The following is a 60,948-nucleotide window of genomic DNA, read 5'->3' on the forward strand; positions in this document are numbered from 1 at the left end:
TCTAAAACATATTTAAAGTTTGTCAAAATTGGTGATCGCACTACCTGATACTCCTCTTGTAAGTGTGTTCCGTATGTATACATGAGTGTATGCATGTATGTGCGTATGTTTTAAATCTAGCGCGGCGTCTCCCGACTGCTCTTGTAAAATGTGGAATTAATAATAATAAATTATATGTGGAAAGAGTAAATTCAAATATGAATAAATTGAAATAATAATAATTATTACTTCCCTCATGTATAATTTTTTAAATGTAATATTTAATATTAATTTGAAGTTAATTATTAATTATTAGTACTTACAAATAGATATAAATGTTATTTCAAACTTTTTTAATCTTACATTTTTTATTATTAAATATTTGTTAAATTCTTGTTTTTTATTATTTACTTTTTTGTTTTTGTTTTTATTTTATTCCTTTTTATTTACTTTTTCGTTCTCTCTTTATTTTTTTATATAATTTTTCTTTTAATTTATTTAATTTTTATAGTAAAATGCACTATTATATATGCTTGGCACCTTAAGATACTATAAATTATAGTGAAATTATGATAATTTCAACTATAATTTTTTATCAGTGTAGTTTATACTGTGCAAAGCCGAGCTGCGAATATTGACATTATATTACTTCGACGGTTCTTCGCGGTTCCTTTTATATTTCGCGATCGTATATGATTAATCAGTTTACTTAATTTTTCTTAAATATTTAATTATAATAAATATAATATAATATTATAACAAATATAAGAATAATAAAATTAAGAGCCAAAAAATGTCAATACGATCATAACTCTAATAAGAAAAATATGATCCCTCTCTCTCTTTCTTTCTCAGCGCATATATATAAATAACGATGAAAAAGGCAAAAAATTTCATTAAAATAACATTTGAATAAGACCATAAAACTACACATCTCAAGAAGGGAAAAAAGATTGTCCAGAAATTCTTTTCAAAGGATTTGTCATACGTACCTGCTGCTATGGTCTAACTTTTTTGACCAATCAGGACGGAGATGTCCTTTTGTTCTGATTGGTAAAGCAAATGCTGTGAATCATTTCTAAAGAAAGTGCATCTTTAGTCTAAACCACGTGCAACGTCGAACGAAGTGCATGTGAGACGCAGTGTTACAAGTAGGAGTAAAATTTGTGTGCTTGCATTGGTGATTAGTTATACAGGGCGATCCTGAAAAACGTTATGTCTTTAAAATGACGTATTCCTGACACCATTCTAAGACAATTTTTCCTTTACCAAAATTTGATTTGAAGCGTAGTTTTTGAATTATGAGCAAAAATAGTTAGTAAATCACGCGTCGGGTACAGAAGGCAGGCAGGAGCGGCGCGGCGTGCCGCGAGCGCGGGCGCAGCTGACCGCCCGACGGGTGATTATCACCGCATGAGTCGCTAACTATTTTATCTTATAACATAAAATTATGCTTTAAATAAAATTTTGGTAAAGAAGAAAATGTCTTAGAATTACGTCAGAAATACGTGTTCCTTAAAATAACGTTATTTTAATAATGAAAAGTTCCGGATCGCCGGCCGTCCGACGTTGCAATCAGCTGATTGCTACACGCGATGTGTGTATGGCGGAGTGTGTGCGTAAGAGAGAGAGAGAGAAAGAGAGAGAGAGGGAGGGTAGGAGGGACAGACATTCATACACACGCACGCACTTTTTTTCTCGCTCTCTTTCTCTCTTTTACGCAACACTCATACACTCTCTCATTCAGTCTCTCACTCACACTCTCTCGGTCACTCACTCACTCACTCACCTGCTTACTCACTTGCTCACTCACCTTGTAGCAGCGTAGCGAATCTTCATGCTATGTATTGTTGTTATCTGCTGCACGGTTATGATTGCTAGAGATGCGCGACACATCGAAATTTTTTCGATTATTAGTCTCACACTCGATTGACACAATACAGATTACACGATAACGAGTTTACTGTTTATTCACTCACTATTGATTTATCGATACTAAAAATTACTTTCACAGAAACGCGAATGCAAACAGCACATGACTCGATGCGAAGCGACGGACCGCGGAGACTGCGCGACCACAAGAGTTATGTTGCCAGAAACACGACACGCGACATCTAACAAACGACTTGCGCGTGGCGCGTGATTGACGCGAGATAAGACGAACGATCGGCTAAAACCTTCGCATTGCGAATGCGGTAGAAAACATGACACGTATAATGACATACTTAAAAAATTAATTATTTATTATAAATAATAACTATTTCTAATTATAATAAATAATTATTATTTTAAAAAGCATGTGTTGTACGTTGTTACGTTTTCGAAATTATTGCATTCACGATGCGAAGATTTAAGTCAATCGCAAGAATAATGTAATTTTAATTCTTAGCCGATCGTTCGTCTTATCTCGCGTCAATCACGCGCCACGCGCAAGTCGTTTGTTAGATGTCGCGTGTCGCGTTTCTGGCAACATAACTCTTGTGGTCGCGCAGTCTCCGCGGTCCGTCGCTTCGCGTCGAGTCATGTGCTGTTTGCATTCGCGTTTCTTTGAAAGTAATTTTTGGTATCGATAAATCAATAGTGAGTGAATAAACAGTAAACTCGTTATCGTGTAATCTGTATTGTGTCAATCGAGTGTGAGACTAATAATCGAAAAAATTTCGATGTGTCGCGCATCTCTAGCAATCATAACCGTGCAGCAGATAACAACAATACATAGCATGAAGATTCGCTACGCTGCTACAAGGTGAGTGAGCAAGTGAGTAAGCAGGTGAGTGAGTGAGTGAGTGCCCGAGAGAGTGTGAGTGAGAGACTGAATGAGAGGGTGTATGAGTGTTGCGTAAAAGAGAGAAAGAGAGCGAGAAAAAAAGTGCGTGCGTGTGTATGAATGTCTGTCCCTCCTACCCTCCCTCTCTCTCTCTTTCTCTCTCTCTCTCTTACGCACACACTCCGCCATACACACATCGCGTGTAGCAATCAGCTGATTGCAACGTCGGACGGCCGGCGATCCGGAACTTTTCATTATTAAAATAACGTTATTTTAAGGAACACGTATTTCTGACGTAATTCTAAGACATTTTCTTCTTTACCAAAATTTTATTTAAAGCATAATTTTATGTTATAAGATAAAATAGTTAGCGACTCATGCGGTGATAATCACCCGTCGGGCGGTCAGCTGCGCCCGCGCTCGCGGCACGCCGCGCCGCTCCTGCCTGCCTTCTGTACCCGACGCGTGATTTACTAACTATTTTTGCTCATAATTCAAAAACTACACTTCAAATCAAATTTTGGTAAAGGAAAAATTGTCTTAGAATGGTGTCAGGAATACGTCATTTTAAAGACATAACGTTTTTCAGGATCGCCCTGTATATATAAGTATATAAACGAAATTAATGGTGCGAAAATAAATAATATCGGTTGCGAGCTATTTTGTAAACCATTGAATTTTTTACAATGGCTACGGTAACACATTTGCCAGATGAAATAATTGCTACAATTTTGGAAAATAAGAACATTAGCGTGGAGGATATCGTGAATCTTAAATCCACGTGTAAGAGATTACAGCATATAACATTTAGCACAAAATTTTGGGAAAAGAAATTTTTTCAGAGGTATGATTTTAAGTATTTTTTTATTAAATTTTGTATGTGTTCATTTCATATTTAGTCGATTTTCATCGCTCAACAGACCTTCGTGAAAATAATAGTGAAAGAGTAAAGTTAAAGTTGTTACATTGTTATCTTATTAATTTATATTGCGTTTGTTGCTTCGTTGATATTGAACTTCTGATGTTACAATTTATTACGGTCATAGTAAAAGATCAAAATTTAGTAAAGCCAAAATTTTAATACATCTAGAGGCTCGACAAGTCATAATAAGTTTTATTAATCATTTCCAAGTTGCTCTATTGATAAAGATAGTTTACTGTTATTTGAAATATATGATTCATTGTTGTCGTAGATTATAATTTCATCATTTCCTTGCATAGACTTTATTATTAAATTATAAGCATATTCTCTTTTTTATTATTGTTTTCAGTTATTGTGCACGCTAAATATGTATTTTGACTTGGATTATTTCAAATTATTAAAAATATATGTTTAAAAAAATAGTGTATGTTTAGTAAATTATTTATATTTTAAAAAATTACTTTATTATGTAATTGAAAAAAACTCTATTTTATAGCATAAAACACATATGAAACGAAATTAAATGAAAGTGCTGTCAGGATTTTTCATATTTTAATATTAAAATTTGTAATAATGCGATTACTCAATGTTTATCTATATTAATATCCGTAAAGATATTTCTTTTACATTCATTTGTTTCAAGTGCTTTTTTATATTTCACTAGAACAATACAAAGCGCGCGCTTCACGTGTTCCTTTTCATTATACATTTTTAATGATATATGCACAAAATCATACATATATGTCACAAAATAATACCGATATAATTTTATTGCAATCACTACAAAAGAACATCATGGTAACAAGATATCATGTCAACAATTTTTGAATTAAAATAAATCATATAATACAGACGTTTTACAAATATAATGATATCAAAAATAAAAGCATTTTATCAAACGATAAAATTAAAAATAATGATACAGCAAGATAATGGCAGATCGTTATAATGTCGAATGTACTATAATCGAAACGTTTATATTATATTGTAATCGGGGGAAATGTGAATCCGTTAGATCGACCTCAGGCACGAGCTATTATCGCGCGAAATAAATGTTACTTATCTAGAGGCGAAATGCGAATTCCCGTCTTCTGTTCAGACTTAGCGGGCTGCTCCTGTCTCAAGACGAGACAAGGTGCCCTCGATCAAGACAAATGGTCGATACAATGATATTGTACTATATCTCATCAACTCTTTCGCATTTCCATTATCGCTTACAGGTCGGCAATCCTGACTTTTGGCCGTCCCTAGTCAAACATAAAACTAAAACCAACGCTCATCGTACACACAATTTTTAAATAATGAATAATTAAAATAAAGTCATTAAATATTACATTTATGTACGCATATAAGGACGCATCTGATCTGGTGCCAATATGCCCGTATACGGCCGCTGGGTCAATTGAAATCCGTCGATGTCGGCAACAACATAACGATCACGATCTAACGCTTTCTTTACAACATATGGGCCTTTAAACCTTGGCACCAACTTCTTATTAATTCCAGTCGTTGTTTCGATATTACGAATCTCAACATAGTTGCCAACCTTATTATTACTCGGGGAAAACTCTATACACTTAAGACAGTTAAAAATATACTCTCGCACTTTCTCACGCATACGAGGGGACCAGTAGACTCGTATAATATTTTCGATTACTTTATCGATTTCTACACGACCGATATCGTCATGGCATGTCCGAATCACATTTGATAGAGCGGGGGACGTAGAAAAGCAGCTTTTTATTTTTATCCTTCCTATACAGGGTGTCTCATTTTAAAAAACGCAATTGTTAATTGCAAATTACATATTTTTTCTTCGAAACAACTATGTGTTTTCTATAGACCAATTGATTCCTCTCATTATTTTATACATAAAAGTATTAAGGTAAGATAATCGAAAAATGAATATTTTACAAGATTTTTACGATTCATGTAAAATTAAGAAATGATTTCAAGCCTTATAACTCGGAAAGTACTTAATGACAACTAACTTAATTATAGTGTTTTGGAAAGCTCTCGAGATGAGCTGCAAGAATATGCAACAAAAAGTAGGCGGTTCCATTTAAAAAATTGAAGGTGATCTTCACATGACCTTCATGTAACTATTCAAGATCAAATTAATGACACCATCTTATGTCCCCCTTGAAACCATACAACTTTTGTCTGAAACATTTTTGCTGAAAATGCTTCGTTGAAGAATTATCGAGGTGCGTTTTTTTAAAATGGGACACCCTATATATACAAGCCCGTCTCGTAATTCATAATATTTGACTTCGCCATTCTCAAGCTCGTTGCGAATCTTTAAAATTTCTTCATCGCAATCCTGACAAGCGGACAGAGTTCTTTCCAATGTGCTGCCCTCGAGAACAAGTATGCCGTGGCATTGGTTAAGCCCGTCAACGTGACTTATCCACTTACCTGGACGATGGACAATTTCATAATCATAATTTTGCAAAAATAGAGCCCAACGCAAAATTCGAGGATTCACGTCTTTTTTATTCAAAGTCAGACGGAAGCTATCGCAATCTGTAATAATTTTAAATTTTCGCCCCGCAAGATTTATGTGGAATCTTTTCAGCGCATACACAACAGCAAGACACTCTAATTCAAAGATATGGTACCGCGACTCGGCAGGTGTTGTTCGTTGACTGCAAAGTGAGATCGGACGCCAAGTATTATCGGTTTGTTTTTGCAATAGAATACCGCCAAAACCACTAGCGCTTGCATTGCAGTATAATTCTGTTTCTGCTTGTGGTGAGTAAATCGCAAGTACTGGTCTAGTAGCTAAATATCGCTCGAGTGTCTCAAACGTGGAACTCTCGACGGACTCGAATTTGAAAGCAGCGTTTTTCCTTATCACCTCATATAATGGCTTTGCCAATACCGAGAAGTTTCGAATAAATGGACGAAAATAACTCGCCAATCCAATAAATCCTTGTACATTCTTTATATTACGCGGTATTGGCTAATTAAGAATAGATTCGATGTTCTCATCCTTCGGTCGAACACCATACGCAATATCTTAAATATTAGGTGTATAACTAAGTTCCCGTCGCTCATAATTAAATGGCTTTAGCTGCAAATGTAGTGAAGTTAGGCATTTGTCAATAAAATTGAGCGCAAAGATTCATTTTTTGTGAAAGAGATATTTTTTGAATCAATTTAAAATGAAACGTGATAAGTTGTTTTTTCGACATATACTTTTTCACTGCTTTGATTTGAATAAAACTGCAGCTGAAGCTCATCGATTGATTTCTGAAACAGTCACGGCTGACCGCTATCAACAACAATTATACCGATTGAATGATGAATTGATGCGAAAAAGGCCAGTAATCGATGTGATTCGAAAGTGATTCTTTTGCGTGACAACGCGCGACCTTATGTTGCAAGAATCGTAAAAGAAACACTATTGGACCTCGAATGCGAAGTTCTCCCGCACTCGCCTATTCTTCAGACTTGGCCGCATCGGATTATCACCTTTTCCTATCAATGCAACACGTGCTCGCCGATACACACTTCTCCAATTATGAAGAAGTTCAAAAATGCATCGATCAATGGATTGCTTCAAAAAACAAGTCGTTCTATCGTCGCGGAATCCAACTTTTGCAAAAAAGTCATAGAAAACAAAGGATTATATTTTGATTAATATATTAATTTATTTTCTTATTGAAATAAATTTTTCAAGTAAATTTTTCAAGTAAAAAAACAGCAGGAACTTAGTTATACACCTAATATTTTATTTCTGTTTGAGCGAAATAACATTTATCTAGCCAAAGTTGCAAGTGATATTTACCTGCTACCTCAAAGACTTTAGATAAGATTTATGTGCTCATCCATGTCCTTCGTTGCGATCAACAAGTCACCGAGATAAATCAATATTTTGTTTTCTCGGATTAATGCACTCACAGAAAAGATTTCTAAATTTAATGCTATTACACTTCAATCTATCATAAAATAGGATCGATATAGCGACAATCATGTTTTTTATTAAAAAAAGAATATTTTAATCTTGGAAAATGGAAAATTCTTAAATCTAGAATAAAATGATCCTGATTCTATCTAAAAAAGACGACAGACGCATATCGGTTTCACGCAATTACTGGCGCTAATATCAAATTATTCTAAGTGCAAGAATATACAGGATGGCCCACGTAAAGTGTTACAAATTTATATCTCGGAAACGAAGCAATTTAGAGAAAAATGTTTCAGACAAAAGTTGTATGGTTTCGAGGGGGACATAAGACGGTGTCATTAGTTTGACCTTGAAGGGTCACCTGAAGGTCACGTGGAAGCCACCTCCAACTTTTTAAATGGGACATCCTATATGCTTTTACATATTCTTGTAGTTCATCTCGAGAGCTTTCCAAAACACTATCATTAAGTTAGTTTTCATTAAGTACTTTTCGAGTTATGAAGCTTGAAATCATTTCTTAATTTTACATAAACTGTAAAATATCTTTTAAAATATTCATTTTTCGATTATCTTACCTTAATACTTTTATGTACAAAATAATGAGAGGAATCAATTGGTGTAACTAAAACATAATTATTTCGAAAAAAAAATGTAATTGTTAATTGCAAATTACATTTTTTCCTTGGAAACAATTATGTGTTTTCTTCACACCAATTGATTCCTCTTATTATTTTGTACATAAAAGTATTGAGGTAAAATAATTGAAAAATGAATATTTTACAAGATATTTTACAGTTTATGTAAAATTAAGAAATGATTTCAAGCCTCATAACTCGGAAAGTACTTAATGAAAACTAACTTAATTATAGTGTTTTGGAAAGCTCTCGAGATGAGCTGCAAGAATATGCAATAAAAAGTAGGCGGTTCTATTTAAAAAATTGAAGGTGACCTTCACGTGACCTTCAAGTAACTATTCAAGATCAAATTAATGACACCATCTTATGTCTCCCTTGAAACCATACAAGTTTTGTCTGAAACATTTTTCTCTAAATTGCGTCGTTTCCGAGATATAAATTTGTAACACTTTACGTGGGCCACCCTGTATAGCTTAGATTTCTTTATATTATTCTTGTTTCCAGATTATAAAGACAATCTTTAATTCGAGAGAGAAAAATAAGAATTATTGTTTTAGTTTTAAAATTGTTTCACTTTTATACTACATAAGATTGTGACCGGATTAAATGTGTCAAGAATATTTTTCGTCTTGTTATCAGAAATCCTTTCTGAGAGGGCATTAAGCCCGAAAAACTGACATTTTCTTTCTTTAATAGTAATAAAGTTCGAGATTCGAATTCTCTTCTCGCCAGTTTATCAGGACACAAATCGAACATCAGCTCCATTTCCTTGAGCAGCTCCTCCATGTTCAATGTCAAATATTCGGTTCTCGAATAGAACCACAATAGCGCGCGCCCTTTTAATCGCGAGCTAATTAATATCCGCATCGAACTCTCGTCCAAATAGTAGGAATGTTTTAATAGCTGCAGTTGCTGTTGCCACCTCCAAAAAGCGTTAGCCGTTCCGTCAAACTCAGGCAGCAATGCTTTAATATTCTTAACGCTATCAGACGTTGGAATGATACCGTTGCTTGACGTCCGCTCTTCTCGCGCCCCGACGTGTTTAAGGCAATTTGTAAAGGCGCTCGAATCCCATTTCTGATAAACTGTAATCGAGGAAATGTGAATCCGTTAAATCGAGTTCAGTCACGAGCTATTATCGCAGAATAAATGTTCGTTACTTGTCTAGAGGCGAAATGCGAATGCCCATCTTCTGTTCGGTCTTAGCGGGCTGCCCCTGTCTCAAGACGAGACAAGGTACCCTCGATCAAAACAAAAGGACGATATAATGATATTATATCTCGTCAACTCTCTCGCATTTCCATTATCGCTTACACATTTGTAAAAATATTAAAGATAGATTTTCCTCATGAAAATGCATTTTATTTTTACTAAGAAAACTTGTTTTTTTAAATAAATTAATTTTTTGTATGATAAATATTTTGTATGATGTGTAAAATAGCATTATTATATCATAGATATTATTGCAAATAAAAATTATTTAGCTGTTACTGCATTACAAAATCGATCACGTAGATTGCCAATTTTGAATTTAAAGGTGTCATGTGCCAAATTGATCGAAATATTTGAAATTGTTATTAAAATAATTATAAGCTTTGTCAAGTAAGCCTGGAACTAAAGGGGTTAAAACCAAAGTAACATACAAAAACTTGCCCCGATCGCATAACTCATATATTTTTATTAACATATTGATAATCATTTCTAATAATAATTTACAAATTTTAATTTCAGATATATAATTCGTGAATCTTGATTTTAAATATTTATAATATTCATTAATAAAAATTTATGAGTTATAATTCAGGTACGCCAAGTTTTTATATGTCACTTTAGTCTTAACTCGTTTAGTCCAGGGCCTAATTTCAAAACAATTTCAAATATTTCGATGAATTTAGCACAGAACACTTTTAAATTCAAAATTAGCAATCGATGGCGCATTAAAGGTTAGATGAAGTTATAATTTACTATTTGCAAGAAAATCTATAACATAATAGTGATATTTTATATATTATACAAAATATTTTTATTATACAAAAATTAAATTTATTTTAAAAATAAATCTCTCCTAATAAAAGTAAAATGCATTTTAATTTTATGGAAAAAAATCTGTGTATAATATTTCTGTAAATATAAAATTAATTATATTCTGTAAATATAAATTTATTATATTATTATAAATATATTATTTCAAATTACAATTAAGGAAGGTCTGATTTTTTAGCTGGTTGAAGTTTGGAACGTTCCTGGAGCGATTTTTAGAAAGTACATATAAATAACAAAATACATCATATATATGTAGAATAATACAATATAGTACAGCATAAAACATAATATTTCAATACGCCCTACGAAAGATATCCTTATTATCGAAAAATCACCCTTTAGATAACGAAAAAAATTCTAGCTTCGTCAAAAAATAATTTCTCCCATTTCTACTGTCACACACGGTGACTTTCAAGTGCCACGCACAAAATGGGGCCGATATCGGCCCGATATACCTTGCGGAAGACACCCTTACTATCGAGAAACCACCCTTCAGATATCTAAAAAATTCTAGCTTCGCCAAAAATAATTTCTCCTATTTTTGCTGCCACACACGACGACTTCCAAGTGCCACGCGCAAAATGGAACCGATATCAATTCATATGAAGACACTGTTGTACGCCGTAAATGTTGATAAACTTTTTTTCATAATTTTTGTCAGAAATTTTAAGTATATAATATATGTTTAGTACTCGATATTAAGACCGATATCAGATCGATACATTTTGCGGAAGACACCCTTACTACTACAAGTGGCATGCATCAAATGGGACAGCTAGAATTTTTTTAATGATTGGAAGGGTGCTTTTTCGATAGTAAGGGTGTCTTCCACAGGGTGCATCGGGCCGATATCGATCCTATTTTGCGTGGCATTTGGAAGTCGCCACGTGTTTTCTGGATAGCTCAGTGGTCTAGAGCAGTTGCCCGGAAAGCGAAAGACTCGCGTTCGATTCCCGATCCAGCCACTTGCGCCTCACATATTTTTCTAGTCTGCGAATATTGTTTTCTAGCAATTATTCGTTAGGCTGAAAAATGTGTGAATGCTCTCTCCACAGGATATGCGTCAATGCCGTTGCCACGGATGGATTCTGTCGCTCGTTGATCAAATGGGCGTAAAGACACGTCCGACCTCCTCCCACATACATCCCTATCTTTCTCTGGCAGCAAAAATAGGAGAAATCATTTTTGACAAAGCTAGAATTTTTTTAGTTATCTGAAGGGTGGTTTTTCGATAATAAGGGTGTCTTTCGTAGGGCGTATTGAAATATTATGTTTTCTGTTGTGCTATATTGTACTATTCTACATATATATGATGTATTTTGTTATTTATATGTACTTTCTAAAATCGCTCCAGGAACGTTCCAAACTTCAACTAGCTGATTTTTTCTTATCTTTATTAGAGGGAAAATCGATAGTAGAAAAGATCAAAAAGTAGAATTCAATTCTCGAATATATTCTTAAGTTAAATTGAATATTTAAATCGTAAAATTTATTTAACAAGATTAAACTATATTAATATTCGGATATTAATATTCATCTATGTCAGTTTTTTACATTTGTGTGATTAAATATACATAATAAAATGTAAAAATGTCACGAACGGCCTCCGCGAGTTTGCCAGCCGAATCGGATAACCGCAATCGGGATCAGGTCTCAGGAGAACAGCAGTGAAAGAAAAAAATAATATCTTTCTAAATCTATAAATGAACAAAGTATTTGTATGTAAAAAAGATAAAGTTGTTTTCACTCCATATGAAAAGAAAAACGATATATATAGAATGATATAAGAAACGATATAAAAAGATTGAATATAGATTTCAAAAAAATATTTGTTATATTCATAAATTAAAATTGAAAAATTTATTGTAGAGTTTATACTGTACAAAGCCGAGCTGCGAATACGGACGTTAGTTTACTTGGATGATTTTTCGCAGATCATTATATATTTCGTGATCATATATGATTCATTAGTTTATTTAATTTTTCTTATAATAATTATTAATTATAATAAATATAATATAATATTATAATAAATATGAGAATAAAATTAAGTGCCAAGAAACACGATACGATTACAACTCCAATAAGATAAATATGATCTCTCTCTCTCAGCGCATATACAGGGTGAACCATTTTAATTAACGCACGCAATTATTTCGGAAACAAAGCATTTTAGAGAAAAATGTTTAATAAATAAATATTAATTAAATAGTTAAATAAATATTTAATATTAATATTTTATATGATAATAGTAAAAGTAATAAATATTTTAAAAACACTTATTTAATCTAATTAACTTTTAAATAGATATCATACGATGTATGGATATCACACACATTCATGATAATAATAATATTAATATGTTAAATGTTTATTATGTTTACCGCATTCTTCAATCGAACACATGATTGCGTTCGACAGCGCCAGTAGTACCTTAATCTACCGCAACCTACCATGACAAAAAACTGCTTGCAGTTGCCGAGTAATTATCGTCGCATTGTCGCGTCGTCGCGTCGTGTAATAACGTGTCCGCGCGTGTTTCTTTCATCGAGTGATTTTTAATCGCCAACAGTTATTATTCGACATTGATTAATAGTGATTAGTGATAGAGTCATTAGTAAATTTCTCGTCTCATCGAGTGATAAATAAATGTGATTACGTTAAAGTTTATAAAAGAATACAGTTCATGAAAGAAGAAAAACTTTCAGTTAATAATTTAGTGTGGATTTCTTGTCTTTTGCAACGTGATATCTACGTTAAATTTGAGAACGTACGATCTATTGGAAAATTCATTTCTCCTTCAAGCAATTACAGCAATACATCAAAAGTCATCGAACAAGGTAATAATAACTATTTTTTGACGTTATGTGAAAACAGATCTCGGGAAGTCAGAGGGACAGTGTGTCAAAGGAAATTCGTGAAAAGAGAGGGGTTTTTAGTGGGTAGGGAGTACCGAGTTGGTAATTCGACTTGGTACTCGAGTCCCACATAACTCACTGGATCGACCGGTGGGTATGCATAAAATGCATTTCCCCTCTCTCGTAAAAAAAAAAAAAAAAAAAAATTACAGGTGAGTGAGCGAATGAGAGAGAGAGAGAGAGAGACAGACAGACAGACAGACAAAGAGAGAATGTATGTGTTCGCATGTGTGTCTGTATGTGTATAGCGACCAGCTGATCGCAGCAGGCGCCCCGCGTAAGCACCCGCGTCTGACGGTGAATCGCGCCACCCTTGCCTGCCTCTTGTATTCGACCCGTCATACGTTAACTACTTCCTTTAATAATTCAAAAACTAAGCTTCGGACGAAATTTTGCCAAAGGAAAAATCGTCTTAGAATTTGGTCAAGATTATGTTTTTGCAAAAGCATAAAGTTATTTAGAATCACCCTGTATATATATATAGGTATATGTGTGTGTGTGTGTGTGTGTGTGTGTGTGTGTGTGTATACACATCCGGCATCAACACATACCCATTCCTCGTTGTTTGTTATAAAAAATTTCATAAGTTTATATTACAATCGCAACTTTTCTTCACTTTTACATATACATATATTACACATTTATTGATATTTTTACATTTATTTATTAATATATTTATTTTATATATATATTTTTTTAAATTTTATTTTATATATTTTATATATTCTATTTTCTATTAGAGTAACTGCGTGTAATTTATTTTCTATGTTTAATAAAACACATTTGTGTTTAATCATTTTAATTGATAGTAATTTATACGATGCAATAAATCCATTTCCACTAAAAACGCCTATTTGCATTGATGAGAGTGGGTAACCAAAGGCCTCACGTTGATTAGCCATTTCATATCCCAAGACAAAAATTTCTTTAATCGTAATAAGACCACTTTCGTTTCTATTATATTTCTTCATAATTTGTTTAATGACGAAGATTTGTGAATTGTTTAGTAAAACGGTGTTATCAGGATTAACTGATCTCAAAGTAGAATTATTCATTTTAATTGAGGATATAATTTTATAATCATTTCCATCATAAGTAAATAGTCCAGTGCCATCATCTATTACACAGTTTGACATATAATTTTTTTAATTTTTAAACGATTTCCAGATTTTAATTCAGATAATCTATTAACTATTTGAGTTAATGGTTTATTTGGAGATTTGACTAATTTTTTAAAAAGTCCAATGTAGCTTTTACTCCAAAATGCTGAAATGCCACTTAACGGAATGTTATGATTTATCACATCGTCTGCTATGAATCAAATTATGCATACTGAGAACTTGAGAACTTTCTCCATACAGTGACGGTAATAATATAAAAAATTGGGTTAGCAAATATTTAGCATAATTACAAGTGGTCAACGATAAGTCACTGCTATTTAATATACGACATGCTGCAAAGAATAGTAAAAAATGTCTGTAATGATGATCAGATAAAACACCTTTTAAGACGACAGAACCACAGTACAATAGAAAAAATCTAAATGGCGTAGCTTTCCATCTTGAAACGAGATTAATATCAAATTTTTTTCTTTGGAATTCACAAAGCACATCAGTTGTAACATTTAACATTATTCTGTGGAAATTATTGATAACTGTTCGTTTTAGTCTTGCAGAGCTTTTTTTCACAGTCCAATTTTCTATTAAATATTTCATCACTCCGAGATATAACAAATGCATAGAATCTAAAACCACATCATTACCCAGCAAACACATTTTTATAACTATGTTATAACGATTACTTAACTCAATGTAACCGAATATAACAAGTTATATAACGAGATTATAACATGCAATATGCTTGTTCCTTGTAATTTCCCACTCAAGGAAGTAACAATGTTATGTAACAAATATACATTTAATTGTGACAATTATATAAACGTAATATTATCGATACATTTAGAATATAAGTGTAATAAAATTAATATATAATATGTTACTGCTATATTACTTTAATATTTACATAGTTGTTATATAAATATTACATCATAATTTTCAAATCTTTTTGAACACACATACACACATGCACGCACGCACACACACACACATAAAGATTTGAAATTATGATGTAACAATATGTAAATATTAAAATAGTAGAAGAGTTACATATTATATATATATATATATATATATATATATATATATATATATATTAATTTTATTATACAATTAATGTATCAGTAATATTATTTCTTATGTAATTACAATTAAATGTGTATACATATACATACATATATTGCACATTTAGAAAAAAGTTGGAATAACTCAATAAATGCAAATTTAATAGGAAAGCCATGTTTATATTGTGTACGCTATATTTGTATTCAAATTCTACATTAAAAGAAATTTCGAAAATTTTTTAATACCACGATTTTCTTCTAAATGTGCGATATACATTTAGAAGAAAATCGTGTATACATATATATATATATATATATATATACATATATATATATATATATATATATATATATATATATAAATACATAATTTTGTTATAACTTTTTAATTTCCGTAAATGTATAAAAGATTGTGTATTAAGATATTATTATAAATCGATCTTAAATTGACTTATTTATAGTAAGATTATTATATAGTTAATAGGTTGTTATTTTTACTTGGATATTTTATAATTTTCAATCGGAATAGACGAAATAATAAAACTTCTCTAAATTGCTATATTAGTATTATTATTATATTATTAATATTTTGTGGATTACTGAACAATTGTACGTACGCAAAAACATAAAATTTATAAAATAAACAATACTTTATGAGTTCATACAACAATTATAATATAACGTATATATTTATATATTAACATATATGTTATATAAATATTTCTCAACAAAGTATAAATCAATGTTGTCGATTATTAAATCGTGGCCATTAAATCACACATTGTATGATTAAGCACTATGAAAATAAAGACTTCAAAACTGTATAATTATTATAATTGATCACATACATTTTGAAATATAAGCTAATAAAAATAAAATAATAAAGTCAATCATAAACAAATAATTATCTTCTCGTTTTTCTTTCCATATATTATTATGTGTGATTTTGTCTCACTTATTATTGTTATGTAGATCTCTTTTTTTTTCTTCTCGTATTGCTCGTTGCTTGGCAAATCTGAACCATTCCGCAGAGGTTATATCAAATTCGGCTTCAGTTAAACCTGAATGTACAGAACATATGACATCTGCAAATTAAATTATAACTTTATTAATAATATTAGTGCGTGCATGTGTGTGTGTGTGTGTGTGTGTGTGTGTGTGCGCGCGCGGATGCACGCGCACAGGTTTGTAGTAAGAAAATCACTTTAAATAATTAATAGTAGCTAATAATAAAAAAAAATATATATATTTTTTTTTAATTTAAGGCATAAAATTTAAGAAAACAGTTAAATAAACTTTTAAAATACTCACCACGTATAATCTTAATAAATGTTAAATTACATATTTTATAATTTGAGCGAATACCTTTCCAAGAACAGTTTTTAGCACATGTATTACTAATTGTTCGTTCTAAGACACGATGAATGCAAATTCGTGGTGTGTTACCTCCAATTTTTAAAATCAATTTTTTCTAAAATTAACAACCCACACAGCACATGTAAATTCCGAGAATGTTCTGAGAATATCACAAAAGTATATTGCGTATGTTCCAGGAACATTCGAAATACATACTGCGATATACTGAGTATGTACTAAGAATGCTACTATGTCCGATTTTTCCTGCTTCTCAGTACATACTGAAAATATCTTTTAGTATATAATAAGTATATCTATAGAATGTCTTGAGTATGACATTGGTATATACATATATGTACTAATAATGTACTAATAATATACTCAAGACATTCTATAGATTAACTTATATTTTCTATATTTTATATATAAATATAAATGATATATGTTACCGTAAACACCCCATATCCGTTTTTTCATATACTTACTAGTAAAAATATACAAATTTTGACTACTAAGTATACGGAAAAACAGATTTCGAGTGTTTACGGTACATATATATATAATCCATTTATATTTATACTATAAATGGATTATTGGTGTAAAATATTAACATTTTGTTCACATATAAAATCTTTTTATTCAAATTTCTTAAATATATGTTATAATTGCACATATATTATTTGAACATATAATTGCACTTTTATATTTTTTTATATAAACATTTTACTTATTATTATTTATTATAAAATTTTATTCTTTTATATATTTATAATATACTTTATATATATGAAACACTTTAACACATACTATTAAACATTTACATAAACATGACATTTTTATAGTTTATATGTTTAGCTATATTATATATATATTTAAACTCTAAAAATCTCGTCGGTGCGGACTCTGTCATTTAAAAATTGACAGTCCCAGCACCCACCGGCGAGATTTTCATAGAATTCTTCTTAATGAATATAAAAGAGTTTACATACATTATAACATTCACTAAAAAAATTTTAGTACTGATAAAACAAAAGAAAACTTAGGACAAAATTGTGTGTGTGAGTTTTGAAAAATGAATAAATCTAAAGAATAGCTACTTAAAATAAAGGACGGATAATCACCGTAATTATAAACGTTGTCAACAATAACTCAAAACAAATTATAAATTATAAAGATTCAAGAAAAGACTGAAGAAAAATTCAACGAAGTACTATTTTAGTCCTTTTCACTATTCAATGTTTGTCTCTGCATACGCTCTTTGGCATGAGCCAACCATATTTTTATTGGAGCTGAAATCTGTTCGTCTGTAGCATTGCTGTGCAATTTTCTTACTGCACCTGGAAAAGTTTTTAAAATTGTTTATGAATTATTGATAAATAAAATTTCTTTAATTTTTTTAAAATTTCAAGTTAAATATTGAAAAAAAAATTTCGACCTCATTTCTACAATATATGTATACAGATGAGCGTTTAAAACTATAAACATATAAAACAATTGGAACATTTCTAAGTAATTTAATAAATAAATTTTAGTTATTTTTAAATTCATTTTGCCTCTAACATTAGCATTAATTAGTACTTTCCAGTTAAATTATATATACATAATTATATATTTGATACGTAAACATTTTTGTAAAATATAAAATAATTTAGTGTAGTAGTGAATTTAAATAAGACTTTAGTAATTTTAAATCGTTTTACAAGTAATTGCAATAACAGCTAGTTTACTTACACTAAAAAATATCATTAAATCTTACTTGATTTGTTGTGATTTGTTGAGTCCGCAGTTTATATTTCCTTGTTTTAAATATATATTGTAAATATCCCACGTATATATATGTATATAATTTTTCTTATTTCCCAGAAAGTATTAGATCACGAAGTTGATAATAATGTTCTTTTTGTGCAAACGCTGTAACATATAATAATAATTTCACATAAGAATACATTTAATATCTAACATATATTTAATAAGCTCTATGTTGTTACTGCAATTAACTTTTAAAATCATTTTAAAAATTAATTGCAGTAATAACTTAGCTCTTACTTAATCGCACACTATATAATTAAAATATGTTATAAAACTCACTTGATTTTTGCGAATCCAGAGTTTTACTTTTATTTTTTACATATCCCATCTATATATATATATATATGTGTGTATGCGGAGATACTTTTTCTTTAGAAAGATTCTGCAGAGATCACAAAATGATAATTGATATAATATACGACAATTGATAATGACGTCCTTTTTTGTGCAAATGCTGTAACATAATAATAAGAATTTCACATAAAAATACATATTTTTGATACATTATAATATTCGATTGTGAGGTTATAATTTGCATTAATGAGGTTAATTTGTGTGTTTATAATTATGAAGTATTAATAAATCATTGAATAGCTTTTATAAAATACCCTTTTTACATTTAATTTATTTGAAAATAAAAAGGATTACCTGCGATTAATCACAATCGTAATATAATTGCACCAGATTGCACATAGCACTTGCACGTGGTCAGTGAAGAAGAAGAAGGAAAAGACAAATGACGGCAATAGCGGAAATTACGTATCCAAAATGGCATACATATCCGGTCATAAGTAAAAATGCGCGTAATTCAATAGTATATTATGAGAATATACGAAAAATAATATACTATAAGAGATATTAAAAGTACATTCTGAGAATATACGAGAATATACGAAAAATAATATACTACACAAGATGTTCTGATAATATCCTGTGAATATACGAAAAATAATATACTACACAAGATATTATAGAGATGTTCTCAGTATATTACGTACAGTACGTACATTCACAGAATGAATATAGAATATTCGTACGATATCATGTGCTGTGTGGGAATAAGTTTATATAAATATATCATAAAAACATGTACTATTTATTCATATCAGCTGTAAATTCATAAAAAAGAAGTAGCTAATAATATATATTGAAAAAATTTTTTGTAGAATAGAATATAATTGTAGCATAGAATAAAAATGGTTTTATGTAGAAAATAAGAAAAAAATTTATAAAAAGTTTTATAAAAAATGTTTGGATATAAATTGTTTGATTTATAGAATCAATATTAAATCTTTTGCAGTGAATGCAATTAATGGAATGAATAATATAAATATAAATCTTATAAGAATGTAAATAATATAAATATAATATAAATAATATAACTAATATAAATAATATAATTTATAAATATTATAAAAATGGTTTACTTTTTGAAAATGATATAAATAATACAAAAACCGCATTTATATCTTTTTTTTAATGTAAATAATATAATTAATAATTTAGATCTATATATAGATTTAAATAGTTACAAATGAAAAATGATAACTTACAAATTGCGATGCAGCAATGTTATTTGAATTAATTAAATCATCAAATTCTTTTATGGATTCTATTGTTTGGATTGGCAATAATGGTGTTATAATAACCATATCATTTTCTGTAAGTTCTGTATTATTATTATTTTGACAGGATTCCAATTTAGCCAATCTTTTCGATATATTTGTTAGCTCGAAATTGGTTGTAACATTTGCCCGTATAATTTTGTTTAAGCTTGCTGCAATTAAAAAGAAGCGTACAGCACGTACATATTTCATATATGATTATATAAATATTGCATAATTGACATTGATAAATAACAAATTGATAATTAACAAATTTTCAAAACATATAAAGTAGATATAATAATTTATTATACTTTCTATTCGTTCCAAAATATTGTAGACATCTTTTGTTGATGGAATCTCTAAAACAGGAATATTCTCAATATTCATAACGGTAACAGATGATGACGACTTATCAGGATATAAACTTTCCTTAAATTTTGTTTTTCCATTAGAATTACATTTGTTGATATCTGCAGATTACAATAATCTGTTTTAATATCTTAAACATTTATATAATTATACATTTATACGAACAAAATTATAACATATAAACGTACTTGTATATGATGGAGAAATTTCAATTTCAGGATTTTTAGAAGTAGAAAAATGTAGATTTTTTTCGATACTGTAGGTACTAACAGATTGGCATAAGGTATCTATTTTTTCTGTATTTTCAGTATATACAGGCATAGGATTAAAAGGAGAACGATTAATATCTGTAAACAAAGTAATCATAAAAAATAAATAACCATCTCAAATATTCAGCATACTATATGCGCAATACCACGTCAAATCAATAAGAAATGTCCTCGTATTTTTTAAATTGAACGAAGTTTTCTTTAGATGAAATGTATATAAAATAAGGAGATACGTTTTTTATTCGTTTGAAATAGGTTTTTGCAGAAATTATGAACAAAATTTTCGTAAAAAATGAAAATGTCAATTTTAAAAATTAATATCTCTGGTTATATTTGTTATATTTTATTTATAACTTTTGCAAAAAATATTTCAAACAAATAAAAAAATATGTATCTTCTTATTTTATATATATTACATATGAAAATGTTACGTTCGATTTAAAAAATACAAGATTAAAAAAAGTTTTTTGTCCGATTTGATATAGAATTATCCATATATATTTCAATTTCAAAGTAAATATACAAAACTCTTACTCTGTTTCAAATGTTTGGTTAATTTTTTGTTTTTTTCACTAGTATCATCATAATTTTCTTTGTCATTCTCTTCTTCATCATCTAAATCATCATTGTTTTCCTCGTGATTTTTCTCTAACTCTTTAAAAAAATGTTTACTTTTCCTTACATTTCTTTGTCCTCGGCCAAATTTTTCATCATCAGTCGTAGTATAGTAAGTATCTGTAGCTGATTTTCGTGCAAGTGACGCTACCAAATAATAATAATAATAATAATAATAATAATAATAATAATAATGTGTGTGTGTGTGTGTGTGTGTATGTGTGTATTTAATGTTAAAAGAAAAAAAAGAGATCAATCAAAATAATGAAAATATTGGAATTAAAAAATATTTTTATAAAACTATTTTATAACTAACTATTAACTAACTATTAACTTACAACAATATTTGGTCACCATAATGTGAAAAGTTGACCATGATTTCTTATCCGGTTCAGTTCGATTTTCAATTAGCGAACTGATATTTTTTGTGTTAGGCCACCAACAAATAAAATCATCTTCTTCATCTCCTTGTTGAATCCAATTTGTTGGAACCTCCGAGAAGGATTCATCACTTAAAAATTGTACAACTGCGTACAATTTTTTTTCGGACATTTTTTCTGAAAAAAAAATACATATATACATATATTACAGATTTACACAGTATAATGACTCAGCACAATATATAATCCATATAAATGCCCTCACAAGAAACACTATGAATTTTTGATAGTATAAACTCGCAATGTTAAATATTGTACAATATTTTTAATAAAGATAAAAGTACACTTCTTAAATTTGTAGTAATTTGCAGAACAATATACTATAGAATAATTAAAATTACTATGAAACTTGATAGATTATTTTATGAAAAGCAAAAAATGAATATGGAAGCACAAACAAATACTTATAATCGCCTTAATAATCTAAGCTACAGGTATAACATTCAAAATATATCCAATTAAAACAACTTCAATTAAAATCAGATCTACATAACAATCATATAAAAATTAATCCTAAAAAGTATCGTCGGATCATTCTTTAAAATAACACACTGAAATATTGTTTCTAATTTAATTAAGTCCGTTAAAAGAACACAAAATCATCGCAAGACGAGAATAACGAGAATCAAAATAATAATTATTATTATTATGTGCGTGCATGCAAAAGTGGAATTATAACGAATGTGTTCTGCAACTCAAGATGTTTTAATTTCAAACATTTTGTTTTTATATTTGTTGCCGGCAATTTTTCAATATTAAACGGACTTGTTTCCGTAAAAATTTGTATGCCCAGTAATTCTTTAGAATCACATGGAATACTAAAAAATGGTTCGGTAAGTAAAATTCGCTTTACATTTATATATGGAACATCATTATCCAAAATTATTTCTAAAATAAAAGCTAAAGAATTGTCGTTCAACAAACAACAATTTTCATTTTCTTTTGTGAAAATATTGAAGCCATTAAATTCTAAATAAGATATATCATTACTATCTTTAACTGTTCTTTTTAAATGAATAATAGGATATGATTTTAAATAACATTTTTCGGGTGGAAGTCGGTTTAATTCGAAAATTCGGTTAGAATATTCCTCTAATGGTTTGCCACAATTTTTTATTCGTTTTTTAATCTTTTGCATGTAATTTTCAAATTTAAAACAGCTGAAAGCGTCTAAACACCCTAAAGTTTTAACATCATTTGCAAGATGTTCTAAATTGTGAACATTATGTGAAAGATATTCAAGTCCAAAAGCATTTTTGTAATTTGAAATAAACCAGATTATCAAAGAATGTGCGAAATCATTAAGAACTAAACATCTTTCTGGATCTGCAAATATACGAATAGCTACACTTAATGATAAAAAATGATTATAATAATCATGAGACAAAAAGGGCTTTAATAAAATTAAACCTAAATAAAGCAAAAAAAGGCGAACTTCCGTAGCTTTCCAACTGTCAATATATAATAAACTTCTTGGTAATCTTGAAAATTCTTTAATTATAAATTTTCTTGTGTCGAGTAAGTGTTTGTCGATGGAATCAATTGCAGCATTAGATAATCTTATACCTTTCCTACCCCTGACATAAAATTGTAATAAACGTCTTGAACCCAAACAAACAAGATGCATGTAATCGAGAGGAATTTGTGAAATCATATCTATAGGAAGATTTTCTAAAATTGAATCACCTATATGATGCTCATCTTGATTACGACTACGAAATGATTCGTTCGTTCTTAATGTAGAATTAATTTCTGGGAATATAACTCGATTACATACGAAATCACCTTCTTGTGTACATTTTGAACATGAAAAATAACCTGTGTGACCCTTCGTACAAGTAATTAATGATTTTGCAGGAGCATCGCATAATATTGCATTTAATAAGATTTTACTATGAAAATCATTATCTAATAATACACCTTCTCGAAGAACAATTTGTGCTTCATTAACAAAAGGACGGAGAAAATTATTCACATTTTTCGGTTTTGACATTCCGTGAAACATACCAACTGTAAAAGGCTCGGTATAAAGGTCATTAATTTCAATTGATGCAAGAATAAGCCAAAATTGGCTACTTGAGCTTTTACTCAATGGTAAGCCATCGATATTAATATTTATTTTCACTTTACGAGGCATGGTTCTACAATATTTTAATATAGAACGTTTTATTCCTGAAGCCAATCCAAAATGAATGTATCTTCCACCACTAAGAGAAGATATATTTTGAAAAGTATTATGTGGTGTTTTCATTAAAGTTCTACATGTTTGAGGTAAATCATCATGACCATGTTTCCGCAGAATTAGAAGAAGTTTATCTACAGTACCTTGAGGAATACAACATTTAGAAACTAACATTTGCAAATCTTCTTGTAAACTAAAATTTTGTTCCTGTTCTGAGGAGATCTCATTATTAAAATCGATTGATTCGGTAGGAAAATTAGATAATAAAGAATCGTTTTGATTTAATGCAACTGGAATGTCAAAATTGTTACATATTGAAGAATTATGATTATCCATTGACAAATTTGAGATATTATTGGATGAATCTAAAATGTTATCATTAAGAAAAGTATTGGTACAAGTTTCATTGGAAAATTTCGTAATCTCTGAATTAGAGTCATTGCAGATCATTTCTACATTAGAATTAGTTTTAAAACGTTTTTTGGAAACATTTGATGTAGTTGCCTTCTCTAATTGAGAAATATGAAGTGAAATTAATTGGTTTTTACGCCTTTTTGATAAATGATGATATGTTTTCGGCATTTTGATAACTGAATCTCAATTATTAAAATCAGAACAATAAATTTTCAAATAATTAAGCTTTAATAGTTAGCAACATGAATGATTTTGTGATAAAGTTTATAAAGTAGAGTTTAGGTAGAAAGAATCAATATAAGAATATATATAAATAGACAAATACATAAAGAACAAGTATGAACATATAAGGACAAGAATTTAATAAAAACTGATGAATTAACTTTTCTGATAAATTAATCACTATTTTTAATATCACTATTTTATATCATAAGAATCAAAATTATATGCAAATATCAATTAGTAAATAAAATGAATAATAATTTTACGTAAAAATAACCATCTAATTATAAACAAAGAAATGAACAAATAATGTGCGAACAAACATCAAGAATTAAATAAACTAGACATAAATGTACATGCAAACTTAAAATAACTTAAAATAAGCAACTTTAAAATGTTGGTATAATTAATGATGAGCTACTGTAACATTATAAATATGAAAATCAAATGGAAATTTTGAATACTGATGCTTTGATGAAACTTCCTAAATATCCAAGGAATAAAATATTATTGGTTAAATTTAATTATAATAAAAACATATGTGAATATTGATGATTATTAAATGAAACAAATAATATACATATACGCAAACTAAGTAATTTTAAGCAAATGAATGAACTGACAATGTATCACAGAACATCAATACAATGAATAATAATAAATGGATGTAGCAAAAACAAATAAACTAATATCACTGAATAATTGAGAAATTACTAATATAAAGTGAAAACATTCAAAATCTAATATTATTTGAATATTATAAAATAGCTGTTAAATAAAATATATATAAATAGTTCATAATAAAGATTAAAAACGTATAAAACTTTACTAATTAAATTAAACGCGCGTGACAACGTAATTGGAAATATTTATTTTACACGAATAAAATTTGTGTGCAAAAAATTAATTTCTGTGATCTACCATAACCTATGAAATTCTGTAGTATTGTAATGCTTTCGATATATATCTAATGCTTTTAATATCTAATATTTATACTTTCCTTATTCCAGCTTTCTGATGAAAATCCGCTGACTAAAATCTGCTTCAGGGCAGCACGAAGAACAACAACAATCCACTAATTGCGCACTGTGTGAACGCTCGAAGAGAAAAACTCGAAGCTCGACAATAGAACGGTAGTGATCAATATGGCGATTGATCATCATTTGTTCTTAGTCGACGCAAAAGAATGTTACGACGTTATACCACATGCGCCTTGGATTTCCTATAATCCCGTGTATTTTAAATACAGAACACTCCGCGACAATGATTCGTTCCTCGGCTCCTCGTGTGGGGTAAGAGAAATCGTAAGGTAAATCGTGCGCATACATTCTTTATCGACTCAGTGTAATTTTCTGCGGGGACCGATAATTAGGTCGATAAATTAACACCGATAAGTCAGCTGCTGGTGACGCCACGGCTACACTTCTATATTCCCTTTGCTCTGCGGAAGAAGCCTATAAGAACGAATCATTATCACGAAATACATATATATAGGAAAAAATCCCGCGCATATGCGTCAATAAGTTGCGAAATTTAATTTATAGCTCTGAGTAAAATATGCAAATAAAGAAACATAAATTTCGAATATAAGGGAATGGCTGGTTTTATATATATATATGTGATTATTTTATATAACATGAACAATTTTGAATTATATAAATACCATATAATAAAGATATAACATCTGTTATTAATCTTTTACTTCAATGTTATATAATTGTTATAATATGTACTTGCTGGGATATATAAATATAACATTATATTATATAATATTAACCATTTTGAGTTATATAAATATTAGATAATAAAGATATAACAACTGTTATTATAATTTTTTATTCCAATGTTATACAATTGTTATAATATGTGTTTGCTGGGTAATGATATCAAAATTTGGCAACATTAACAATGGAGACGCAGCATTTTCTTTATGATGCCGCGGTTGATTCCGACCTTCGAAAGAATCTTTTGTACGTTTGGAACAATTTATTTCAGGATATATTCTTTTTTTCTCTAATTTTTTTCCAACGCTGATTCCTTTAACTAAACATCGTTCACAAGCGTAGAATGCACTGGGTGGTTTAATGCATTTTACAAATGACCTTGCTGGAAAATCAGCTATAATTCCGATTATTCTGAAAGAATACATTCTTGTATTGATTGTTACTCCTTGATTAATTAATTTAGTCGCTTTTGTTACAAAATCAATTAGATAATCATGAGCACTTGTAAGTTTGGAATCACAGCAACTGTGAAAGGTTCACAATTATATTCTTTATGAAATATTTTCATAATAATCGGCTAAACTTGTATTTGTGAGTTGTTGTAGATTTGCACACCATCAATGTGAACTAATACGCAGATTTCTTTTTCCATAAATATCGGTGTATTAATAACCTGATGCAAACCATGTTCTATGCCGATATAAATATATTCTCCTTGAGTATTTTTATTGCTTTTCATTTGCTGTAAAACTCGATGTTTTGTTCCTAAAAGACTTTGGCCAGTAATTGGTAAAGATGAATGACCTTCATCCCGCAGTATTCGTAACAAATCTGTCACGACATTCAACCGCAAAGTGTCCAAATTATCAAGTGTTCACTGCTGAAGTTTACTTTTCAAATCAGAGACACTACTCACTTCTTCATTGCATAACACAGCACTAATATTGAATCATTTTCATGAGGAGAATTAATATTACTGCCATTAATGCTATTGTTGTGTACAGAATCATTCACATTGACTGTTTCTTGATTATCCAACACAGCCTCACATAATCACACATTATTGTCAATATCATGTTCCTTACCGCTGCTGTTTTCGTCAACTTCTTTATTACATTCTAACTATCTTATTACATTCACTATTGTCTTTTGGCTTTTTTAATTTTCGAAATTTTTTTTGTCTGTAATAATTCAGCAACATTGCAGTCATTTTGTCCAACCGGCGTGGTTTCGGTTTGGTATTAACACTATTTACAATATTTTAATTACAGGCAAGATATATGTGGCGTAATAACAGCGATGCGTAAAATGCGAACGCTCGAACGTTTACTCGGACTCGAGCGATTGCTGCAAAATTGCTGCGAAAAAAGAAATATGTTGTGCGACAACGAATTTAAAGCGGTTGTGGAGAGGGTTTCTTTCGTTGGCTATTTTATATCCGCCAAGTTTCTAGAATTTTCTGGCAAATTCGAAAATGCCAGGCATGGGCGAATATAGTAAGCCAAGTATTGGCCAATCATTGGTCACCGTATATCGGATGAAGCATTAGCGCTGTAGGAAAGTGTAGCGTTTTCTTATGTAAATGGCACCCAATTATTCCCCAAGCATGGGCCAACATAGAATGCCAAGTATCGACTAATCATCGGTTACCATATATCGGGCCAAGCATTGGCCCTGTTGTCAAGTCTGGCTATTCCTATATGGGATGTGACATTTGAGCGTGTACGCTATTTTACTATTTCGCTACAGGTTTCACAAAAATTATGCATGATATCTAAATATCATTATTTTCAATACGTATTTAATAAGATGATTTTTTAATTGATTGATATCACGTGTGTGTGTGTGTGTGTATGTGTGTGTGTGTGTGTGTGTGTGTGTGTGTGTGTGTACACATACATTTGTGATAGTTTTTAATTGTATTAAATTGTATTAAATTCTATATAAACTTAAATTGTATTAAATGTGTGTGTGTGTGTGTGTGTGTAATTAAAATTATTTTTTTATATAAATAATACTTTATATAAAATAATTTTTTATATAAAAATTATTTTTTTATATAACAGTTAAAATAGTAGGTTTATGAAAAAAATGCATATAACCTTTTTTGTAGGGTTTTTCAGGGGCTTTATTTTTTGCTTAAAATTTGTTTTCTCAAATCAATATTTTCGGAGATAAAAAGCATTAAAATTGTGAAATTTCAATTTGATGTATCTTCTAAACCAATGTTATCCCCCACTTATTTCTTGCGTAGAATTACTCAGAAAACCCTCCGGAGCAGAAATGAAATCAGGCATGCCCGATGTATGGCTAGGGCCTGATCAGGAAGCAATAAGGTGTGCCCTAATAAGAGATTCCCGACATGTGCCTGATCCGGTACGCAATAGAAGATATCTAACATGCATTTCTCTTATAGGTTTTAATATTGGACCACAGATGTCTATACTATAGGACATCTGTTTGTTGGATTAACTATATAGTACCTAATCTGCAATTTGGCAAATCATCTATTGTCTAAGTGGTGACAAAGTATGTTAAATATCTAATTAATAAAGTGATTATTAATGTTTATTATGAATACAAATGAAAAAGAGCGTTTATTGACACGCATTCGCATGAGAAGGTTACGAACTGCTCGTCGTACAGTATTTTATTCAAGATTTGAATCGTACGGTAAATATATATCTGAGTGAAATATAATTTTATTTTACGATATTTTATTTAAAAATCATAAATTTAATAATAATAATATGTAATTATTGGTTAAATTATTAATAAGTTAATAAAAATAGTACATTTATTAACATCTATAGTAAAAAATTATATATATATATATTGTAATAAAAAATATAAATTACATTTCCACACAATATCTCAGTAATCATCAACGAACAGTAACATTACAACTTTAACATCAATATTAAAATTTCCAACTCAACAATGTAATTGTTATGTATAACATATATTGTTGAATAAGAAATTATAATATTGATCTAATGTTATTGTTTGTTGATGTTTACTGACATTGACAATGAATATAACGAATTAAAATAAAATATATATATTACAGTAAATATATTGTTTAAAATTATATATCAAAATCATATATAAAATTGTAAGAACTAAAATTATTAACTATTATTCAGATAATAACTATCCAAATTCAAATATTTATGGAGTGACATCAACATCCAGAGGTCATAATTTGATGGTATCTAATTTTGAATCCGACGATGGTTCATCAAGTGAACTCGGTATTAACTCAAATGAAGAACAAAATGTGAATATTATACAAAGTCATATAAGCTCTCAAAGTATCAAAGATCATGTAAATAATGCAGAATGTGAAAATAATGATTTGGAAAGCGAAAATGCTAATGAAGACAATGGAGGCATTAATGAGGGAATTGAAAATGAAAGAGAAGGAAACGAAATAAGAGAAATCGTAATAACAGATGTTAGTGATAGCGAAGACAACAACCACAATAGTGAGGAAACAAATGATAATGAAAGCGATGAAACATGGGATGAAGTAACACAGCTTCGACAATGGGCAATTCAGTCTCATATTGAACATTATTATTTAGATTCACTGCTTTGGATTTTGAGAAGACGATTAATTCCAAATCTGCCAACAACATCCAAAACATTTTTGAGAACGACATCGGCTAATTATCAGATTAAAGAATTCAGAGCAAACGATGGCGCGATCATAGGTGAATTCGTATATTTTGAAATAAGTGCAAGTCTTCAAAGGTGTGTAAATAAAGAAGTACATCAAACAGATATACTCGATTTGCAAATAAATTGTGATGGCCTTCCTTTATATAAGTCCAGCGCGAAAGAATTTTGGCCGATTTTGTGTAAAGTCCACAATTCTGGACATATACAAACCTTTTCCTGTGGCTATATTTTGCGGTAATGGAAAACCTAATAATTTAAACAATTATTTAAATGACTTCATAAGGGAAATGAACGAATTGACACGCGAAGGTATTATAATCGAAGAACGAATCTTTAGGGTACGTATTATGTGCTTTGTTTGCGACAGACCCGCACGTTCATTTCTGAAATGCATAAAAGGTCATGGAGGATATAACGCATGTGAACGATGCTTAATTCCTGGACAACGATGTCAAGATCGAACTGTTTATCCCTCCGTGATCTGTGATAAACGAACCGATAAATCGTTTAGAGAGCAACAAGATCCTGAGCATCATGTCGGCATCTCTCCACTTCTTCATTTAGAACCTCCGATCAATATGATAAAACAATTTGTCCTTGATTTCATGCACCAAGGTTGCTTAGGTGTTACAAAAAAAATGATACTTGATTTTTGGTTGGAAGGAAGTCTAACTACAAGACTGAGTCTCCAAGTAAAAAACGTCTGTTGTCACAAAGTTTAACTGAATTACAATCACAAATACCAGTAGAGACTTTCAGCGAACAACAAGATCAATAATAGATATTTCCAGATGGAAAGCAACGGAGTACAGATTGTTTTTGCTTTATATTGGTCCTATTGTTTTACAGCAAATATTGGAAAAGAGATATTTTATAATCATTTTCTCCTTCTTCATGTTGCATGTAGAATCCTGAACTCAGATAACTTATGTCTGAAATATAATTTTCAAGCAAAAGTTTATTTGAACAATTTTGTTATGCTTACAAAACAATATTATAATACACAAGTTTAGTCTTAAATATTCATAGTCTTAGTCACCTAGCCGATGATGTCAAAAACATGAAATGTTCCTTAAGCAATTATACAGCTTTTCCGTTTGAGAATCTATTAGGAAAAATGAAGAGAATGCTTCGAAGTGGGAATCGACCACTCGCACAATTCTGCCGACGGCAGCATGAATTACTTTATGCAGTGTCAAAGAAAGTGACGTTACCACAGACTGTCATGATATTAAAAACAGGCCTTTCTGAATCATGTGGACGAACTCCTATCAAAAAGATCAAATATAAAGAAACTATATTAACATGTAAAAAACCAAATAATGTGGTATCTCTCACAAATAAAGATATAATAAAAATCAAGACAATGTATAGCATACCGCAAAATGGTAGAAAAGAGGATATTATATTGACTGGATATAAATTAAAAATTGTGAAACCAATATTTATGTACCCTCATAATTCAGGTAAACTTGATATGTGGCAGGTAGTTGAAACTAAAATCAAAACTACATGTTTACTCCAGTCCGTTACTTGTAAAATGATCTTCTTAAAAACTACGATTTATGAAAATGATGATGAAGAGAATGATGACGAAGAGAAAACAAAGACTTTTGTTGTGCCACTTCTTCATATGTGAGGTTTCATATGTAAGTACATATTATGTGCGAATATCAAACATCAAATACAATATTAACTAGAGATTCTATAATACGGTTATACGAGAGAGAGAGAGAGAAAGAGAGAGAGAGAGAGAGAGAGAAATATATTGTGTAAGTGAAAAATATATTATAATATTACTGTTAAAATGACGATTTACATGAAAAGACATGTGTATTGAATAGATTATTATTTATTTTCATATTTTTTTCGATAATAAGATTCAATAACTAAGTACAATGACAACGATTTGATCAGCTTAATCCTTTTTTTACTACACTCGAATATATTTGGGCAGAAAAAGCCTACGTCCGAATATATTTGGGCTTATTTTTTTCATTTATACAATATAATTATGTTTGAATATAAATTGAAAATAATAAATATATAAGATGGAAATTGATGTTCACATTACTAATTAGGTAGTATATATATATATATATATATATATATATATATATATAAACGTTTAATTAAAATATACGTTTTTTAATGCATTTACTTTGATTAAATTTCTTCGTTTGCGATTGTAATTGAATTAATGATTAATTAAATAATTGCTAATTATAAAATGATTAATATGTGTTTTATAAATCAAATCAAATATTGCTCTGAAATTGTTATAAAGTAATTTATGTCTTTAAATAATTTAAAAAGGTATGGCAATAAAATTGTCATACTTTTATTAATTATTTTAAAAAAATTACAAGTAAGAATAAGAACGTCAGTTAAATCCGCACAGCATTTAGTGCATATCTAGAGAAGATTGTAAGAAAAGAATTAAGACGGTCTTAAATATAAGAACTTGTCTATAATTACTACTTATTATCACATAGAAAAACTTAAGCATTTAAAAAGTAAAAAACGACCGATTATAATTAAATATTTTTTTATAATTACATTTTGCAATTGATCAATTTATTTACTGCTTAAGTCTTACTACTTTTTCTACTGCTATTGGTCTCATCGAAGTTTTTGGCGCTATTTAGCCACTTGAGATCCAAGGAAATACGCAGTCGCGCTGAATGGCTTTTGTTTAGTAAATGTATCTTCTTGAATACCGAGTGGCTAAATGGCGCCAAAAACTTCGATGAGACCAATGGCAGTAGAAAAAGTAGTGAGACTTAAACTGTAAACAAATTGATCAATTACAATATGTAATTATAAAAAGTGTATAATTATAATTGGTCGAGTTCTTTACTGTTACTGAAGTGAGCGCACATACACGTGTAATGCAAACATCTGACGTATAACTTCTCTTTAGTGTGTGCATCTTGTCTCTCACCAAGAACACGTTAATTGTAGCAATGAAAAAAATGATGTCTGGAAAGAAGAAATTCTCACAAACGGTGCATACATATATTTTTATTTTCTGTGATTCTCATTTTTTATATTTTATTGCGATTTTAACCTCTCTTGTAAAATTTTTTAACCTATGTGAATTAACCTCTAAATTGTAAAACAGAGAAGACAAACAATGCATGATACGTTTTGTAAAATATGTAAGTAAAACGTAGAACTATCGAAAAGGCCTCTTTCCAAATGCCTAGTTGCGACTCATTGTCAGTGGCAAAGTGGCTGCTTGAGAAGAAAATAGATTTCTCTCTCTTCCTTCCTTTCCCTCTCTCTTTCTGGCTTTTTTCCTCTCTTTTATCTTGTTTTATATTTTTGACAATATTTTCTCAATTTTCTCAATTTGATAATATTTTTCATTTATGATGGGTATTGCAATTATATATGTCAATATTCATTTGCATTATTATTCAGTTAATGTGATATTCGCTTTCATTCTTAATTCTAATAAAATTAATAAAAATAACATTTATTTTGTAGAATTTGGAAAAATCCAATGGAATTTACAAACTTATTGAGTTTATAACTAAAGATAAATGCAAAGGTCGAAGTGTGGATATTGTACCATGTGAATGGATTGTTTATGATAATGCGACTGGAAACTTGAAGACAGTTTTCATGCCACCACCATATACAACTAAAACAGCAGAATTATTGTACTCTCTTGTTAAAAATAAGGCAGAGCCATCAAAGTCGTGGCCATTATATGAAATAAATATTGTAGGTGAAGCCAGTAAGTTTTTACTAAGCTTTTTCTGATATAATTGAAATTTTATGAACAATTTATTCTGTTGATATTCAGATATAACTCTTATTCTTAATCTAGTATCAATTTATGATACATGATAAACTGTTTGAACACATAATCATTTTTATCATGTCAATTTTATTTTTGTATTTCTTAAACATTGATGTACTTCTAGAAACTTAGCTGTGATTAAATTAAAAGAACTGAACGTAAAGGAATATGTTTATTCCACAGAAAGTGATCACGGTGAAATCCGATCACTTTCTGACAGAAAAAAATACAAACTGAAAGCGATTAAAATTGACTATAATTTAGAAAAAACATTATTGAATGTTCCACCTTTACATAGTGACGATGATACCTGCAGCCGGTTTAGTGATTCTAGTAAAGAGAGCGAATGTAAATATTTTAATTAATTTATTAATTATTGACTATTTATCCAATGAATAATAATCTATTTGATTTCCTTTAGCAATTTTAAATGATGAAGATACAGAATCATGTGCAATGCAAAAGTGTGAAAAAAATTACTTATAAATGTAGTGCAATAAAGACTAGTATGTATTTATTTTATTTTTTAAATTTTGTTATTGCATATTTATTTTAATAAATATTTGTTTATATTGTATTTTTCGATAAAAATTATGTAATTTTTATATATTGCAGCAATCTCAAAAAATATAGAAAAAAAATCAGGAACTTTAAACAAATGCAATAAACAAAAGTTGAAGAAAATGGAAAGTTTCAATTGTACAACTAAAGGTTAACTGTTTATTTATTACGCGATTGTTTTAACATATATTTAACCATGTTCCGATACACACTGCTATAATATTCTAAAAATCTATAGTATAATATATGTAACTGTTTTATACAACTGTTTTTACTTTAAAAGATGTTTTTGAGGATATATATGTATGTACAATATTTTTATTTTACTTCAAAGTTGCAAATAATTGCTTATATAAAAATAACGTTAATATGTAAAGTGATGTTATATTTTAATTGTTGGTTTCTAGGACATGAATACAATGATGACGATATTATCTCAAATACTAAACATAGTATTGAGAAAAATAGTTCCTTTTGTCAGCTTGACGAGAGAAAACACACTATTAATGGCATGTTTTATTAATATTTATTTTATTGCGTGATTATTTTATACTTAATTTTAATTATTGCATTATATTACAGATTTAGAGCGCTTAATGGCATCCGGATTTAGAAGTATATGTACACAGTTAACACAACTAACTTTAACCATAAATGAGTTGAAAAATACTTTATCCCTTGAAAAGAACATTTCTCGTCAAATTTGCACTGATATTCAATTTGCTGAAAAACATGGTATAGAATTTCCATGTAAAACGCTACCGGACTTCATGAAATTTGAAGAAAACCTAAAAAACAATATACATTTCGACAAGATTTTGTAAGATGTTTTTGCTTATCTACTTATTTTGCATTTATAATATTGTATACTTAATTTTAAATGTATTTATTTACTACTTATGTGTTTTTAGCAACTAAGTTTATGGAAAAATGTCGACACAAGCATGACTTTATTAAAGTCATTGACTAATATTTAAAAAAAATATATGTCGAGAGATTTAGCTATGGCGTTTACGGCTGTTAAAAAAATGGAAGGAAAGCAGATTTTAAAGACAACTATTTTCTCGTCATGCGTTCAAAGTAATTATTTTTTGTAATTTATACATATCTGTATTTTATAATTTTTCAATTGTTGTGCTATAAATCGCTTTTAAATTTCCTTCGTAAATTACAGAAGTTGTTGTCGAAGAATATTCAAAATCAAATGCTCATCCGCCTATTACAGACAAGGTGTATTATTCAATATTAGGCAGCGTACTTAACAATGCCAAAGATTGGGAAGGTCATCGATTAATGCGACAAAAAAAATTAAACCAAATTCATACTTGTGATCGATATGAAGAGTCTGTTGATGATGATGATTGAATCTTCAACGTAAAAGAAATCTTCAGTGAAATTTTATATTTGTTACAGTATATTATGTTTACGCTTATATGTTTTAAATGTAAGATATATTCACGTGCTAGGATAAAGCTCATTAATTTTTTACAAGACACATACAATGGCAAGTCACATTTAAGCGTTTAATTATTTTTATTTCAATTATTTGTAACACATGTTCATGCAGCTTTTCGCTCTCTTTCGTTTTTCTCATTGATCATTTTAGTATTTCCGTAATACTGGATTCGCGTCGCTGCAGAAATTTCAGCAAGATACGATTATTTTACAAACTTTTAACTGCAAATTTTAAGCGACATTGCATTATTCATATTTGCGATCTGCGCAGCAGAAATCATATATGGAAAATGTTAGATATTATTTTCATGTTCGAAAGAAGAAAGGATTTTGGCCCTCAAGTGAAAATATCCTGAAAAATCATATGACACTTGGCGGCCAAATTGACATCTTTTTAACATTGTCCTTTTTTGCTGCTGTTCTCTACAGAAGTAGCGACCAATTAAATATGCCATTTAAACGTTTAGTCATACATATGTGATATTATTTATGTATAATAAGTGTTAAACGGTTTAATAACATTATTATTAAAATATATTATTGAAATATTATAATCTAATCTATGATCAATAAATAAAATATTTTATCGATATAAGCCTATTGATGCCCTACCAGTACCCTATTAGAAATATAAGGTGCAGCAAGGGGCAGTCATGAGGTCCTGATAAGGAAAACCTGATCAGGCAATGTTAATTCTCGACGTCACATTTATGGTCGGGGCCCAACAAGGGCTACCTGATAAGCCCCTGATCAGGCATTACGGCATGTTTATCAGGCCATTATTAGGGCCCTTCTAAAATTTCTACTCTGGCTCCTCTACAACAAATTTAAGTAGCGATAAAATCGATGAGGTTTGACCTTTTATGCATATTTACCAAATATATTTCTTTTCATTTTAGACGCTGTATCAATATGTCGACCAAAACGGATCTATAATATAAAATTAGGACGATATTTTTCTAAATTTGAAGGCACTTATTACGTACCGAATGAAAACTTGGCAAGGAATTATCCAAATGATATCGCTGTTATGCACGAAATATTTTCTAATCAGTAGTGTGTATAAGAATATCCATAATTTATTATATATATACATATATATATATATATATATATATATATATATGTATGTATATTTTAAAATTATGTATAAATATTTTTTAACTTTTCTCCATGAAGGTATTATGATATTGTAGACATTGTAAAATTAAAGGTGCATTGTTAATGAATGAATTATACTTTATTTTTCGTGTTATGAAAGGTAAAATATAAGAATATATGTAGAATTATATGGCACGAAATTTTTGTGAGACATTTTAACTAGTCAAACTTTTTTATTGATAAATTAACTTGAATTTTCACAACAGTTTCCACAACAGTTTACATCAATTCCCAATTTCGATTCAATGATTCTCAATTTAGCGCTCGTTATGTGCAATGTACTACAGAATTCAAGAATATAAACAAGGATATAAACTTTACAAATTTCATATTATGTATTAAACTTAGGCATATGCGTGTCTCCTACAAGGTATTGTGTACAGGCTATCACAAAATGATAGGGAAATATTTCGAAAAACGTAAATGTTGTAAAAAAATGTTTAATAAAAAAGGAAGGTTTAAAAAAGATTGTAAGGTTTAAAAAAATCTATTTAGCCTCAGTTTGACCTTGACGCTGCCAAGGTTAGGACAAACTCATTCTGAATTTTTTTAAATAAATCCCTTATTTTTAAATGCATATTCTTCTATATAATCTCCTTTGAGACTTTTATAAAATACTATCCCATTAAAAAATAGGTGAAAAAATACGAAGATAGAAAAAATATACCATGTACATAAAAACTATGCCCACAAGTAAAACAAAAAAATTGTTTACCGTTAATAGAAAATTAAAACAAAAAAGCTTAAAAAATTGTTTATCGTACTTAGAAAATAAGGTCATATACTTAGAAATTAAAATTAAATAATTTTGTCCTAAATAACATTCTGTAAAAAGTAAAATATAAAATTAAATGTTATAATTTAAATTAATAATTATAACCATGTGTACTTAGAAACAATTCAATTTATGAGAGTCTGAAATTTGAAATATTTGTCATAAAATCAATCTCATATTTATAAACATACATAAATTTTCCTCATAAAATTAAAACGCACTTTATTAAAAACATCTTTTTATTAAAAACAACTTGTCTTTAAAGTAAATTTTATTTCTGTATGATATGTTATATAGCATTATTATGTCTTAAATTTTATTGTAAATAGTAAAGATTATTTAACTCTTATACTGTACTACAAAATTGACCACATAGATTGCCAATTTCGAATTTAAAAGTGCCCTTTGCCAAATTGATCGAAATATTTGAAATTGTTATTAAAATAATTATAAGCTTTGTCAAGTAAGTCTGAGACTAAAGGGGTTAAAACCAAAGTAAGTACAAAAACTTGGCATGGCCTGGTCGCATAACTCATATATTTTTATTAACATATTGATAATAATTTCTGACAATAATTTGCGAATTTTAATTTCAGATATATAATTCGTGAATCTTGATTTTAAATACTTATAATATTTACTAATAAAAATTTATGAGTTATAATTCAGGAACGCCAAGTTTTTATGTCACTTTAGTCTTAACTCGTTTAGTCCAGAGCCTAACTTCAAAACAACAATTTCAAATATTTCGATGAATTTAGCACAGAACACTTTTAAATTCAAAATTAGCAATCGATGGCGCATTAAAGGTTAAATAAAGTTATAATTTACTATTTGCAAAATTACCTACAACATAATAATGATATTTTATATATTATACAAAATATTTATCATACAAAAATTTAATTTATTTTAAAAACAAATCTCTCTTAACACATTACGGTCCGGGCTGTTTGCGCGAAAACTTTTGCGTATAGCCGGCATATTTTAAGATTTTCGACTATGTTGCATCACTTTACAAAAATGGTTATAACTTTTAAAATATCAAATATTTCTTTATGAAATTTGAAGTGAAGACTTTTTATAAAGTAATTATTTTACAATTAAATAATGAGATATGTTGCTCCATTTAAAACAGATTTTATTTAAATAATTACATAAATAAATTTTATGGTTGGATTTTTTATTTTAAACAAAATACATATATTCTATTACAATACTAATAATTTTTAACTGTATGATATACGCATACGCATTAAAAAAGTGCATTGTTCCTAAACGATGTTTATTTAGGCACTCATATATCCCTCTTACTTCTTTTAAATGTGTTAATTACATTGCTATTTTATTATGTTCTGTTTACTAGGCATTTTCGATGTAATTACTTACGATGTAATGTCTGTACTTTCCTTTATATCACATTATATATATATGTTGTAACACATATTTATAGGTCGCCGGCATTTAATACACAATGTGTAAAACCCTATTTATATGTCTCCGGCATTTTACGAGCAGTCAAGAAAAAACATATTTTTATGTCTCCGGACGGTAATGTGTTAATAAAAATAAAATGCATTTTAATATTATGGAAAAAATCTATACAGAATATTTCTGTAAACGTAAAATTGATTTCATGGCAAATATTGTTTCAAATTACAATTAAGGAAGGTCAGCGGTTTTTTTTTATCTTTATTAAGGAGAAGATGCGAAAAGATAAGAAAGTAAAATTAAATTTTCGAATATATTCTGAAGTTAAAATTGAATATTTAGATCGTAAAATTTATTCGCAACATTGAACTATATTAATATTCGGATATTAATTTATGTCAGTCTTTTTCCATTTTTGCGATCGAATGTGATTCATTTATTAGTCATTTTAATTTTTATCAAATAAATACATAAACGAAATGAAGTATAAAAATGTCACGGATGGCCTCCCGCGAGTCTGCCAGCGGAATCGGATAACCGCAATCGAGATCGGGTCTGGGGAGAACAGCAGTGAAAGAAAATGCGATTTGTTTGGTGTCAAAGTAAAATAAAATAAAATTTATAAACGTCCTTTGATGTGTGTGTGTGTGTGTGTGTGTGTGTGTGTGTGTGTGTGTGTGTACAAATGTACAAATGTGAGTAAGTGTGTATTACAAGACGATAATGCTGTCGACGTGCATGGCGACGTTCGATATATCGCAAGTTTTGAAATGCGTGTCGGTGTGATTAGGGTCGCTGGAAACAATTATAATTAAAATTTAAAAAAATAATATCTTTCTAAAAAAAAACCTATGAATGAGTACAAAGTATTGTACTGTATTGTATGTAAAAAAGATAAAGTTGTTTTCTCTCACCTATATTGAAGAGAAAAACTATATAAAGAATGATGTAAGAAACGATATAACAAGATTGAATATAGATTTCAAAAAATTTTATTATAAATTTCAAAAGATTTTATTATATTCATAAATTAAAATTGAAAATATTTATCGTATATTTTATACTTTGCAAAGCCGAGCTTCGAATACTGACATTAATTTACGTCGACGGTTCTTCGCAGTTCCTTATATATTTCGCGATCGTATGATTCATTAGTTTATTTAATTTTTCTTATAAATATTTAATTATAATAAATATAATATAATATTATAATAAATATAAGAATAATAAAATTAAGAGCCAAAAAATGTCGATACGATCATAACTCTAATAAAAACTCTAATAAAAATATTATTCCTCTCTCTCTTTCTTTCTCAGCGCATATATATAAATAACGATCAAAAAGGCAAAAAATTTCATTAAAATAAACATTGGAATAAGACCATAAAACTATACATCTCAAGAAGGGAAAAAAGATTGTCCAGAAATTCTTTCCAAAGAATTTGTCATACGTACCTGCTACTATGGCCTAACGTTTTTGACCAATCAGGACGGAGATGTCCCTTTTGTTCTGATTGGTAAAGCAAATGCTGTGAATCATTTCTAAAGAAAGTGTATCTTTACTCTAAACCATGTGCAACATTCAACGAAGTGCATGCGATAGACGCAGTGTTACAAGTAGGAGTAAAATTTGTGCGCACATATTCGTGATTATTTATATATATAAGTATATAACCGAAATTAATGGTGCAAAAATAATTAATATCGGTTGCGAGCTATTTTATAAACCATTGAATTTTTTACGATGGCTACGGTAACACATTTGCCAGATGAAATAATTGCTACAATTTTGGAAAATAAGAACATTAGCGTGGATGATGTCGTGAATCTTAAATGCACGTGCAAGAGATTGAAGCATATAACATTTAGCACCAAATTTTGGGAAAAGAAATTTTTTCAGAGGTATGATTTTAAGTATTTTTTGTTAAATTTTTTATGTGTTATTTCATATTTGGTCGATTTTCATCGCTCAATGAACTTTCGTGAAAATAATAGTGAAAAAGTAAAGTTAAAGTTTTGTTATTTTATTAATTTATATTGCGTTTGTTGCTTCGTTGTATATTGAGCTTCTGATGTTACAATTTAAGTCGATAGTAATAAAGGATCAAAATTTAGTAAAGCCAAAATTTTACGTCTAGAGGCTCTACAAGTCGTAATAAGTTTTATTAATCATTTCCAAGTTGTTCTATTGATAAAGATAGTTTATTATTATTTGAAATATATGACTCATTGTTATCGTAGATTACAATTTCATCGTTTCCTTGCATAGACTTTATTATTAAATTATAATCATGTTCTCTTCTTTTATTATTGTCTTCAGTTATAGCACGCTAAAAATATATTTTGACTTGGATTATTTTAAATTATTAAAAATATATGTTTAAAAATATAGTCTATTTATGTGTTTAGTAATTTTTTTAAATATTTTAAAATTATCTTATTATGTAATTAAGAAGAACTCTATTTTATAACATAAAACACGTATGAAACGAAATTAAATAAAAGTGCTGTCACGATTTTTCATATTTTAATATTAAAATTTGTAATAACGCGATTACTCAATGTTCGTCTATATTAATATTCATAAAGATATTTCTTTTACATTTATTTATTTCAAGTGCTTCTTTTATAGTTCAATATTTATTTATATAATATTCTAATTAATTTTCATAAGTTCAATATTTTGAAGTGGAACTCATAATGGAACTCATAATATTACATGAATTTTATTCTTAAAATTGTCTATTCAAACTTTATGGTTTTTACAATGTTATAAAACCTAACCATATGCAATCAATTTTATCTATTTGTAGATTATAAAAATCAAATACTATTTTATTCTAAAATATTTTACCAGTTTTCATTTTTACCTTAATGGCTTGCGTAGATCTAAATATCTCTATACAATTATTTTCCACTTGATTTCTCATTTAAACATGACATAAAATAAAATAAAATTAAATAATGCGAGATTTTATCGCAGCAGGTGCATCTCGATATTACAATATAATATTTATGCAGACATAGAGGGCCATTTCCAATTTCAATAATTTTCATTTTATGTTGTCGAGGTTAATACTGTGAGCAATGTTATAACGGTTTTAGCTCGCGCTAGTTGTTTATTAAGTTATCAACAAAAAGAGTTTAACGATTTTAGAACATAATTTTACGTCATACAACGGTTCTATAATATAATTCAAACCGATTTGTAGCTTTAAATTAGAAATAAGTTTGAGTCGGTTTCATATCTCCTTGAAATAGAGTCTCACCGTAAAGGAGGGAGAGCACAGAACCCATTGTATTCACGCATGTACTTTGCAGGACAAAACAAAATTTACTCTTATTGTTATATATGTATATATATATATATATATATGTATATATATAATCTTGATCCTCGCTAACAATAAGAGTAAATTTCGTTTGGGGCCAGAAAACTCGTTAAATGACCTTGTTCTGTATTTTTCATTCCATATTTTTGTAGCTCATCTTGAGAGCTTTCCAAAACACTATAATAAAATATTTTTTGTTAAGTACTTCCCGAGTTATGGGGCTTGAAATATTTTCTTTATTTTACATAAACCATAAAATATCTCGTAAAATATTTATTTTTGGATTATCTTATTTCAATACTTATGCACAAAATAATGAGAGGATCAATTAATGTTAAGAAAACATAATTCTTTTTTAAATATGTAATTGTTAATTTCAAATTACATGTTTTCTTAAAAACAATTATGTATATCTTTTCTTTACACCAATTGATTTCTCACATTATTTTGTGCATAAAAGTATTGAGGTGAGATAATCGAAAAATTAATATTTTACGAGATATTTTATAGTTTATGTAAAATTGAAAAATTATTTCAAGTCTCATAACTAGAAAAGTATTTAACAAAAAATATTTTATTATAGTGTTTTGGAAAGAGCTCTCGCAAAATAAGCTGCAAGAATATGTAATAAAAAATATGGAGTTTCATTTAATAAAACAAAGTTCAATTCCATATGACCTTGGCACATTCACTCAAGGTCAAACCAATGTCATTATCAGATGTCCCCCTCCGAACCTTACAACTTTTGTCTAAAATATTTTTTCATCCGACCACTTTCTGCGATGTTAATCGGGATGCACAATTAAAATAAGACACCCTGTATATATATATATATATATATATATAATTAAAAAATATAATATATGTGTTTACTTTGAAAAATAAATATTGTGTATAATTTATTGCTGATATTTGTTGTTTAACATATTTTTGAAAAACATTCTTTTCAATTTTAGATTTCCCTTGTCGAAAAGAATACATAACAAAAGGATATTGGAGAGAGTTGTATTGGAGAACCTTTTGGAAGCATGTGTAAAATTTTGCAAAGAAATACGGCATTATTTGTCACTAACATCTTATAATAACACAGGATATCAATGAAATGGGGTGGGTCCCCCCGCACAGCACGAATGGCTATTTGCCGACTGATAGTCGACATTTTTTAGTCAACTTGAAGTCGTCTTTTTAAGTCGACGTTTAGTTAACTATTTCTAGTACGGTTTATTGCCGACTTTAACTATCGACTATGAGTCGACTTAAGGTCGACCATTTTCAGAAAATTAAAAATCGCCTTTCTGCACAGCGAAAATTAAATTAGGTATTTTCAATTAAATTAGGCATTTTAGTTGATTTAATTTCAGTATTATATGTAACAATATTATATAATTAAAGTATAATAAAACCTACACGGAAAAATTTATTCAATAGATATCTAATAAATGTCTAAATGTCTATATGAGGTCCATATCCTCTATAGATAACTAGTAGATGTATATATATATCATCCACATATCTACATTCACACACAAAAAATACGGACCACTAAATTTTAGCACAATTTTTTAACAACTTTCAATAACAATAAAATAAGCGAAAAATCATCGTATTAAGATGAAACAAAACTCAAATTAAAGCTTGAACATTTCTTTTGAAAAGCAAAAACACAAATTTGAGTTACAAAAAATATTTTACAAAAAATATTTTAAAATGACGGACGTTGAAGATAGACTTTAAGAAATGAGAAACAAATTTTTTTTTAACTGATACAAAAATTGTATAAAAATTTTTGTTTCCTGGTACAAAAATGTATGGGTTTTTAAAAAAGCTCATTTATTTCCTAATAAATTCATATTTTAATCAATTTTCTACGATCTTTTTTGATAAAGTTATATCTCTCTCGGTTTGAGGAAAAATTTAAATCTGACCGTCTATCTCTATGTGGAGCATCTTTGATCAAGTTACTTTAATTTCTTTTTTGAAAAAGTTGTCCATGATAATTTGTTTCTGAATTGCAAATTACATTTTTTCTTTCGAAAGAATTATGTTTTCTTTACACCAATTAATTCCTCTTATTATTTTGTACATAAAAGTATTAACGTAAGATAATCGAAAAATGAATATTTTACAAGATATTTTACGGTTTATGTAAAATTAAGAAATGATTTCAAGCCTTATAACTCAAAAAGTACTTGAGGGAAAAATATTTTATTATAGTGTTTTGGAAAGCCCTCGAGATAAGCTACAAGAATATGCAATAAAAAATTGGAGGTTCCATTTAAAAAATTGACGGTGACCTTCACGTGACTTTGAAGCAACTATTCAAGGTCAAACTAATGACACCACCTTATGTCCCCCTTGAAACCATACAACTTTTGTCTGAAACATCTTTTTCTAAAATTAAAAATAAGAAAGTTATTTGGAGTGGGACATTAAAATGGGACATCCTGTATACATAAAATACTTACGTATCCCTCTGCAGTACTGGGATCCTGTAATTTTGGAAAGTTTTCTACTATTCCTTTTGCGTAAAAAATCTTTACGTTTTTATTTGGAATTATTCTATATAAAAGGAAAAAAATGAATTTTTAATTGTATATAATGTACAGTTGTATAATGTATCAAAGAGAAATATGCATGAGAAAAATTATTTACCCATGCTGTTCTTGCATGTGTCCAACAATTAATCTAACCAAAGCTCGGCGAGATTCTGGTTTTAAGGTAGCACTTACTTCATATTCTTCTAGCAGATTACGTCCAATTGCCGTTTTATTCAAAGCTTTGTTAATTACCTGTAATAAAATCATTATATTATTTCATCAAACTATGAATTGATATATTTTGAATTTAATTTTTACTTAAATTATTTCTAAAGCAATCTTATACTGACAATTAATATGTTGTCTATAAAATAAAATAAAATAAAATATAAAATATATAATTTAAATTTAAAATACTTTTTTTGGATCTTGACTCAGCAGAGAAATATTTTCTGTAGCAAATTTGAGATACTGTTTAACAGGCGATTGTACTGAAGTACAGATGTTAACGTCATCACAAGCAGATGATGTATTGGCAGAAACATTTTCTTTAGCAGTTTGTGGATATTGCTTAACAGGTGATACACAAATTTTAATGTCGTCACAAGCGGAGAATGTATTGGCAGAAATATTTCCTTCAGCAGTTTTCGGATATTGCTTAACAGGCGATAGATAAATTTTAATGTCGTCATAAACAGATGAGGTACTGGCAGAATTTTGCAGATACTCTTCAATAGGCAACACAGGAATGTTAATGTCAAATAATTGATCTATTGCTGCTGCTGAACACACAATGATGCTCCAAATGCATAAAATTTTTGAAAATATTATATTTTCTAAATATACACAATTATATATATTGGCAGGTTTATAATGGACTTACCGGTAGCAGCTGAAGTTTCTTTAAAAATATTCAAAATAAAACTGTATGACTGCTTTTCCATTATATACTCTATCAGATCTTCAAAGTCTATTTCAGTGTCATCTAAATCTCGAAATTTTATTTTTTCGTCTCCCACTTCTGCCATAAATTTGTTACGTACTAGTAAAAGAGAAAAATAATTTATTTTAATATACTTTTAAAAATAAATCTTAGAAAAGAACTATTCAAACTGATATCATGAAAAGATTCTGCTTATCATGCCATGTTTCTGATATATTTGTTGCAATTTGAATAACCTTACTTCTAACAATAAATTCTTCCGCTGAATCGCTGGTATTCAAATGGACGAACTTTTTCACACTGTTGTATTTTACTTTAATAAGCATTATGGAACTGATTTCACATATACTATCCTTTTCGATATACACTATATCACAAACACGACACCAATTAATAACCGCCGTACACGCCGATCTAAACGCTGCCGCTGCCGCTGCCGTATAGCGATTAGTTGCTTGTAATCACGCGACGCGATCGTCGCGTCGTCACACCGCATGATGTGAAACAAAACAATATAGCATCAAAATTTGACACCACGTTTGTCGGTGTAAAAGATTCTCTACAATTTTGATGTTAAAATTCACACCGAATTATTTAACTACATAAATGTGGTGAAATTTCACACTGATATTTTTTAGAGTGTACACATATGTATGTATGCAAATATAAAATTCACAAAAAGTGGGCGCCCATTAGTCTTGTTGCATTACTGCTTTCTGCCACGAGAGGCCAGAAAGCATTTTCAGGCCATATATGAGCCATATCTCGACCATAAAACGTTATATTAGAGGAACAAGGATAGCATGCTTATCGGTCTCTTTTGTCTTTCTTCTCTGCGGTGCGTCCGCGCGAGCAATGCAATGGTGTTTGTACAGTAAGCACCAATAATATCTTCATATCCCTAACAGCATGTAGATACTGAGAATGTTCGAAGAATATCGTAAAAGTACAATGCATATATTCTCAGAAACATTCGAGATACATACTATGATATACTAAATATATACTAAGAATGCTCTAATGTCCACCTATTTTGATTAATAGTAAATACTAGGAATATCTTGTAGTATATACTAGAGATATCTATAGAATGTTAAAGGTATATCTCTTGTACGTATTATATGTATATATATTCATATAGTATATCATATAGTATATTCATATATGTAATAGAAATACTTTCAATAAATGCAGTAAACGCACACACACTATTTTTCATTTTAATTTAAATAATCTGTTTAATATTCTGAATCCCAACAAAGAATCCAGATTACTAAACAAATGAAAAATTTTAAATTAAGTCAGTTTATTATAAATTAAACCGACTAAAAAGAAAAAAAGAAGAAACTTTGGAACTCATGTTAGTACTAGTCCTTTATGTCCATTTCATGAAAAATTAAGTACGAGTTTGGTAGCGCGCGTAGTGACAAAATGAAGAAACACATGCAATATTTAAAGAGTATCCTCAAAATATATAAGAAAATATATGAGAATGAATATATTAATATGAGATATTCAAAGTGTATTCTGAGAATATATGAAAAATAATATAAAACAAGAGATGTTATGGGAATATTCTCAGTATATTACATCTGTAACGTATATTTACACACAGTATGAGTATAGAATATTCAAATAATATCATGTGCTGTGTGGGATATGAAATTGGTCGCATTCGGGACTAATAATAACTAAATAACGCATGACATCATGCTATTCATGCATCATGACTGTTAGTTAAAAAAGGAACCGACAATATTATTTTGGAATTGTGTCCACACACATCTGTTTAATAGTTTTGAATGCAATTTTTAAAAGATTGTAGGCATAATTTCAAAACAAATTTCAAAACAAGTTCTTTTAAACATACGCTTCTTTTATTATACAAACTACATAAAAATAATGTAAAATATGTCTAAAGAGATTAAGGAGAATCTAATTATGAAAAAATCATGATAAATAACTAATATTTTAAATAATCAATTATTGTAAATCTTTGGAAAAGTTATTTATCGTAATTTATTATAACTACTGTAATGTATATAGGACGCGACCTTGCAAACGATGCATTCAGAGAATCAAATTAATACGTATTCCTAGAAAACTTTCTCTTGAAGACCACTCAAAAGGTTCGCGAAAATCCCTTTCATAGAGTAAGCCAAAGAATTCGTTCTTAAAACTCAGTCATAAATTACCTCTACTACTCAATTTCAAAAGTGTATAAAAAACTTCCACCAACGGAGAACTTAACGTACTCATAGATTCTCTAGAACTTCTCTAGACTCTAGACTTAGACTTACTTAGACTCGTTCAGATTCTCACTCACGTTCTTGCCTTGTGTCCGGCTCACTGTCTTTCGAAGTTCAAGTCCAGACTCGCGCTGTAAAACACTAGATCACTTCAATTCAGAATAAAGAATTCAAAATTCATACAACAGTGTACTTCTTTAATCATCATCAGTGAAGAAAAATCCAATTCAAACTAGTTAATTATCTTAAGGATTTACCCCCTTAACCGCAAGAAAAACGCACAACTAAGACGTTCTGCAGAACTCATAAAAATTGTTGGAAGATCCTGTCTTACGGGACCAGTTGATCGAAATTACCAGAACGTGACACAATAACTGTCTATATTATTTAAGTAATTACAATAATTACTTTTGGAAACACTTCATAACAGATATTGATTAAATTTTATTATTACATTACTATATACACATTTGTTATATGTATAATGTGTTATGTACCACAAGGTATATATGAAATATTAGTAGCATTCTCTCTTATAGATTATATATATTTTATATGATTTTTTACCTCTCTAAACACATATAATATATAAAACATATTTCCTTTTATTTTAGATATTATATCAATATGTTCACCAAAATGGATCAATAATATAGAGATAGGGCGATATTTTTCTAAATTTGAAGACACTTATTACGTACCAAATGAAAACTTGGCAAGGAATTATCCAATTGATATCGCTGTTATGCACGAAATATTTTCTAATCAGTAGTGTATGTAATAATATTCATAATTTATAATATATATATTAGGTCTGTAACTAAGTTCTCGCCGTTCTCCTACTCGAAAAATGCATTTATTTCAATAAGAAAATGAATTAATATATTAATCAAAATATAATCCATTGTTTTCTATGACTTTTTCCATCTTTTTGCAAAAGTTGGATTCCGCGATGATAGAACGACTTGTTTTTTGAAGCGATCTATTATAATCAACCCATTTTTGGACTTTTTCGTAATTGGAAAAATGTGTATCGGCGAGCGCGTGTTGCATTGATCGGAAAGATGGTAATCTGATGGAGCCAAGTCTGGAAAATAGGCTAGTGCGGAAGAATTTCGCATTCGAGCTCCAATAGTGTTTCTTTTACGATTCTTGCAACATGAGGTCGCGCGTTATCATGCAAAAGAATCATTTTACGACGATTACTGGCCTTTTTCGCATCAGTTCATCGTTCAATCGGCATAATTGTTGTTGGTAGCGGTCAACCGTGACTGTTTCAAAAATCAATCGATGAGCTTCAGCTGCAGTTTTATTTAAATCAAAGTAGTGAAGAAGTACATGTCGAAAAAACAACTTATCATGTTTCATTTTAAATCGATTCAAAAAATATCTCTTTCACAAAACATGAATCTTTGCGCACTCAATTTATTGACAAATGCCTAACTTCATTACATTTGCAGCTAGAGCCATCTAATTATGAGCGGCGGGAACTTACAATTAGTTATACTCATATATATATATATATATATATATATATATATATATATATATATATACAGGGTGTCCCATTTTAATGTCCCACCCCAAATAACTTTCTTATTTTTAATTTTAGAAAAAGATGTTTCAGACAAAAGTTGTATGGTTTCGAGGGGGCCATAAGAAGGTACCATTGGTTTGACCTTGAAGAGTTATTTGAAGCTCACATGAAGGTCATCTTCAATTTTTTAAATGGGACCTACTATTTGTCATTACATATTCTTGTAGCTTATCTCGAGAGCTTTCCAAAACACTATAAGTACCTTTTCGTTAAGTACTTTTTGAGTTATGAGGCTTGAAATAATTTCTTAATTTTACATAAACCGTAAAATATCTTGTAAAATATTCATTTTTCGATTATCTTACCTTAATACTTTTACGTACAAAATAATGAGAGGAATCGATTGGTGTAAAGAAAACACATAGTTGTTTTTAAGAAAAATGATGAAATTGTTAATTGCAAATTACATATTTTTTCTTCAAAACAACTATGTGTTTTCTTTACACCAATTGATTCCTCTCATTATTTTGTACGTAAAAGTATTAAGGTAAGATAATCGAAAAATGAATATTTTACTAGATACTTTATGGTTTATGTAAAATTAAGAAATTATTTCAAGCCTTATAACTCGAAAAGTACTTGATGAAAAGATACTTTATTATAGTGTTTTGGAAAGCTCTCGAGATAAGCTACAAGAATATGCAATAAAAAATAGGTGGTTCCATTTAAGAAATTAAAGGTGTCCTTGATCTTACCTTAACGATGCCATCCAAGGTCAAACCAATGACACCATCTTATGTTCCCCTCAAAACCATACAATTTTTGTCGAAAACGTTTTTCTCTAAAATGCTTAGTTTTTGAAAGAAAAGGGGTGTACGGGTGGTCTAGGACACCCTGTATATGTATATTTTAAAATTATGTATAATTATATTTGTTAACTTTTCTCCATGAAGGTATTATGATATTGTAGACATAAAATTAAAAGTGTAATGAATGAATTATATTTTATCTTTCATGTTATGAAAGGTAAAATATAAGAATATATGTAGAATATATGTAGAATTATATGGCAAGAAATTTTTGTGAGACATTTTAACTAGTCAAACTTTTTTATTGTTTTTATTGATGAATTCACTTGAATTTCCACAACAGTTTCCATAACACCGATTTTCCAATTTCGATTCTCAATTTATCGCTAGTTATGTGCAATGTACTACATAATTCTACAAACCTTATGAATTTCATATTATGTATTAAAATTAGACATACATATGCGTGTCTTTTACAAGGTATTCTATACAGGCTGTCACAAAAAGATCGGGAAGTATCTCGGAAAAAGTAAATGTTGTAAAAAAGTATTTAATACGAAAGGAAGGTTTAAAAAAGGTTGTGAGGTTTAAAAAAATATATTTAGCCTTCTCAGTTTGATCTTGAGTGGCGCTGCCAAGGTTAGAACAAAATGATATTGAATTTTTTAACCTTTTCGCTGCGGCGAAGTCTAATGCGGAGTGCGTGTGACAGACGACACATATTTAGCCGTGACTGATACACGAAAAAGTTTATAAAATTTTATAAACTCTTCGCTGTCGTGTAAAGCATATCAGTTACTAGTGAACGAAGATATTTGAATAATAATGATAAAAATATTGAACGCCAAAAGGTGCCAACATCTTGGTGATAACAATTGGATGTCTTAAGGCGCCAACAGCATACAATTACCAAAATTTCAAAACGCCTAAAGGCGCTTACAGCAGCGAAAGGATTTGAAGCTAAATCCCTTATTTTTTAACGCATATCCTTACAGTTATTTTCAAGCATTTTACAAAATACTATCCCATTAAAAAAAGGTAAAAAAATATGAAGATAAAAAGTATCCCATGTACATAAAAAATGTGCAAATAAGTAAAACAAAAAAGCTTAAAAAATTGTTTACCCTTAATACTTAAATAAAAATGTTTAAAAACAAAAATACTCCCGACTGCTGCCAACAAAAGTGTAACATTTAAATTATAAAAAATTAAATTATAAAAAAATTATTTAAAAAATAATTAAATTATAAAAAAATTAATAAATAAATGAAAAAAATTTTAAATAAAATTAATTAAATTATAAAAAAATTAATAAATAATAATTGAAAAACATTTTAAATAATAATAAAAACAATCTTAAGAAAGTGTGAAATAATATCTACTTGTAAATATTAATACAATCAATTATAAAACAAAATACAAAATCTATATAAAAAAATTATATTAAATAAATAAATAAATAAATAAATAAATAATAAATGAAAAATAAAAAAAATTTTAAATAAAATACATAAAGAGTAAATTAAACAAATATTTACTAATAAAAACATAATCTTAAAAAAGTGTGAAATAATATCTATTTGTTAATACAATTAACTATAAAATATTAGTAAGTATTACACTTCAAACAAATATAGAGAGAAAGAGTATCATATAAATAAGAAATCGCATAAATAAGTTATTATTTATTATTTCAATTTATTCTTATTTAAATTTTTCTTATTTGAATTTTGATTCTTTCCGCATATTTAACACAATATGACTTACAATATTTAAAATTTTAGAATTAAACTGAAATAGTACTGACAAATTACTTTGCTATATTGTAATAATTCCACATTTTACAAGAGCAGTCGGGAGACGCCGCGTTAAAAGTGTGTTCCGTGCGCGTGAATATATATATATATATATATATATGTATGTGTGTATGTGTGGGTGCGGATATGCGTGCGTAAGTATGTTATATGTGCGTACGTATCGGTGTGCGTGCGTGTGTACACGCGTGAATGTGTATGAGTGTTATGAATGCGTATGAACGTGAATACGTGAGCACGTACCCACGTGGATGAATGCGTATGTGTTTTGTGCGCGTGCATATGATTAAATGTAACGCGGCGTCTCCCGACTGCTCTTGTAAAATGTGGAATTATTACAATATAGCAAAGTAATTTGTTAGTACTATTTCAGTTTAATTCTAAAATTTTAAACCTTGTAAGTCATATTGCGTTAAATATGCGGAAAGAATCAAAATTCAAATAAGAAAAATTTAAATGAGAATAAATTGAAATAATAAATAATAACTTATTTATGCGATTTCTTATTTATATGATACTTTTTCTCTCTATATTTGTTTGAAATGTAATACTTACTAATATTTTATAGTTAATTGTGTATTAACAAATAGATATTATTTCATACTTTTTTAAGATTATGTTTTTATTAGTAAATATTTGTTTAATTTACTCTTTATGTATTTTATTTAAAATTATTTTTATTTTTCATTTATTATTTATTTCTTTATTTATTTATTTATTTAATATAATTTTTTTATGTATATTTTGTATTTTGTTTTATAATTGATTGTATTAATATTTACAAGTAGATATTATTTCACACTTTTTTAAGATTGTTTTTATTATTATTTTAAATTTTATTTAAAATGTTTTTCATTTATTTATTAATTTTTTATAATTTAATTAATTTTATTTAAAATTTTTTTCATTTATTATTTATTAATTTTTTTTAAATTTAATTTTTTTTTAAATAATTTTTTTATAATTTAATTTTTTATAATTTAAACGTTACACTTTTGTTGGCAGCAGTCGGGAGTATTTTTTTTTTTTAAACATTTTTTATTTATTATTTATTATTATTATTGTAATATTTGGCAATGCAAAAGTTTCTCTCTCATATATCATTATATTTTATTATATTTTATTATTTATTATTTATTATTATTTATTATATACATACATATCGAAACGGTAACAGAAATGAAAGAACATTTAACGATGGTGATGGAGGAGATAAGGAAAGAAATGATGGAAGAGATAAAAAAACAAATGACGGAAGAAAGGAAAGAGAGAGCAGAAGAAAGAAAAAGAGAGAGAGAAGAATGGTCGAAAGAAAAAGGAATGCTGGAGAGAAGAATAGCAGAACTAGAATGGATTAATGAGAGAAAGGAAAGGAACGAGAGGAAAAATAATATAGTGATCAGAGGAGTAAGTTGGAAGACAAAAAATCTGGAACAAGAGATAACGGAATACATCAAAGAAAACATAGAAGTAAACGTAGAGATAAAAAGAGCGAACAAAATTGAAGTGAGAGGGAGCAAGGAGATAATAATTGCTGAAATAAACAAATGGGAACAAAAGAACAACGTGATGAAGAAAAAGAATAAATTGAAAAAAGGAATAATAATAGATAACGACCTAACTAGGAAAGAAAGAGAGATACAGCGAAGACTGAGAGAATTAGCAAGAGAAGAAAGAGAAAAAGGCGACGGAAGAGTAAAAGTAGGATACAAGAAAATATATATGAGAGGAAAATGGTACAGCTGGAATGAAAAAAAAGAACAATTGGAAGAAAGAGGAGGAGGCAAAGAGTGAAGGCGCGATGGACAAGGAAAAGAGAGAGGAGAAGAAGAGGAAAGAGGCCTAAAAATCTGCTTCTGGAACACAGCTGGAGTAATAAACAAATGCGAAGAGACATGGAAATACTTAGAAGAATTTGATATAATAGGCTTAACTGAAACATGGCTGGAAGAATACACATGGAACAAAATCAGAAACAGATTGCCAAACAAATTCGAATGGTTCTGTATTCCAGCAACCAAAGAAAATAAGAGAGGCAGAGCCAAAGGAGGGATAATGACGGCAATATGCAAGGAACTGAAAGGAGTAAAGGTAAAAGAAATTAATAAGGAGACAATGGAGATAAATCTAACGCATAATAGAAACAAATGGAGAATTGTAACACTTTATAGCAGAAATATCGAAGAAATTCTAGAAGCAATAATGGAGGAAATACAGGAGGAAAGGGAGAGCCATCTCATGCTGGGAGGAGATTTCAACGCGAGAACGGGAGAAGAAGGAGGACCGGTAGGATCAGGAGAGGAGGAAGAAGAAGAGAGAAGAAGATCAAAGGACAAGGAGATAAATAAAGAAGGAAGAATATTGATAAACAAATGCAGGAAAAGAGGCTGGATGATTCTTAATGGCAGTTATGGAAAAGAGGGAGAATGGACGTATATCGGGGAACAAGGAGCGTCAATCATAGACTACGTAATAACAAATGACAAAGCTATAGAAGAGGTTAAAATGGTAGGAGAAGGAAACAGGACTGAATCGGACCACATGCCAATAGAGGTGGAATTGACGGGGATGGAAAGGAAAAGAGGAAAGAAAAGTGACATGATAATAAAAGAGAAAAGCGTTTGGACGGAAGAAGGAGTGATGCAATATCACGAAAAATGCGAAGGATGGCAATGCACACAAGAAGAGAATGGGCGGATATGGAAAGAATTAGAAGGGAAAGTAAATAACTCGATTACGAAAATCAAGAAGAAGATAATACCATGGAAGTTCGGAAAAAGAGAATGGCACAGCAAGGAATGGAAGATGAAGAAAAGGGAGCTAAGAAAGACACTTAGGAAAGTGAAAAGAGACAAGATAGACAGAGAAGAGTATATTAAAAGAAGAAAGGAATATAAAATATGGTGTAAGGAAGAAAAGGAGAAACATGAGAAAGAGGAAGAAGAAAGAATAAGATTAATCAAAACAGAGGCAGAAGCATGGAGATATATAAACAGATACAGAAAGAAGAGAGAAGGAGTAGATGAAGAAATAAGTACGGAGGATTGGAGACTACATTTCATGGAATTACTAGGAGGAACGGAGGAGAGGTGGACAATAGAAGAGAAGGAAGAAGAAAAAGTACAAGAAGAAAGGGAGGAATGTTACAAAGAAGAAGAAGAAGAAGAAATAACTAGAGAAGAAATGATAGAACAATTAAAGAAGCTGAAAAAAGGGAAAGCACCGGGAGAAAATGGAATAGAGAACGAAGCATGGAGGTTAATGCCGAAAGAAGTAGGGGAAGTATTGTTTAAATTGTTGAACAAAATCTGGAAGGAAGGAGGAATACCGGAGGAGTGGACCAAAGGGATAATAAGCCCAATATACAAGAAAGGAGACAGGAAGGAGGCGAAGAACTATAGGGGAATAACACTAATGGATACGGCATATAAAATATATGCTAGCATACTGAACGGAAAGATGAAGAAGGTGGCGGAGGAAAGGATGGAGGAGGGACAATTCGGTTTCAGGACAGGAAGAGGGACAACAGATGCAATCTTCACACTGAACTACATAGTCAACAGAGAATTATCAAAGAATAAAGGTAAGATCTTTGCCTTCTTTGCAGACCTCAAAGCAGCATTCGACAGAGTGGACAGAGCAAAACTAGGAGAGATGCTGAGGGAGGCAAGGATCGGAGAGAGACTGAGAAGGAGAATTATGGAAACATACAAAGAGACAAAGAATATAGTAAAGGTTGGAAATAGAAAGTCCAAAGAATTCTGGACGAAATGCGGAGTCAGACAAGGATGCCCCATGAGTCCAACATTATTCAATATATACATAATGGATCTGGAAAGAGAAATGAAAAAGGAGCAAACGGGAGGCGTAGTGATAGGAAAAGAGAAACTATGGTCGATAACATATGCAGACGATATTGTGTTGATGGCGAGAAGCGAAGTAGAACTTAAAGGGATGATGAAAAGATTTAAAAGATACATTGACAAGAAAGGATTAACCTTAAGCGCAGGGAAATCAAAGGTAATGGTATTCGAGAAAGGAAGAGGACGCACAAAGAGAAGAGAATGGAAATGGGGAGAAGAAGAAATAGAAGAGGTAAAAGAAATGAACTACTTAGGTTACATTATGCAAAAGAACGGCGGAGCGGAGAAACATATAGTAGAAAGAATGAGAAGAGCGATGGTGGCGATGAAGCAGACCTGGAGCATAGGAGAAAGGATATTCGCGGACGACTACGAAAGAAGAATAAAGATGTTTAATGCGTTAGTAGGAAGCGTGGCTCTATACGGGGCAGAGATATGGGGATGGGGAAACGAAGAAAGGATGGAGAAAATAAAGAGGAAATATATAAAATGGATACTGAAACTAGACAGGAGGACACCAAACTACATACTGGAAGAAGAAACAAAAATGAAGGAACTGAGAACGGAGGCCATAAAAAGAGCAATAAAATATGAAGAAAAGGCAAGGCAATCGGAGAAGAAGATAATAATAGAATGTATGAAAGAAATAGAGAAAAAGAGAGAAAGTGGAGAAGAAAGTAAATGGGAAAAGAAAAGGAGAAGGATACTAGAGGAGGCAGACATGGGTAAAGAAGAACTGAAAAAGAAGAGAGAAGAAGGGGAGACAGAGATATCCGAAAAGATAATGGAAAGAATTGAAGAACGACAAAAAGAAGAGAGGAAGAGGAAAACAGAGGATTCAAGATATAACGATATATATAAAAAGATAAAGACAGAAGGAGTACCGAATTATCTGAAAGGAAAAAAGAGTAAGAAAGATAGGAGCAGAATTGCAAGATATAGATGTGGTAGCGAAGTGAGAGGAGGATACTATTGGAAGGAGGAGACAGAAAGAGAATGCAGGATATGTGGAAAAGGAGAAGAAAGCCTAAAGCATGTACTAAAGGAATGCGAAGCAACAAAAGACGAAATATCAATGGAAGAATTCTTGAGCGAGGAGGGAAACGGATTGAATATAATGAGAAAAATAGACAAGATACGAGAAGAGAAGAGGACGGAGAAGGCGGATAAAACCATCGCAAGTCAAGGAAACCCGAGGTGCAACGAAAGATAGAGACAAGAAGTAATAATGACTAAGAACAACAACAAAATAGGAAGCCAAAGATGCCAAAGAAACCAAAGATACCATAGATACCAAAGATAATAAAGATAGAACACAAAGAATTACTAAACTACAAAGGGAGATCTAAGAGTTTTTACACACTCCATATAACATATAATACATAACATTTAACATTTTACTCATTTAGATTAGACTAGATTAGATTAGATAGGAGCTAAGACAGATAATGTTTTCTTATTCGCAACGTTATTTTCATTATATTTTTATTTTATTTTTGATTTTGATTTTGATTTTATTTTGATTTTACTTTTATTTTACTCTTATCAGCAGTTACAATTTAATTTAATCCAATTTTATCTTATCTTATTTTATTTTATTTTATAATATCTCATATTACTTTCCCCGCCTGTTACGCTAAAGTTTAGATTTTAGATTTTAGATTTTAGATTTTAGATTTAGATTTTATTTTATTTTATTCCATTCAAGTACTGTATAACTTACACCTTACACTCTATACACTTTATATATTGTACTTTATTCTATTTCTATTTCTATTCTATTTTAATTTTATATATTATATCACATTTTATATTTTATATTTTATACGTTAATGAATACAAAACATGTAAAGCTCTGTAAGACTGGAAGTCCATCCAAAGCCGTAAGGCATGGATTAAGAACAATAAATAATAAATATACATACATATACATATATATATATGCATTATTATATATATTATTTCTTACCTGTTGAGAACAATTTTCTTGAGTTTTATTCATTTTGCTTCTTTTCACTATATTATAAATTATCACTTATTTATGTTAATAAAAATAAACTGACACTTAACAGGTTATTTTTCCCGCCTTCGAAATGTCATGGCTTACACACAACAAAGACCAATGTATGTGTGCTGCACAGAGCACTCTGCGCAGAGCTAGAGTCTTTTCTGGTGTCATTGCGTACAGTCTATATATTATGGCTGCGTTCCATTTGAACGCTTACACGCTTAAAGCATCATTCTGTCTTTGTTGCACATCGAATATCAAACGAAGATAGAGCGACGCTTTCAGCGCTGAAAGCGTGAAAAGGAACGCAGCCTATATGTATATCTATGATTATAAGTTACTAACATTTCTTACTAGACGGATGTTCAGAACGAATCTTATTAGTAAATCATTTTGCTTCTTAGATTCACTCGCAGCCAATGAGAGAACGTATAGACGAAATAATGTTGTTTTTCCACTTTTTATTAATAGAATAAATAACGATAATTATATACTTGAAGCCTTCCTTGATTAAAAAGAAACTGATGTGCAAAAGATGATATCGATCTACGTTATAGTTACCGAGAATACGGCGGATAATCAATCCGAGCTCGGTGAAACGCATACTCCCTCCGTCTCTTTGCCAACCGTAGGTTGGCAGCAGTCGGGAGTAAAAAGTAACAGAATCTAAAAATAATTTTCTCCTAAATAGCATCTTGTAAAAAGTAAAAAATCAAAATTAAATATGAAATTAATAATTATAACTAGCCAAGTACTTAGAAGCATTTTGTGAAGATCTGTAATTTAAAATAATATTTGCCATTTTACATTTACAAAAATATTATACACAGATTTTCTTCATGAAAATAAAACGCATTTTATTTTTACTAAGAAAAACTTGTTTTTCAAAATAAATTTATTATTTGTATAATAAATATTTTATATGATATATAAAATAGCATTATTATGTCATAGATATTATTGCAAATAAAGATTACTTAACTGTTACTCCATTTCAAAATCGACCACATAGATTGCCAATTTCGAATTTAAAAGTGTGCCAAATTGCTCGAAATATTTGAAATTGTTATTAAAATAATTATAAGCTTTGTCAAATAAGCCTGGAACTAAAGGGATTAAAACCAAATAATTCGTGAATCTTGATTTTAAATATTTATAATATTTACTAATTATATATATATATATAAATTTATGAGTGACAATGCGATCCCGGCACTTAGCAATGATGTGGTCGACGTTATGGCGCATTAAAGGTTAAATAAAATTATAATATTTACTATTTGCCAGAAAATTTATTACATAATAATGATATTTTATATATTATACAAAATATTTATCATACAAAAATTAAATTTATTTTAAAAACAAATCTCTCCTAATAAAAATAAAATGCATTTTAATTTTTGTGGAAAAGAAATCCGTATATAATATTTTTATGACAAATATTATTTCAAATTACATACTTTGACAAATTTAATTGCTTCTAAGTACTCGATTAATTATAATTATTGATTTCATATTTGGTTTTGACTTTTTATTTTTTATAAGATACATTTGGAGAAAATTGTTTTTAGTTTGTATTATTTTCTGAGTTTTAGGAATAAATATTTTTTAAGCTCTTTGTTTCATACCAGTTGACATATTTTTTATGTGGCGTATTTTTTACCTTTGTCAGGTATTTTTAATGGAGTCAATAAATATATTGGAAAAAATTACTTCTCTTTTTTGCACCATTGGGGGATTAAAGGATATAAAAGGTTATAAAAGCATCCCACCTGGGATGCTTTTATAACCTTTAATCACTGTAGTATTTTTTTCTCGTTTGCTACACTATTCCGCGTAACTCTTCTAATCTCACATATGCATAATCATCCAAGTGATTTTATTTCTTCAAACGTTTTCGACATTGTAGCGAATAATCGAACATGCGCGACGTGAACGCCAGTTGAGAGACAAAATCGCTTTCTGTTTATGCGTACGAGCGTACGTACGGGAGTCTGAACCTGGAAATTATAGAGAAAAATGGAAAATGCCACAATTCTATCATGTAATTCAATATGCATCATTTCTCAAGATTGACTGCACCAATCTTATTCAAACTGAAATCGCAATCGAAAGCTTGTATTCACATTACATCATAAAAGTGTCGTTAGGTTTTTGATTACAGCTTTTGTTTTTGAAATATCTTTTCGAAAGTTTACTTGATATAAAATTCCGAGTAAGTTACTTGATAGCGCCGTGATTGTAGATAGGAAAAATCGTTAATAAGCCAAAAAGAATATTTATGCACTTTTGCTTCTTCATTGCTTGACCACATGGGCTAAGGATCTTATGTTATCTTTTAGAAAGAAACATAAAAAAACGAGGCTAATTAATTATTAATGTTTATTAATTGGCTATTAATTTTTAATTCATTAAATAAATTATTAATTATTAATTATATTGAATGCTATTATTTGTTATAAGATTTAAAGGAAAGTAAGAAAAATACTATTATTAAATTATCGATTGTACAGTGAGATCTTTATGATAAATAATTATTATATTCGAAAGTATGCGGAAAAGAGCCACGTATTACATTACATCTATATTAATGTATCATTCTTGTGGGTGCT

The 60,948-nt window shown here is 29.3% G+C and overlaps 4 protein-coding genes, 1 long non-coding RNA gene and 1 pseudogene across 9 annotated transcripts; 3 read left to right on the plus strand and 3 right to left on the minus strand.

The window, feature by feature from the left end:
• Positions 1-16,006: 16,006 nt before the first annotated feature.
• Positions 16,007-22,139, minus strand: LOC145959891 (uncharacterized). The gene is made up of 7 exons (XM_083079108.1): positions 21,720-22,139; positions 21,301-21,528; positions 20,686-20,844; positions 20,440-20,598; positions 20,075-20,298; positions 16,668-16,827; positions 16,007-16,441 (listed from the first exon to the last, which is right to left on the minus strand). The coding sequence occupies exons 1-7, from the start codon at positions 21,961-21,963 to the stop codon at positions 16,308-16,310; spliced, it is 1,308 nt and encodes a 435-aa protein (XP_082935234.1). The 5' UTR covers positions 21,964-22,139; the 3' UTR covers positions 16,007-16,307.
• LOC145959893 (uncharacterized) lies at positions 17,325-19,338 on the minus strand. The gene is made up of 4 exons (XR_014435216.1): positions 19,170-19,338; positions 18,801-18,975; positions 18,469-18,623; positions 17,325-18,049 (listed from the first exon to the last, which is right to left on the minus strand). It is a non-coding gene; the product is annotated as an uncharacterized LOC145959893 (long non-coding RNA).
• Positions 22,140-28,892: 6,753 nt separating the features above from the next.
• Positions 28,893-36,321, plus strand: LOC145973363 (uncharacterized; annotated as a pseudogene). The gene is made up of 9 exons (XR_014439418.1): positions 28,893-29,036; positions 29,510-31,696; positions 33,540-33,792; positions 33,983-34,206; positions 34,280-34,364; positions 34,474-34,569; positions 34,827-35,239; positions 35,331-35,499; positions 35,594-36,321. The product of XR_014439418.1 is annotated as an uncharacterized LOC145973363 (transcript).
• A 4,545-nt stretch (positions 36,322-40,866) lies between these two features.
• LOC145959895 (uncharacterized) lies at positions 40,867-44,078 on the plus strand. Its single transcript, XM_083079114.1, has 2 exons — positions 40,867-41,143; positions 43,530-44,078. The coding sequence occupies exons 1-2, from the start codon at positions 40,986-40,988 to the stop codon at positions 43,672-43,674; spliced, it is 303 nt and encodes a 100-aa protein (XP_082935240.1). The 5' UTR covers positions 40,867-40,985; the 3' UTR covers positions 43,675-44,078.
• Positions 43,907-46,760, minus strand: LOC145959894 (uncharacterized). 4 transcript variants are annotated; one of them, XM_083079113.1, is made up of 6 exons: positions 46,295-46,760; positions 45,994-46,152; positions 45,687-45,892; positions 45,226-45,362; positions 45,039-45,132; positions 43,907-44,964 (listed from the first exon to the last, which is right to left on the minus strand). In XM_083079113.1, exons 1-6 carry the CDS (start codon positions 46,377-46,379, stop codon positions 44,899-44,901), a joined length of 747 nt encoding a protein of 248 aa, XP_082935239.1. In that variant the 5' UTR covers positions 46,380-46,760; the 3' UTR covers positions 43,907-44,898. The 4 variants fall into 4 exon arrangements, with proteins under 4 accessions (XP_082935239.1, XP_082935236.1, XP_082935235.1 ...); XM_083079110.1 differs by having other exon boundaries at positions 45,528-45,889; positions 46,295-46,754; XM_083079109.1 differs by having other exon boundaries at positions 45,528-45,892; positions 46,295-46,754.
• Positions 46,761-54,633: 7,873 nt separating this feature from the next.
• Positions 54,634-57,824, plus strand: LOC145959896 (uncharacterized). Its single transcript, XM_083079115.1, has one exon. The coding sequence runs from the start codon at positions 54,665-54,667 to the stop codon at positions 57,536-57,538; it is 2,874 nt and encodes a 957-aa protein (XP_082935241.1). The 5' UTR covers positions 54,634-54,664; the 3' UTR covers positions 57,539-57,824.
• The last annotated feature ends 3,124 nt before the right edge of the window (positions 57,825-60,948 follow it).

The sequence above is a fragment of the Camponotus vicinus genome, unplaced genomic scaffold, assembly GCF_025532165.1.
Source record: "Camponotus vicinus isolate PSW18456_S1 unplaced genomic scaffold, iyCamVici1.0 SCAF_1, whole genome shotgun sequence".
In the NCBI taxonomy this organism is placed as follows: Eukaryota; Metazoa; Arthropoda; class Insecta; order Hymenoptera; family Formicidae; genus Camponotus; species Camponotus vicinus.

What these genes read in the sequence shown, in the direction of transcription:
- LOC145959891 (XM_083079108.1), bottom strand. Translation starts at nt 21,963, where the DNA reads ATGTATATATGTATTTTTTTTTCAGAAAAAATGTCCGAAAAAAAATTG. An exon ending in TATGGTGACCAAATATTGTT is followed by an intron (nt 21,529 to 21,719) that starts GTAAGTTAATAG and finishes ATTATTTGGTAG; the next exon opens with CGTCACTTGCACGAAAATCA. An exon ending in ACATTGCTGCATCGCAATTT is followed by an intron (nt 16,828 to 20,074) that starts GTAAGTTATCAT and finishes TGTTAATTTTAG; the next exon opens with AAAAAATTGATTTTAAAAAT.
- LOC145959895 (XM_083079114.1), top strand. Translation starts at nt 40,986, where the DNA reads ATGGCTACGGTAACACATTTGCCAGATGAAATAATTGCTACAATTTTG. An exon ending in GAAAAGAAATTTTTTCAGAG is followed by an intron (nt 41,144 to 43,529) that starts GTATGATTTTAA and finishes TTTCAATTTTAG; the next exon opens with ATTTCCCTTGTCGAAAAGAA.
- LOC145959894 (XM_083079109.1), bottom strand. Translation starts at nt 46,379, where the DNA reads ATGCTTATTAAAGTAAAATACAACAGTGTGAAAAAGTTCGTCCATTTG. An exon ending in GGAAGAATTTATTGTTAGAA is followed by an intron (nt 46,153 to 46,294) that starts GTAAGGTTATTC and finishes CTCTTTTACTAG; the next exon opens with TACGTAACAAATTTATGGCA. An exon ending in AGAAACTTCAGCTGCTACCG is followed by an intron (nt 45,893 to 45,993) that starts GTAAGTCCATTA and finishes TTGTGTGTTCAG; the next exon opens with CAGCAGCAATAGATCAATTA.
- LOC145959896 (XM_083079115.1), top strand. Translation starts at nt 54,665, where the DNA reads ATGGAGGAAATACAGGAGGAAAGGGAGAGCCATCTCATGCTGGGAGGA.